Source organism: Lynx rufus, unplaced genomic scaffold (genome assembly GCF_022079265.1).
Source record: "Lynx rufus isolate CCGP_SWC_20201006 ecotype Redwood Valley unplaced genomic scaffold, mLynRuf1.p SCAF_1, whole genome shotgun sequence".
Taxonomy (NCBI): domain Eukaryota; kingdom Metazoa; phylum Chordata; class Mammalia; order Carnivora; family Felidae; genus Lynx; species Lynx rufus.
The window spans coordinates 111,003,054-111,075,142 of NW_025814823.1; the positions used below are offsets into that span (position 1 = coordinate 111,003,054).

Genomic DNA, 72,089 nt, shown 5'->3' on the forward strand with positions numbered 1-72,089 from the left:
CCCTACCAGTACAGTTGCATCCATTTCTCTAGCCATGTCCTGTCGCTCAGGGACAGGTGTCAGACTCTGGACATAAAATCCTAGCCTGGGCTACAACAGGTTCCCATCTCACAGCTTCCCTTTTGATGCCCTTGATCTCCTGCCCCCTGCAGGTGAAAGCAGAAATCTCTGGAGATGTCAGGTGACGACCAGTTTTGGTCTACAAACTATACTCGTTTTCTCTTTTATTTTTTTAAATGTTTATTTACTTTGAGAAGGGGGGTGGGGAGGAACAGAGAAAGAGAGACACAGAATTCAAAGCAGACTCCAGGCTCTGAGCTGTCAGCACAGAGCCCAACATAGGGCTCAAACTCACAGACCGCGAAATCATGACCTGAGCTGAAGTATGACGTTTAACTGACTGAGCCACCCAGGCGCCCCTCTACTTTTCTCTTTTAAAAGAAGCATGGTATGAGGCTCCTTGGTGGCTCAGTCATTTACGCATCTGATTCTTGGTTTTGGCTCAGGTCATGATCTCATCATGATCTCAGGTTTGTGAGTTTGAGCCTGGCATGGGGGTCTGCACTGCCCAGGAGCAGCGTGCTTGAGATTCTCTCCCTGCATCTCCCGGCTCTCTTTCTCTCTCAAAATAAATAACTTTAAAAAAAGAAAATAAGGGTGATGTTGTGATAAATAGTGTCTAATACAGCCTGGTGAGAAATAGCTCCTTTTCATCCTTTGGGTCTGAGCTCAGTGTCATTTCCTCAGAGACCACCAGCCTCATTACTAGCCTGATCAGTGCATTGTTAAATGTTTGACATTTCCAGTAACTTTCACAGAACCTTTCTCTCTGGTCGGGTCTTCAAAGCAAGCACTCTTAACTCCCTTTTCCATCACAGTTCTAGTCTTTGACTTCCACAAATGGGCACTGAACTTCCTGGCAGCTATAGCTTACCATTGAATTAGGAAACATCTGCTAATCATCTCTTGAAAGAACACCACTGGTACTGTCCATGGAAGCCTAAATGGACCTCACAAATGACAATACTGTGGATGGCTCAAGGCTATCTCCAGAGAGATTCCCAGGGGGTCTAAAGAGCAATAGGAACCACATATTGCATTAATTAGTAGCATTTTAGGGAAAGAAAACTCGACAGTCCATGTAATTATCCCAAACCTGTTGAGGATACAAACTACTTACAAACTTCAGCTACGAGATACAGAGAATTGATGGTTACCAGAGGGGAGACGGGTGGGGGATGTGTGAAATAAGTGAGGGGGACTGAAAGCACACCTATCTTGATGAGCCTGAGTAATGTATAGAACTGCTGAATCACTGTATTGTACTCCTGAAACTAATACGACACTGTATGTTAACTACACTGGAATTAAAACAAAACAAAACCTTCAGCCATGAGAATCTGTGATTTGCTTTAAAAAAGGAAAAAAAAAAAAAAAAGAAGAGTGCCTGGGTGGTTCAGTCAGTTAAGCATCCAACATCAGCTCAGGTCATGATCTCACAGTTTGTGGGTTTGAGCCCTGCGCAGGGCTCTGTGCTGACAGAGACAGCAGGCTAGAGCCTGCTTTGGATGCTGTGTCTCCCTCTCTCTTGCTTGCGCGCGCTCTCTCTCTCAAAAATAAATAAATATTTTTTAACAATTAAAAAAATAGGGGCGCCTGGGTGGCGCAGTCAGTTAAGCGTCCGACTTCAGCCAGGTCACGATCTCGCGGTCCGTGAGTTCGAGCCCCGCGTCAGGCTCTGGGCTGATGGCTCAGAGCCTGGAGCCTGTTTCCGATTCTGTGTCTCCCTCTCTCTGACCCTCCCCTGTTCATGCTCTGTCTCTCTCTGTCCCAAAAATAAATAAAAAACGTTGAAAAAAAAAATTAAAAAAATAAAAAAGAGAAAGACATGGCCTTTTTTCCAGCATTTAATCACTATCTATCTCTTTTACCTCTGGGAGAGGAATTCTGGTCCAGGTGTAACAGGAATCACAAATCTGGGATTTTTTGCTCATTCCACTTACTTGGTCATCACTGACCTTTGTGTGTTCAACTTTTAAAACAAATCTGTACATTATAAATATCCATAATTATTTTTTTTCCTCAAATTTATATACCAGCTGCTAAAAACATCATAACATATGTACAGGATAGCACTAGGACGGCAACAGTCCCATTTCAGCAAACATCCCATTTTTGTCTACATGGCAGTACCTGTATAATTAAATATACAGAATAAAAAGCAGAAATAAAATACACTTATAGTCCTAAAACATAGGCTTAAACTAAGATTGAAACAAATATGGAGATCATCAGGAAAGCCTGAGATAATACATCAACAACCTTCGTAAATTGTACGACTGCGAAGGGAAAAAACTTAAAAAAAAAAAAAAATAGGTGCACCTCATTTGAATAGAATCCACCCCAAAATAAACAAGCCCATCATTAAACTTTAAGGTCCATTTCTAGGAACACATTAGGCTGAAAAGTAAGGGGAATGCTTATTATACAGGACAGGCGAAAGTCACTATTGAAAGAGAGTCCTACAGTATATTTTAATTTTACCAAAACCCACAACCACCACCAATCACCACAAAAACCAATTTTCCGAAATTTGCAGCTGGAAAACTGAGCAGTGATTCTTAAATCTAAATGTAAATTAAAATCACTTGAGAAACTTAAAAAAATATGCCTACATATGCCTCCAAACAATTTAAATCAGATTTTCTGTGGGCACCAAGGCTGAGAACCACAGAAATAACCATCCTTATCCTACTCATCTAAAGCTAAGTCTTTCCGAAAAATAATTTAACTATTCTTCCATTTAAAACATATCTACTGCAACCAAGAAAAGGAAAAAAGTCATGTGTGTTTGCTTAGAATATTCAACCTAAGCAATGAGCATACCATTTTATCACTCATTTTACCCTTAAAAGTTCCAAAGCAAACCCCTGTAAGTTCTCTGTTTAGAATACTCAAAATACATGTTTTTAGTTGACAAGTCTTTAAGGAAAAAAAAAAGTTTTTTAAAAAGTTTATTATAAAAATTCTTTTAATCTGTTACTAATTGACAAATCAGCAACAGCAATTACTTATTATTATTAAAGGAAATTACTATACTTACCAATGCATTTTTTTTAATTCATTTCATAGGTAGGTTACTAACACTTCCCAGTTAAGATGGTTAAACTCCAGTCTTTCTGTACAACTAGAAAATTAGTTGAAATTCTGGTAATCATTCTAAACCCAAGCCATTCTGGCCACGAGCCCTTCTCTGCTAACCACAAGAATTAGAGAATTTGTCCACCTGAATGATAGTACCACAGGTCAATTAGAAGATATGCATTCCTTCAAAGCCAATTCTGTTACCACAGTACCTGAAAACCAGCTGCCTGGTATCTAAATTACTTGGACACTGGGTTAAAACTATGGCACACAATAAATTATTTGTTCAAAGAGAAAGGGCATAAAGCAACAAAGCAAAAAAAAAAAAAAAGATACATGTATTTCCTATGAAAGCATGAAAAGAATAAAATGGAATGCAGACATAGAAAAACAGGGCTTTTTGCTTTGGACCATCAATTCCACAAGCCACCAAAAATACTGTCAATTACATCAGAGGACAGATAAAAAAGAAACTAGACCATTTTTAAAACAGAATGTGTGTGGGGTGCCTGGGTGGCTCAATCGGTTGAGCATCTGACTTCAGCTTAGGTTACGATCTCACGGTTCAGGAGTTCTGTGCTCACAGCTCAGAGCCTGGACACTTCGGATTCAGTGTCTCCTTCTCTGTCCCTCCTCACTTGCACTCTGTCTCTCTCTCAAAAATAAATAAACATTAAAAAATAAAAAAATAAATAAAATAAAACAACAGAATGTGTATTTTCCTCACATCTTGGATAGGAGAAAACTTCCTTGTCAGTTCCAAGTTCAACACAATACAAAGCAAAGGAACTTTTATTACTACATTCACACAAGTAATGATCAAGTGCCCTGAAGTTTACCCTCATAGCTTTAGATGACCAAATAGTAGTTTCCACAGAAGAACTGTTTTAACTTCCTAATCCTATTCAAAGGATAAAAGGGTGGGGGAAAACTCATTAAGTGCTTAGCACTGCCACTTCATTTCAAATGCCATTTTAGTCCTTGGGTGAATGCACATAACACTAAACCAAGATCTAGCAACAGTTTTCTATTTGGTTTAACTAGTTTCACTTAAAGAGCTAAATACAGGATAACGCTTTAACAGCTTTTTTATCTGAGACAAAATTAACTCTAAGATCACATGACAAGCAATGTACAAAATCTGTCAATCATTTTAAGTCCATCTAACATACATAGCAATAGGATATTTACCATCAGAAACTGCACTGATAAGTAGACACATTAGTTTGTTAAGCTCCACCTGAAAACATGATGTTTTATTAAAACAAAAACCAAACAATTAAACACAGTTGGGTCTTCCTGAAGTTGCACAGATTTCCCTTCTTGCAGGCCAGTTAATATGCAGGAAGAACGCATGAAGAGCATGATGGCTATCTGACAAACTGTACTATCTGGATTACAAGTCCTGAAAATCATCTGAAGAATGTCAAGGAGTTAGCAGAGAGATTATATAGTGACCTTAGTTTTTATTTTTCTTTACCTAGAATTCTACAAATTCTAAAATTTATCAATTGATGTATCTTTTAAATAAACAGCACCAGTCTTGCCCATTGATACAATTAAAATTTGACTTTCTCAGTTCTTAGTTCACAAGTTTATTATGAAAAACACTGCAGTGCTCTTGTGCAGTAACATCGTCTTATAGGAGGGGGGGAAAACAGTTCTGTTCAAAACAACTCACCAGGTTCTGACAATAACAAAGAACGACATGAGGCTGAGATTTGAGAAGGGAAAGAAACTGAGTGCAGACAAATCATACAATTAAATTAAACGGTATCCCTGAAAATAAACAAAACGATTTCAAAACTCACAAGTAGAGGGGAGGCCTTGGTACTTATTTTAAAAATGTTCATTAAGCTCCAATGATTGTTTGCTGCTATCCTTATCTACAGTCATGCTGAGTAAAGCTATAGCTAAATGGAAGTTAAATTGTATTCACGAGGTGTTAATGTTTACATCTTATTATCTGCAGTCTCTCAGAGAAAGCAAAAGTAACTACAAATAGCGCTATGCCAGAAACTGGTTTCTTGACCAACAATGTCGCTTCAGCATGCAATGAACTGGTTCATTCTAAAGTGGTCACGGCTGTTGATGACAAGAGGCTCTGTATTTTTATATGGCACATCTTTTGGTCCGTGTGAAAACAAGTTTTTTGAATGTTAACTATTCTCTGACACTTTGGAGTTACTGTTGCTCTTCCCATTTCCATTAGGTCAATATATGGTTCATGGCAATACTGTACAAGTTTAAAATTTCATTACAGGAAGTAGTCTGGGGTACGACGAGTAACATGTGGCTCGCCTCTGCGAGGTGCTGGGTCAAACTGCAAGCTGAAAAAACAAAACATGTTTGTTTATATGGCACGTTACCAATGTACCGACAATCAAAATCAAGAACATTATTCTTTCAGACTTTATAATTTTTTTCCTGTATGATTTAAGCTTGCCTTAATGGAAGAAAACCTTAATTGCAGCCTAACAGTGCATTTAATAAGAGTCTTGTAGTGGCACACCTCCTCGAAGAGCTGATGCAACTTCAGATAGAATTTTTACATATCAGAGTTCCTTCTAAGATTATATGAAAGGGGGGTTCCACTGAATAAATAAAATTTAAAGAGCCCAATGTACTGTATTTGTAATCTAACCTCAGGATATATTTTATGAATTCCACATTTAAAACAAGTGTTTAAAAGTTAAAATCCTAATAATTCACACATCAGAATCTATACAGTACCAGGTTTCTGTTGATGTGTTTCAACATATCACAGGTCTGTTCAAAAGGAAACATAAAGATGCCCTGAGGGACTCAGTCAAACTCCCGACTCTTGGGTTTCAGCTCAGGTCACGATCTCATGGTTTGTGCAATCAAACTCCGCATCGGGCTCTGTGCTGACAGTGCAGAGCCTGCTTGGGAGTCTCTCTGCCCCTCCCCCCTCCATAATAAATAAACATTAAAAAAAAAGGAAACAAAAATCAAATTGGAATCTGAATTTAGCATGAACCCTTCAATTCTTACACACCACCCCCCCCATTCAAACTATACAATTTGACTCAACTGTAATGGCAGCCATCTACTCCGGTGTAAATACTTACAAAGAGTATTTTAGAGTATCATCAAGTTCCATGATTGCAGCTTGATTACCACAACGATAACAATAGTTTGGAGCACTGAAAATTGTTACTACATTCCGGTCATGGCACCAGTTATACCCCTACAAGGAAAAGTAATAAAAACCTATTTTACTCCCTTATTTACAATTAAATATGACTCAAGAGAGAAAAAAGATCTCCCCTTCCCACAAGGCTTGAAGAATACTAATGTTTTGTTTCTGGCTAATTTAATACCATATTAATTCTTAGTCATAGGTGAAGGTCCCCACGTTGGTCACTGACCAGGTACAAAGAAAATAGGCCTCTAGGATCTCCAGCCTCATTTTGTCGAAGTCCATCTGAATACGTGAGTTATGTTTTAAGTATTGTACACAAATATCTTTCCATATCTCTAGCAAAGTCATACTTTTATAACAACCACTTAGTATTAATCTAAATAGGCCCCTAATATTATAAGTATGCTAATCAATGTTCTATACTAAGAACTTAGCCCATTTCCCCTTTGGTTTCTTCTTTAAAATCACCTATAATTCTACCATCCAAAGGACCAGTGAACATTTTTCTATTTCATCTCAATCTCCCCTCCTTACATTTACCTGTTAAATACATGAAATAAACAGAATTGAAACCATAAAATGCTACATTCCCTCCTCTCCTGTTCCCTGAATCTTACTTTCCCACTCTAAAATCCCAAGCACTACCCAGTCATTAAAGACATCTCTGAAAGTATGTCAACTATGAAATTCACTGTGATCAAAAGCTTGAGATTTTAATTCTAGTGTGCATCTACTGAAAAGGCTCAGGCAAATTTATTGGAAGGAACACATGGAATATTCTCATCATTAATATCACTAACTGACCTATCCCCTTCCAAAAAAAAAAAAACAAACCCAAAATCCATCCCTAAGATCTTCCTTAAGTTTACTTAAAAAAACAAATAAGGGGGCGCCTGGGTGGCTCAGTCCATTAAGTGTCAGACTCTTGATTTTGGCTCAGGTCACGATCTCACAATTCATGAGTTCGAGCAAAGAGCCTGTTTGGGATTTCTCTCTCCCCCCTCCTCTCTCTGCCCATCCCATGCTCATGCCCTCTATCAAAATAAGTAAATAAACATTTTTTAAAAATACATAAAAAGCAAATCAGGTTTCAAAGAGGAGAACATACCTCCATCACCAGCTGGTGAGCTCTAGACACCAATGTGAGGCCATTGGCATGATTAAATGTTTCAGAAATGTCTTGCCCAAAGGTGTAACCAGCTCCTCGAGGTGATATACCCCAACCACCACGATCATCTGGATCTGACCACAGCAAGTCACACATTGGACCCTAAAAAGCAAGTTTTGTTTTGTTTATTGCAAGTTAAGTTTTAAACAGCCTCTTGCAAAAACGATTTGAGTAGTTCATCAGAAGCAGCACCCTACAAAGTCACATTTTTTGAGTGATATTTGCTTTAAAAAGCTTAAGGTCTGCTTTAAAGTCAAATATGTGTGTCAAGAAAGTAAGAAACTATTTCCAGATGTTTTTAGAAGTATATCCTACATCAATGAGCCCCAAGAGCAACAAACCCTAATGAGTTACTAACCTACCTATAGTATGCAAATTTCAACATTAGGCAGTATAGTCCAGTAATGAAAGGAGAGCTCTGAAGACAACTACCCAGATTCTAAGGCCAGTCCCAAAGGCACTGTTATCTTGGCAGGCTTCTTAATATTAGCTTCTTCTGAAGAATGAAGTTGCTGTTCGTACCACATGGGGTCATTTTTAAGCATTAATGTAGAGAATACATAAAAGAAATTAAGTTACAATTAAATTTTCCCTCTCTCTACCAAGTAAGAGTCAATACCTCATGAGGAACTTCTTGTAGGCGATCAAGTGCTCTGATGTGATCCAGTGTATCTATGGATGGTGACAGGCCGCCATGTAGACAGAATATCTGAAAAGAGTGGTTTATAATGTTAACCTCATATAGAAAAAAATTCACACATTCTGGATTCGGTCAGCCCACATCACTTCGTCCCACTGGGGTTTCTGTGTTCTGCCAGAACCAGGCTTGTATCTGCAGGGTCAGTCTTTCTTCCAGCCCACTCTCAACTATTGAACATACTCCCTTTCTTCCTGATAAATCATTGCTACTACAGCTAGACTCCACTTCAATCAGCTCCTCCAAAGAAACATTTCTCTGACCTTACCCTCACCACAGACTACCTTCCTTCTCATAGAATTTTCTTGCAATTTCTTCTGTGCACTTCTCTACCTGGTGAGTAAATAGCTAATTACATCTTCAAGACTTGTCCAGAAACAACTTGAGAGGATGGATGGGTTACATCTTCTATCCCTGTGGTCCCAACTTAACAGTTCAGTCAATGCTTGATACAAAGAAGGTACTTTAGAAGTCTAAAAGGGATGTGAAGGTGGAAAAATGACTGGCCCTAAACATTAAGAAAGCAGATTCTTGGGGCGCCTGAGTGGCTCAGTCAGTTAAGCGGCCGACTTCGGCTAAGGTCATGATCTCACGGTCAGTGAGTTCAAGCCCCGCGTCGGGCTCTGTGCTGACAGCTCAGAGCCTGGAGCCTGTTTCAGATTCTGTGTCTCCCTCTCTCTGACACTCGGTTCATGCTCTGTCTCTCTCTGTCTCAAAAATAAATAAACATTAAAAAAAAAAAATTAAAAAAAAAAAGAAAGCAGATTCTTGAAAATAAGCAGCAACGTAACTTTTAGTAAGACCTACATACCTGCCCATCCACCAAGGCTGTAAGAGGAAGATAGTCAAAAAGATCTGTGAAATATTTCCAAACATTTGCATTTCCGTATTTCCTTAAACACTCATCATAGAAACCATATACTTGTGTGATCTGTCTGCTCTCATGATTTCCTCGAAGAATGGTGATGCGCTCACGGTAACGAACCTAAAATGAGAAAACAAAACATATGAACACCTGGCTCTTTCAAAAACCAAATGACAGTTCAGCAAACTCTACAAGAAAATCCAGAGTTCCAATTTTGGTAGTGGTGGGGGGGGACCCCATGCCCCCACACCACAGTAAAATGAAATCCCAAATCCCACATCTATAGTTATTTGACCATGGAGTATCAGCAAAGCCTATCTCAATTAAAATCAAACTCCTACGACTACCAACTTTTACACAAAACATAATTATCAGCTGTAATATTCCAATCATGAAATTTCTGTCTACAGTTAGCAAAGCCTATCTCAATTAAAATCAAACTCCTACGACTACCAACTTTTACACAAAACATAATCATCAGCTGTAATATTCCAATCATGAAATTTCTGTCTACAGTTAGATGACTTTTGGTAAATTTACAGTTATACAAAAACCATCACAATCATTTTAGAACCTTTCCACCAGTCCAAAAATATCAGCCATAGGCTGTCCAACTCCTACTCCCAACCACTGACTTAACTTTGTCTTTTGAGATTTGCTTTTTGTGGAAATTTCTTAAAGTGGAATAATACTTTTTTGTGTGTCTGGCCTCATACACTCATCAGAATATCTCTGAGGCTCATCTGTGTATGAATCAGTGGATTATTCTGTTTTTTTATTGCTGTACAGTATTCCCTTGTATGGCTATTATACCACATTTTGCTTCTTTATTTACCAATAGGATGAATACTGGGATCCAGGTTTACAGCTTTTGAGTATTATGGAAATGTTGCTATGATCATCTTCCATGAAGTTTTTGTACAAAGTTACAATCTACTTGGGGCACCTGGGTGGCTTATTTGGTTGAGCACCCCACTCTTGGTTTTGGCTCAGGTCATGATCTCATGGTTCGTGGGTTCAAACCCCATGCTGGGCTCTGCACTGACAGTGCTTGGGATTCATTCTCTGCCTCTTGCTCTCAAAACAAATAAAACTTTAAAAAAAGTTATAATACACTTTCATTTCTCTTGGGTATATTCTCAGTTCACTATAATGGCTTGGTGTTATGGGTACAAGTATGCTTAATTTTTTGAGAAACTGCCAAACTATTTTTCAAAATGGTTGGTGTATGAAGGTTCTAATCTCTCCATAAACTAACACTTGATATTATCAGCATTATTATTGATAATAGTCACTCTAATGAGTGTGATTATGACTTTAATTTACATTTCCATGATTAATGGTTTTGAACATCTTTTCATGTGCTTTTCTACTATTTATCTTCTCGGGTGAAATATCTGAGTGTTTTGTCCCTTTTCGTCTTATTGAATTAGAATGCATTTTTATTATATGAACGCAATTTTTTTTTTCTTACTGATGTCTTTTGAAAAACAAAAACTCTTAATTTTGATGAAGTCCAATTTAATAATTTCCTTTGGGGGGGGGGTGCGCCTGGGTGGCTCAGTCAGTTAAGTGTCCAACTTCAGCTAAGGTCATGATCTCACAGTTCGTGGGTTCGAGCCCCGCATTGGACTCTGTGCTGACGGCTCAGGGCCTGGAGCCTGCTTCTGATTCTGTGTCTCCCTCTTTCTGCCCCTCCTCGGCTCATACTCTGCCTCTGTCTCTCTCTCTCTCAAAAATAAACAAACATTAAAAAATTAAAAAATAATTTTTTAACGGACTATGCTTTTCTTATCCTATCTTGGAAATGACTGCCTAACCCAGGGTTACGAATATTTTATCCTATGTTTTATTCTAGAAGCATCAAAGCTTTAGCTCTTACATTTAGGTCTCTGATTTTGATTCATTTGTACGGTATGAGGTATCTAAGTCTTTTTTTTTTTTTTTTTTGCATACGGATAATCCAACTGTCCAAGCATCACCTGCTGAAGTTTCCTTCCCCCGACTCCACAATTTGTGTGCAATGTACAACAAATGGGCAGCTTAAACAACAGAAATTTATTTCCTCACAGTTCTGGAGGCTGGAAATCCAGATCAAAGTGTGATTAGTCTGAAGGCCTGTCTACATGGCTAACAAATGGTCATCTTCTCCACATGTCTGATCATTTTCACTTTGTATCTGTGTCCTAATGTCTTCTTACATGGACACTAGTCATACTGAATTAGGGCTCACCCAAATGACCTCACTTCCCTTTAATTACCTGTTTAAGGTCCTATCACCAAATACAGTCACATTCTGAGGTACTGGGGGTTAAGACTTCAACGTATGAAAGGGGCTGGGGGAAGGGCATGTAGCACAATTCAGTCCCACAACCTTCAAATATGAATTATTTGAGTGGGAGGGAGGCAAAAAGAGAGGGGGAGGGAGAATCCCAAGCAGGTTCCACACTATGAGTGCAGGGCCCAATGCGGGGCTCGAACTCACAACTGTGAGATCATGACCTGAGCCAAATTCGGACGCTGAACCCACTGACAGGTGCCCCGCAAATATGAATTCTTAAAGGCAGCATATTCATTCCTCCTCTGAGCACTGGGATTCATCCTGGGCTTTGCGTACAGATTAGTTTGCAAGGTTGTTTCCACAGTATCTAGAGTCATCATAAATTTTTAATCCAACATTTAATCTAACTGCTTCATTTTACAGATGCGGAACATACTATCCTCCAAAAATGTTTTGTAGCACATTACATGATTCAGACTAGTAGCTACATAAACACATACATTGTATTAATTGCCTACAATTCAGCTCTTGCCAAAACTACATTTTACCACTTCCCCAATATTATAAGTTTCTGGCAGCCATTTTATCACTGTGAATGTTCTTTTTCCCCCTTATTTATTTAAATCCAAGTTAATTAACATATAGCTTTTTCAGAATTTAGCAATTCATCATTTACATATAATACCCAATGCTCATCCCAACAAGTACCCTCCTTAATGCCCATCACCCACTTAGCCCACCCTACCACTCACAGCTCTTCCAGCAACCCTTGGTTTGTTCTCTATATTTAAGTCTCTTATGGTTTGCCTCCCTCTTGGTTATCTTATTTTTCCTTCCCTTCCCCATGTTCATCTGTTTGTTAGATTCCCCATGAGTGAAATCATACAATACTTGTCTTTCTCTATTTCCCTTAGCATAATACATTCTAGTTCCCAATGTGAATGTTCTTTAATAGAATCTCTCCTAAAAGTAAAGTCATACTTCCTAGAGGAAGACAGAAGCCTGCCATTCTAAAAGCTATCGACCATTCTACCACTGTTGTCACTTTCAGATCTTTGTATATTTCACAAAGCTACAACTGGTATAACGCAACTTGCTTTTCTAGATTGTCAAGTTTTAATGGCTGCAAACTATTCCACTGAGATAAATCTTAATTTAGATATTCACTTTTGTTGGCTTTTTAGATCTTCTTTTTCTGGTATTAAAAATAATGTCACCGTTAAGGTTTTCAAGCAAATGAAGCTCTTTTCCTCTTGAATTTCTTCTTCAGTAAAAGTCTAATTATAGGATTACTGTGTCAAAAGATGTAAACATTCTGACATTTAGTATATTTTATTTCAAAAGCATCTAGCAAGATAATTATGTTACTTCTCCGCATCCCGATTAACTAAAGTTACGTTTCTATTTGACCAGCCCTCTAACATTTTTCAAATAACCTGCATAATAACCTTTTTACTTTTATTCTGTACCATCCCCTTATTCAGAATGAAGACAGACCTGTGATTTTTAAGCCCCAAACCTGAATACGTGCGTTCCTAAATATGGAGTTTTATCCTAAAACTGAACATTCAAAGAAAATCACAAATTACTGAGGAAAAAAAGAACATTCAAGACTGTCTCACCCAGTACAAAATGCCAAAACAAAACAGAAATTACCTTAAGAGCTACAAGCAGAGTAACGGTTTCAACTGAGTAATATCCTCTGTCAACATAATCTCCCATAAACAAGTAGTTCGTATCTGGTGATTTGCCACCAATTCTAAACAGTTCCATAAGATCATGAAATTGCCCATGCACATCTCCACAGACGGTGACTGGACATCGAACCTCTTGCACGTTGGATTCTTTTGTCAGGATTTCTTTAGCCTACGGATGGAGAAAAAAGAAACCAATACATTTGGCATGAAACATTAACAAAGATACCAAAGATATGTTATTTACACTTAATGTAGCATAAGGGGCAGACTCCGTAGAAGATGAAAATGTGGGCACTGGTAATCCCATTAACATAAAAGGGCAAGATATGGCCAGATTCCATCTATTTGCTATCTGACTCCTGACACTTAGAGGAAAAAAACATGTATCAAGATGCACAGTTCTATTCTTCTCATCACTATCAGTTTTTATGCCAAGCAGTTACTATCTAATTACATGCTAAACAGATTATTATTAGCAGCCATATAAGATTAATGAAAGTGGAACAAGACATTCAGGTACCTATTTCCTTAGCTTTAATGTCTAATTAAAATATGCCAGCACTTCAAGATTACAGGCTATGAGGAAAAGTTTCTAATTTCCGCTTGACCTTTTTTTTTTTTTTTGAAACACGAAAATTTTGCATGTATTTTTATATTCTTTATACCAAAAGATAAACGTTTTGTTTTATAATTGTTAACTATTCAATATACGTGGTTTTTATAAAATTGTTTGGTAGTATATGCATTCCCCCATGTAATCACAAATTCAAACATTACTTTTAAGGGCAGCATAACATTTCACTCAACAGAGATCCTATCAGTCATTCAACACACATTTATTATTAATCATTTATCATATCCCCAAAACTAAAGCGCACTGGGAGTCAATCGTTCGTTCATTTGCTCAACCATCTGAGTGATACTACGTGCCAGGCCCTGTCCTAGCCACTGGGGGCATAGTGTACAAGATAGGTCACTGGGGGCAGAGGACCACAAACAAGTAAACAAGTAACAAAGTACTGGCTGTGTTAAGTGGTGAAAAGAAAGGGAAAGAGTAAATGGTGGGTAAGACATCACAACAAACATGACAGCCTATAAAAGCACAGTGGAGCAAGAGAGGCAGACAAAATGATCAGGCCAAGTGCTAAGACATGCTAGAGTAAGCAGGAGTGTTTCAGGATCACAAACACTGGGAAAGCTAGGAAAACTGCCTGAGGTCCAAGGAATTGGCAGGAGTTAGTTATCGAAAGGGGACAGGAGTAGGAAATGGGACAAGGTCCAAAACAGACAAGATGCAATCATGTGTATCAATTCTCAGGAAAAGACTAACAGGACTGAAGCATACCCCACAAGAGTAGACAAGAGGGAAGACAGGTAGGTGTAGGATGACCGAATTACGCTGGTTTCAGCACTCAAAGTCTGGCATCCCAAGAGATGCCTCAGTTGTGCTCAGGTAAACCATGACAGTTGGTCACCCCAGGTACAAAATGTAGAGGGGAAATAGGACATAGACTGAAGAACAAGTCTAATTAAAGTAGTATTAGAACAAAGATTCCCTGTCAGAAAACCTGATAAGTGAATTTATGATTTCAGAGGTAGGGCTAGACATGTGGATATCTGAGACAGAGTAGAGCTTAAAGGCTACTAGTATTCAGCGACCAATCCATCACAAGTCTGGTCTAGTCTCCCTCCAAAACATACCGCAAATCAATCAGCTTTTATGTTTTTTTTTTTGCCACTACCCTGGTCCAAGCCACCATTACCTACCTCACCTGGATTACTGTGCTAGCCTCCATACTGAACTCCCTGCTTCCATGTTTCCTGACTCTAATCTATTTTCCAGGCAACTGTGAAAGTTAAGAGTTTAAAATGTTCACTAGATTCCTTCAATTCACCATCATGTACACAGCACCTTGTTAGAAAAATGTCTGAGATGTAAAAGGCACTTAATGTGTATTTTTTTTTTTTTTTAATTTTTTTTTTTTTTCAACCTTTATTTATTTTTGGGACAGAGAGAGACAGAGCATGAACGGGGGAGGGGCAGAGAGAGAGGGAGACACAGAATCGGAAACAGGCTCCAGGCTCTGAGCCATCAGCCCAGAGCCTGACGCGGGGCTCGAACTCACGGAACGCAAGATCGTGACCTGGCTGAAGTCGGACGCTTAACCGACTGCGCCACCCAGGCGCCCCAATGTGTATTTTTTTTAATGAATCAAGAACTTAAACTGGGGTACTCTTAGAGAGGTCATCTTGAGGGAAAAACATGGATGTCTCTCAGAACAACATCAGAAGTACATGCCTAGAAACCGGTACCAAGTTCTCTGAAGAATGAAGAAATAATAGGCAACAGTAGTAAGGAAAGGTGCTTGGGTATTTGGTAGAAAACAGAAACCTGAAAAACAGGGAATTCTATGCTAGAGGAAAGCAGCATCCATCCATTTATCTGGGAAGGCTATTAGAGAAATACACAATTTCCTGACAAGAGCCAGGTTTCAGTTAAGCCAAGAAGGTAAAAGAAATTTATTCTGAGAATGGGTTTAAAGTATTTACCTCAGACACTCAACATTTATTGAGCATTTTCTTCTCTGTACAGCTAGCACTATGAATGGTGTTCCAGAATGTACAGTGGGAGGCTGGGTGAGGGAAGCCAACACGAGAACATAAAGGTGAGAGAACTGTTGCTAACTTAATTGCTCATTACATTTTGAGAGACAACCAAGAGTAACAAGGACTGGTTTTAAGGCAGTGGTATGCAACCTTAGCCACACATTAAAAATCACCTGGGGGCAGGGGGAGGGGGGCCTGGGTGGCTCAGTCGGTTAAGTGGCTGATGACTTCAGCTCAGGCTGTGATCTCACGGCTTGTGGGTTCAAGCCCCGAGTCAGGCTCTGTGCTGATAGCTTGGAGCCCGGAACCTGCTTCAGATTCTGTGTCCCCCGTCCCTCCCCTCCACCTCTCCCACTCACACTCTCTCTCTCTCAAAAAAAATAAACACAATAAATAACTAACTAGCTAACTAACACCTGAGGGTACCTGGGTGGCTCAGTGGATTAAGCATCCAACTCTAGATTTCAGCTTGAGGTCATGATCTCAGTTCATGAGATCAAGCCCTCATTGGACTCTGTGCTGACAGCAAGGAGCCTGCTTAGGATACACTCTCTCCCTCTCTCCTCCCTCCCCCTGGCTCACACACTCTCTCAAAATAAATAATTTAAAAAAATCACTTGAGACGGGAGCCTGGGTGACTCAGTCTGTCCGTTAAACGTCTGACTTCAGCTCAGGTCATGATCTGGAGGTTCTTGAGTTTGAGCCCTGCTTTGGGCTCTGCGCTGACAGCTCAGAGCCTGGAGCCTGCTTCGGATTTTGTGTCTTTCTCTCTCTCTGCCCCTCCCCAACTCTCGCTCTCTCAAAAATATACAAACATTAAAAAAAAAAAAAAAACACTTGAGAAGCTCTTTGAAAAAAATAAAATAAAAATCCAGGTGCCAAGGCTACTCCTCCTTCAATTAAGCCAGAATCTTTGTGAGTGGGATCCAAGCATCAATAATTTTTTAGTCTCCCCTCCTCACTCTATTCCAGTGCTTTCTTAGGTACAACAAAGTTCAAGAACCCTTATTTTCAAGTTTTCAAACACTTGGGGAGCCTATTTCAAGACAATGACCAACCACTGACATCCAAAAATTAATCATTCATTTGATCTAACATTTTATTTAAAAAGCTTATTTTAAAGTTTATTTATTTTTGAGAGAGAGAGACAGGGCAAGAGTGGGGGAGAGGCAGAGAGAGACAGGGAGACACAGAATCTGAGGCAGGCTCCAGGTCAGGGCTCAAACTCATGAACCACGAGATCATGACCTAAGCCGAAGTCAGATGCTCAATAGAATGAGCCACCCAGTTGCCCCTAACATTTTAAAACGTAGACCACTGCGTCTCAAAGAGTGATATTTCTTAAAAAATATATAGAATCCAAATCGCTAGGGTAATTCCAATCTCCCATGATTTATTATTACTAAAAGGCAGAATTTCACTAGTTATATTCCATGAATAAGTCTGTTTGGGATTAATACCATGTCCAGTGTTTTTAGCACCTGGCACATGGTAAGGAAAATAGCTGCAAATGAAATGATAGGTCCTACTTCAAAAAAACTTGCAAGTTATTCAGAAGTTTTAAAAGGACAACGACATAATAAAACAGATGGTCAGAACTGTACAAATCTTACAATTCTGTAAGAAGTTACATTCCAAAATACATCCCTTGACACTTGCTTACCCACAAGGCTATTCCCTGTATGAAAAATAAAAAGTTGCCACTCATGACTGCCTCATGTCCTTATAACAACCTACTCAAAATTTCCATTCAAATCCTAAAATGAACATTTAAACCTAAATGCTATTTGTTCCTTTTATCTCAATTTCAGCAAATCACAATCATCAACAATGTATCTTTACTTTTACTTTTAAAACTGTGAAGGTCATAGTGACAATCTTTGGAAAAAATACTCTGGAGCAGATAAAACTAAATGTTCCTTTGGGAATTTGGGAACGTTCCCTTCGGGTGACTCGGTTGAGCTTCTGAGTCTTGCTTTCGGCTCAGGTCACGACCCCAGGGTCAAAGGGACCCCAGGGTCGAGGGATCGAGCCCCCACACCGAGCATGCAGCCTGCTTAAGATTCTCTCTCCACCCCTACCTCGCGAGTGCATGCTCTAAAAATAAATAAACAAGAAAATAAAATTTAAGACCCCAAAAAACAAAAAAAAAACCCTAAATGTCCCCTTTGACCACTCTCCACAATCTCACTCCCCTTGGGCAAAGTAACCATCAACAGTATCCTGATGTACATCCTTTCAAACCTTATTTACAAATTTTGCATACATATTATATGCTTACAAAAACATACTCATTTTCCTTTGCATTTTTAAACTAGTAAGAGTATTGGGGCATTCTGGGTGACTCAGTCAGTTAAGCATCCGACTTTGCCTCAGGTCATGATCTCACAGTTCACCTCCTCATCTCTGCATCAGGCTCTGTGCTGACAGACCAGAGCCTGGAGTGGGCTTTGGATTCTGTTTCTCCCACTCTCTGCTCCTCCCCCGTTTGCGCTCTCTCAAAAATTAAATAAACATTAAAAAAGTATTATTCAGCAGCCTGCTTTTCTAACAATCTATCTTGTGTACATATACACTTTTCCTGAAAGATACCATGAGGTGGACCTATTAACATATTTAACAGCTAGCTTCTCTTTATGTTACCAACTTATCCTCTAAAAGGGAAAGGACACTGTATTAAGTGAACTTTTAAACTTCTAAATCTGGGAAAGCCCAAACTCCTTCCTTTCCTACCAAATTTCAGACTAGAACAATTATAATTAAATCCTGCAGAAAAGAGTATTATGTATCAGATGCCATCAAGCCAACTATTAAGTATATTTTAACAATAAAAATTCAAGCTTACAAAGAATTTAAGTATAGTTTGTTGTTTTTTTTTAACCTCAACTCACCTCTAAGATGATAACTACACCAAAATACACTATCACCAGAACAATAAAAGTTGCAGTGGTTCTCAATGAGGATTATTTTGCAGTCAGGAAAAACTAATCACAGAAAAAAAAAAAATGAGAAGTTGTGCTATCACATGGAGTCAGGCCTTTCTACCTTCAGAAGCACCTAACCAAACCCCTCTATGGATCACCTAATGAGACCTCTAATCAGTCACCTTTAGAACCTGCAGGCCTTCACCATCAATTTTTCTTTGCTTTTTTTTCTTTTTTAACCAACCATCAGTTTCTAAGGTAGCTATACAACTTCAACTCTCTAGCCTATACTCAAAGTAAATGGGAGAACCAGATTTACAAAGCAACTTAATTAACATTAGAGATATTTATACATTTAATAACTATCTTTTCACTTTCTGATATTGATTCCTATAATTTAAAGCCTCATATCACCTGAATTAGGCCCAGAAACAAAAGCAAAAGACATACCCCCCCAAACTTTTTTTGCTTCCCTAAAACACTTTTCCAAAGCTTCAAGAGGCTCAGCTAATAAACAACTGAAAGAAAATTAAAGTTTTTAAAAATAGTTTAATTAGCATCATATTGATTTTTTAATTTATTGGAACCCCACTGAATTTCAGTCAAATGGCAAAGACTGAAATCAGTGAATTTAAGGAAAAAAGAGGTGATCTTAAACTTCCTAGAATGGGGCGCGTGGGTGGCTCAGTCGATTAAAGCGTCAGACTCTTGATTTTGGCTCAGGTCATAATCTCCTGGTCCATGTTAACAGCACTGAGCCTGCTGTGAAACCCCAGAGAAGGGGATTCTCTCTCCTCCTCTCTCTGCCTCTCCCCCATTTGAGCGGGCCTACTTTCTCTCTCAAAATAAATAAACCTTAAAAAAAACAAAAATAAACAAAACCTTCCTAGAACAAGATTAAAACTAGAATAGGGTAATCCAGTAATAAGAACTTAACCGTGAAAAGTTAACATGTTCTACTGTCCTAAATTAAAAGAATTTGGAGATCCACTTGAAGAAAAGAAATCTTTAGGAGCATTAATTTATTATCAATGTCCTCTCTGTATTCTGAGTTCAAATTCAGAAACCTTAAAAGTTTATTTTTCAAATTACTGTAAAAACAATCTGGTTTCTTGGCATATGGGGCTATCCCTAACCACCATAATAACATGAAATTACAAAAAAAAAAAAAAACCCTAAATTTTAAAATAAGAAATACTTAAAAAAAATGTTTATTTATTATTGTGAGAGAGAGAGAGCATCAAGTGTGCAAGTGGGGGAGGAAGAAAAGAGAGAATCCTGAGCAGGCTCCGCAATGCCAGCACAGAGCCTGAAGCGAAGCTTGATTCCACAAACCACAAGACCATGACCTGAGCTGAAATCAAGAGTTGGACATTCAAGTGACTAAACTACCCAGATGCCCCAAAGCAAATTTAAATTAGACTCCACAAATCATTCAAGTCAAGATATTTCAAGGAAGACAAGTAAAAAGAAAAAAGAAAAACAGGAACCAACAATGATTCGCCAACCATTTATATATTAATTTCCTTAAGGGCACACAATAGCAGTATAATTTCTATTTAACATGTACTGTCGAAAAAGTCATGGACTATATTAATTCATTTTTCTTATTAAACCAAGCAAACATTTAAACATGCAGAATGATTGCAACTATGTAAAAATTCTTTATATGAGAAGACTTGAGAACATTAAAATGTTAATAGATTGTGGCAGTCTTAATCCTACCACACCAAAAACTACTCAAAAACAGACTTCATGCTTCAAATTGGCTAACATCTCAATTTGTGTACTAAAGTTCATATTCATGGGGCGCCTGGGTGGCTCAGTGGGTTCAGCATCTGACTTTGGCTCGCGTCATCATCTCACAGTCCGGGAGTTCAAGCCCCACGTCAGGCTCTGTCCGGACAGCTCAGAGCCTGGAGCCCGCTTCAGATTCTGCGTCTCCCTCACTCTCTGCCCTGCCCTGCTCACACTCTGCCTCTCTCTCTCTCAGAAATAAAATAAAAACATTAAAAAAAAATTTTAAGTTCATATTCATGAACCCAATGTCCTATAGCATTATAGCGATCACTTTAAACTGCTGTATAATATATTCCCAAACAGATTTATACATGTATTGTTTATTTAATTTACTTTCAGGAAATTTTCAATTATGGAACTACAGAGTTAAATATACGAACATTTTTTGTTACATATGTACTATATAAAGCTCAATTATGCCCAACTTGTATACAATAATAAATGGAAGAATGCACCTATTCCCATCTACTTAAAATATAAAATGCTACATTGTGATTTAACTAGCACTCTTCATTTTGGAATTCAAACTTTTTATTCCATGTTTATTTATTACCAGTTATTTTTCTCTTATACAGACTGTCCACACAAATTCTCTGAATATCTATTGATAGAGAGCTAGATAATGCTCTTAGATATTTTTCTATTAAAAATCTGGTTATTAATTCAAATGTTCACTGGAACTCTACTTCACATAAATTAAACATTCAAGGGGCGCCTGGGTGGCGCAGTCGGTTAAGCGTCCGACTTCAGCCAGGTCACGATCTCACGGTCCATGAGTTCGAGCCCCGCGTCAGGCTCTGGGCTGATGGCTCAGAGCCTGGAGCCTGTTTCCGATTCTGTGTCTCCCTCTCTCTCTGCTCCTCCCCTGTTCATGCTCTGTCTCTCTCTGTCCCAAAAAAAATAAATAAACGTTGAAAAAAAAAAAAAAAGAAAAAATTAAAAAAAAAAATTAAACATTCAATACTTTAATCATAGTTGAGTATTTCTTCTACCAATATAGCCATAAAGGCATAAGAGAAGCAAAGCTGAAAAAAATGCAGTAATTAATTTTTGAATTTTACTTTTTAGTTTCAGAATTAAAAACATTTGAAGGTTTATTTTTTTTAAATGTTTATTTATTTTGAGAAAGAGTGGGGGAGGGGGCAGAGGGAGAGGGAGAGAATCTCAAGCAGGCTCTGTGCCCAGCACAGGGAGCTCAACGCAGGGCTCGATTTTACAACAGTGCGATCATGACCTGAGCCAGTATCAAGAGTGGATGTTTTGAGAGCCTGGGTGGCTCAGTTAAGCATCTGACTTCGGTTCAGGTCACGCTCTCACAGTTTGTGAGTTCAAGCCCTGCATTTGGCTTTGTGCAGATAGCTCAGAGCCCGGAGCCTCCTTGGGATTCTGCATCTCCCTCTCTCTCTGCCCCTCCCCCACATGTGTGCCCATGCTCTCTCTCTCTCAAAAATAAACAAACATTAAAAAAATAGAGTCAGACTCTTAACTGAGAGCCACCCAGGCACCCCCATTTGAAGACTTTTTAAAAAAGTAAATTCGCAAGAAAAAATAAATTTTTTCAATACTCTAAGAGAATTTTATTTTGTTTCATACTGCTTTTATGAAAGATAAATGGAAGGTTTCCCGGATTTTCATAACTGCAAAAAAAAAAATTAAGGTTCATGACAAACTAGTATATATGGACAGATTTTTATTTTCGTGTGATAGATAATATAGGAGATACCAGTAGCTGTGGAAGCAAATAAATTTTGAGTTAATTATCATAATCTTTCTTCATATTATTTGCCTTTTCTTTATTCCGAAGAGATGCCTCTAGTTTATGAAACATTTTGGTCTTCTGTATGATTATACTGTATACACACTATCAGTGTGATTATACTAGAAAAGTACTATACCCCTCCATGTAATGTTCTAGGAACCAGTAGTTACTATTTGATTAGTGTCTAACCAGAAGAAAAAGGTCAGGGATTAGGGAAAATTCTAAAATTATATTAAAAGAAAATACTACATAGGCTGATGTTTTTCCATCTCTGTCAAATAATCATCTGTATCTTTGAAGAGAATGAATGTCCATATTCTTCAATGACCACTGAAGAATATGGACATTCATTTTCTTCAGAGACCCTATGTTTCCCATCCAACACACTGGCCCAGGTCTTTACTAACCAACCTACACATATGCACGAATTAAACATTCCCAATCATGCCTGCAAAGGGGAAAAAATATATACAACCTACTAAACAGAGAAATGTTGGTATATATGTAGTTGTTTAAAAATTCTCACCACAACACTCCATATGGACAATATTCAGCCACTCTGGGCTCCTTCATCTGTACCAGGTGACTTGGCCTAAATGGTCTTTAAGGTTCCTTCTATCACTAAAATTTTACGAAAGCAATTCTTAAGCCTTTTCATTAAGTCAGAGCCACCCAACAGAAACAGGTAGTGGGGAAATACTCTCAGCTGACAAACAATGGGTGGCAAAGAAATAAAATTCACTTGATCACTATTAACACGTTCTAAAACCTTTCCTATCTATAGAATTTACTACAAACTCAACCTCCTGACTAACATGAAACTGTACTATTAGAGCAATGAACTAACATCCCTAAAATAATGCTATTTAGACAAAGCTAAACAGTGAAAATGAATAACACATATAATGGAGGCTTAATAAATTTTGACTGAATGAATTCCAAAACCAAACGTACACCGTCACATAGCATCACTGACATGCGACAGTCTTGTGAATTACACTTATTACACATCTCTAGTTAAGTAAATGAAAAGTTTCCCAGGAGCACTCTAGAAAGAGGTTCTCAGTCTTCTTTCAGCCCCCTCAACATCAGCCATACTCCCATCTGTAGTAACTAAATGACTAAAGCGGAGGTAAGGACATGGGAGTACCAGAGTGACTGGCCAACTGGTCATATACACTTTAGAAAATAATTCAGATTCATTTTTATTTGAGAGTGTTCCCACGAGTGAGGGAGGGGGGCAGCAGAGCAGGAGCCTGCTGAGGAGCTTGATCCCAAGAACCTGGGATCATGACCTGAGCCAAAATTAAGAGTTGGATGCTCAACCAACTGAGCCACCCAGGCACCCTGAAAATACCCAGATTCAGACACACACATTTCTGTCACTGCCTTGTTCATCCATTCTAAATGCTACACCAATATGTAAGGAGGCAACAGTAACTTTGTAACATTAAGAAATTAATCAGTTAATTCCAGATTGCTCTTTACAATTCTTTCAGAACCAATCCCCCATTTACTGGCAGCCAGACCTCTCTCTACTTGAGCCTCCTCTACCACCTCTGCTCCAGAAGGTGAAAGAAAAGGTATTTAAAACAACAAAAACAAAATCTTTCCCCTTAATAGTTCTAGTCCAATTCATAGCTCACTTGTGTAGGAGAGTGCAGGTTTAAGGTTTTTTCAGGCAAAGATGGTAATGAGAAATAAGTAAAGAAAAAAAGAAACGAGAGATGGGTCAAAAAAGTAAAACAAGGGATTCTCTGTCACACTTAACTTTCCCTCCCTTCTCAGTACCTTTAAAAAAGACCCTCCCCCTACCATTACCTCAATCCAAACCTAATGTCTCCTGGCTTTCCTTGTACATCTCCTCCAAACTAAACAAATACTCCACAAATAACTGACAAATGACTTACACCACCACCAGCAATATCTGCTGCCATACAAAGTGGGGGTGGGGGTGGTAGAGAGACACCTGACCCATGTTACAATTATTACATACACTTCTCCAGTGCCTATCATGCTTTCTACAGCATGGGTTTCACCTGCCAATATTTGCAGAGAGAATTCTTGGCTCTGACAGAGAAAATAAAAGGGGAGTCAGGGGACTTGTGTGTCTGAATAGTAGGACTGTTCACCTTTTCAATGTTTCCTCAGTAAGTCAACCCAAAACCAAGTGCATTACTGCTTCATGCCTGGGAGATCACGAAACACACAAAAGGCACAAATAGGTCTGACTGTGGAAGCTATGATAAAAAGGGATTTTACAAGCTGTAGTGATTTTACAAGCGTAGTGTACAATATAAAGGTCACTTATGCTTTCCTGGAATATTTTAGATTTCACCTTCTAGATCATGATTTGCACTGAGGATACACAGAAAATGAGCTGGCATTTTCTTCTCACTAACGGTATGTGAGGGGAAAATGCAGTTAGCCACATCCAAAATTGAAGAATTATTACTGTTTCTTCCTCCAGGACAAAGTGAGACAACAGTGTGTGACATGAATAGGAAGCCTTTGAGCAATTAGAATAAAAATAATGTTTTATTTTACAGAGCTGCTGATTCTACAATACAATTTGACCCCAATTCACCTCCGTCTTTCATTATTAACACTCCCTAAGAAAAGAGAGGGGAGGAAGGCCGTGAAGCAAGACTAGAACACTGGGCGCAGAATCCATAAGCCTATGCAATCCCACTTTAGCCCCTGAAGTCACTGTACCTTTCTGAGTCTCTGGTTTCTATCTATAACTGAAGATAATAAATGTCTCATAAACTTAAGAGAACTGTATATGTGAAAATATGATGAAAATAATATTCTGCATCATGCTTTCCCCCCATTTGTTTTCAATATTCAAATTACTTTTATGGAAATGAGCCAAACAACCTTTTAAATTAAGCACACATACAGACTCATAAAAATGTATCAGCCACTTCATATAGAAATTTAACCTTGATCAAATATCTTGCAGCTCATCCAGTTTAGAAGGGTTTGCTTTTTCCCATACTCATGTAACAAATGTGAAGACTTAATGACTGCATTTTATTTATAGTGTTTGCACAGCAATGGAAAATAGCATACCTAGGTAAAGAACTCCTTTGGGGAAAGAGGGGAAAAAAAAAAAAAAACTGGCTATCAAACAACATTCTCCACAAGTTTGGTAAGACCTGACAACACAAAGCCAAAAATCATACCTAAATTAAACCACTGCTGAAGCCACATAATAAAAGAGTGTTTACTGTAGTTAATGCAAAAGCAAGTTGATACTATTTACTTCTTCCAATCTGTAAATGGAAACATACCAGTCCAGTCATACAAATGTAGTAATGTTACTGACTATAGAAGTGTACTTAAGACAACACTGCATTCACTCACCACAAATTTTTCAGCAATCAACTAAAATTATGATTCCCAAAATGATAAAGTATAATTCACACAATCATCTTGGTTTTGATATAAGCCTTGATCACATTTTGGGGGGAAAAAACCTTAACTAGTCAATTGCATAAAAACCATATTCACCTTTGTCTAATTAATACACACCTGGATTCTCTGCATTTTGAACATCCACTGTTAATTGCTGATGGGATACTACAATAACGGACTCTGGATTTTTTAATCACCATAACCTCTAATGGTATACTTCTTTCTTTACCATTTAAATATTTCATTCAGATCAGGCATGCTCAGGAAGATGGAAGGCTTTCAAATTATTTTTCCTTCTTATAATGAAAGAAATGATCAACTACTACCAAGTACCTGTCTCCAACAAGAATTTTTTCTTTAAAAGGAAATTAAAAACTACTGTACTAATGTAAACATGTTTCCCTTAAGATTTTCTAAATATGTAGCTTTCACTATATGTGCTTTGGCTAGTCAATTAATAGTGAAAAGAGAACTTTTGTGTTAACTTTTCTGGTACAAAAAATCATTTCAAGTCATGCATCCTAACTCATTTCATATGCCTAAATAGCTGCCTTTAAGTTAATTTAGTTTGCAAAATTAATATACTTCCAGAAGTTGAAATATTTACAAGTTAAAAAGAGTATTAAGACTGTATAATATTCCCCCTCAAAGGACCCATTTTTTGGAAACTTAACTTCAAACATTATTTCCATCTTTTTGACTCTAAGAACAAATACCTGGCCACACTGGATAACCAGTGGGGATCTAAGTATAAATTGTTTAATCTCACTATATCTTAGTTTTACAAAATTGTGGACAAGAATCAACATTTACCAAATTATCAAGCTTTTGATAACCAACCTTAGCCCCCAGTATTATCTCCTATGGTCTCTAACACAAACCCACTACTTCCCTGGTTCATCTACTACTGTTTTCCAACTAGATTTAGGTTCCCCGAGAATAAGCATGATTATACTTCATTGCTTTTCACTTCTTTCATAAAAGTTAGCAATCTTGAATAGTCATTAGATATTTAATATTTAAACACAATGTATGCATCTAAATTGGATTATATAATTTCATAGTAGAAGGGTCCCTGGAACATCTGTTTTTAAGTCTTTAGTTTACAGACAGGAAAATATGGACTAAGTGGTTGTCCCAAGGTCAGTCACAATTACTCTGTGGCAGAAAGAGGACTAGTGTCCAGGTCTAACTTGAAGTCCAGTGGTCTTTCAATTACATCATTACCTCTCTTTCAATGTTTTCTACACAAATGACTAGTCATCTAGCCAACTGCTGACTCAATGTCTTTATATGAAGTACTGATCTTTAAAAATCATTAAAATCATCACTTACAGCACCTAGAAATTAAGACCCGACAATATACAATAAGTTTCAGAAGCCTATTTCTAAATCCTTACTACATACACCATTCTCATTTGATGAAAGAAAATTAAGGGTAAAAGAGGAACAAAAGACTCAATACATTGCTAACAGTAAAACTGAGCTCCAATAGGTAATGTGCCACCTCATCAACTAGTAGGAGAGTTGTTCAGGCTTAGGATAAATAAATCTGAATTTGACTCATTTAAATTGCACTTATTTACAGCATTTCTGAAAAAGCCTACTTTAGAAGCAAATACATCAAACTCATGAACCCAATTTTCCCATCAAAACCACAAACGAGTCAGCATAATTGCTCTCTAATAACTCTCTACACTAACACAAAATGTGAATATGGTATTCTGCAATTCTGTACTAAAATGAAATGCTGCAAAGTTAATTTTGACAAGAAGAGTGAAACTATTTATAGGAGAGATAAGCATTTTCTATACATTAGAAAGCTGACATCTAAGACTTCAAAAACACGACACAGTTAATAGTTAAATAGACTACCTGTTTCCCCAACCCCTAGGGAAAACCAAAACGGAATTAGGTAATTTAAAATCGACTTACTAAAGCAACTACAGCATTCCATTTACAACATCTGAAAAATATTTAAACGCTACGCACAATGTATGGGACACAATAAAAGCTCAATGTACAGCTATCGTTATTATTACTACCATGACTTAAACCCATAAAAATATCAACAAGTTTTCAAACAAAGAGCTGGGATACAAAATTTGCTGCTTTAAATTTACGCTGTTCATTTTAAAAATAGATGGCAAAATGCCAAGTACGTTCAGTTTACAGAAGGGTTTCAGTTACCCAATTTGAGTCAGCATATAAATCATAGATTAAATTGACACTTGATTTCCAATCCGAAAGCTCCTTATGTAGTATGACTCACCAAATTCTCCATTTGTTCCAACTATGAAAAATAAGTTGTACTCCTCCCTCCATCTACCACCACGACCTTCGCAGAAATTAGGTTAGAGGTATATTTAAAAATTTTTATAACAGACATTTTTAAGTCTCTGTCAAAGATTGCTCAATGAGTTTAGCACAAACCACCGAGAATAGTGCTAAAGCTGTGTGACCTTTAGACAGGTCTTGGTATGTAACCTACGAGCCTGCCTTTGGAGGATCCTCTGGACAGCTCTGGACCGAAGAGTTAGGCCCGAGTACAAGTAAAAAGCCTCTGACCCACCTCACAGTAGAGTCACAGACCTCCTTCCCAGACCTTAGAACCCAAGTCCTCTTACATCCATCTCAAAACCGTGCCCGACCCTAACACACAGGGTCTCTGCTCCCCCAGCCACATTTCCCGGCACCGAAGCTGGAGGCTCGTAAGCCCTGGAGTCGGGTGAACGGCGCCATTTTAGGCGGCGGTGGCGGCGACAACCAATCCCTGCGCAGGAGGCAGGGGGCGCCGGGTCGCCCGGGAGCCGCCGCCGGGCCGCGCCGGGCGCCGGTCTGGGAGGCTCGGGGGGCCCGGGCCGACGGCCTCCGCCATGTTGCACTCTCCCCACAGCCGCCTCCTTCTCGGTGGGCTCGGCCCGCGGCGGCTCCTGCAACCGGAGAGAAGCTCACCTTCTCGCAGAGGCTCTTGACCTGGGACTCGGACAGCTGCTTGCACTCATTGAGCTGCTCGATCCACTGGTCCAGCTCCTTGGTGAACACCTTCTCGTCCATGATGCCACCCGCCCGAACCGGCTGCCGCTCCGCGCTACTCCCGCGCCGCCGCCCGCACACGGGCCACACGCACACGCCGCCGCCGGTTCCCGGGGTACTTGTGTGGCTACTGGCGGCTGCTCGGCGCTAGCGCGAACCAGCGAGTTCTTCCTGAAGTACCCGGCCGCCGGCCGCTGTCCTCCTCCGCTCGATCTAGTCCTGGAGCTCGGCTCTCTGTAATGGCGGCCACCGGCGTGGTGACATCACGCGCGGCGTCAGGAGGCGGCGGGGTGCGGCGGGGTAGAAGGGCCGGGACAAGAGCTGCGCAACTGCAGAGCCAACCCCGGTCCGCCGCCAGGCCAGAGTGGGGGGGGCGGCAACCAGGGGCCACGGCGCAGGCGCAACGTAGCCGGCTGGTAACTGAGGCACCTTCGCTTTTAGGGTGTGGTGGTCCAGAAGGGAGGGGGGGGCGGGGAAGAGAGGACCGAGTCCGAACCAGCGCGATGCTTGCAGCAGGAAACTGGGCTAATTCCAGAGCACAAAGTCCTGCGCGGCGCGGGCGCCTGTTTAGCGCAGGCGCAGTCTGGGGCTTGGGAGGTTGAGGAGAACCTGCTAGTCCGAGCTTTTTCTCTAAGGTGAGACAGTTCTGCGCTTCGCCCCGCGTTTGTACTCAGGTTACAGAAACTAGAATTGTGACCTCACGGTGCGCTGGAATGGTATGGGATTCCTAAGTCTTTGAGGGCGGGAACGGGTGCCAAGTGGTAGCCTCTTTGGAGTGGCCACCTCCGCCTCTGGGCGCGGCAGGCACCTTGTAATTAGGTCACTCGTGGGCGGAGGAGGGTGTGTCTGCCCTGGGAGCGCGGCGCAGTGCACCTGATTCCTTGGGCACACACCTGTCTTTGGGCCTAGGTGCCTGTCGGCCGTGATGCCTGCGCCCGAGCCTTAGGCTTTTCTCTAAGTTTAGGACCTCGATCCTAGCTTCCACAAGCCTCGCGCAGCCTCGCCCATTGTCGCCTTCTCCCCAGGTGTGCGCCTTCCTCCCACTCTGGTTCCTCCGGAGAATGAGGAACTCCTTCGCCCCCCACCCGTGCCCTCTCTGGCCTGATGATGTTAGAAGCGGCTACAATCCGCGCTTTAAAGAAAGCTCGGATATCTGAGTATCGGACCTCGGTCTGGCTATGAATCTCTTTGATGTTTGCGAGATGTTTTTACATCCCATTATCTCTGCATTCACAGAAATATTTGGCTCAGTAGAGCATCAATTATGTGCTGAATCCCATCCTTAGGAGAGAGAGGGGTCAACCAAACAGACAAGGTTTCCTGCCTCGGTGGAAGCTGGTATTCTCCCAGTAGTGTAGGACTAGATGGAAGAGAGATTATCATGTCCCCAGGACCTGAGAGATACAAACTTTCCAAAGGACGTTTAGAATTTTTTTTAACGTTTATTTATTTTTGAGAGAGAGACAGGGAGACACAGAATTGGAGGCTTCAGGCTCTGAGCTGTTAGCAGGGAGCCCGACAGGGGCCTCGAAATCATGAGCCTTGAGATCATGACCTTAGAGGAAGTCAGATGCTCAACAGACTGAGCCACCCAGGAGCCCATCCAAAGGACTTTTAAAATGCAAGGCAAGAGCTGAACCTAGTCACTTGTCTTCTAGATTTCCTATCCCCAATAGCAGTTCACCCTGCCAAATCCAGGCTCACTCTGCAGCTCTGAGGGCATCGTCCCAACCAATAACCTGAAGAAGGATCTAGAGGCCTGGATGAGCCAATGATGGGTCTGAAAATTCTCCTTCATCAAAGAGAACTTGCTTAGTGAGGTCCCAGACTGAAAATGGCAATTCTGCTTTTCTTTCATACCTCCCAGCAGTGTCCCTAAAGGAAAGTCTCTCAGATCTTCTCCCCTAAAAGCTTATACTTAATTTGCCAGACCGGAAAAAAGTTCTTTTAGCCCAAATTCTGACCATGTTTTATAGTTAACATCCCCCAATAATAGAGGAGTAAGGAGTTAAGACCATGTAGAATGTATAAGGAAAAAATCATCACTTAGTGCTCATGACTATAAAGTCATGCCTAGTGTGCTGTCATCTTATTCTTCACTGTTGCCCTGTACCTGTGTGAGAACTGGTCCTGTCTTACAGGGCAACAAGAAGACAAACAGAAAAGAGAAGGGACTTGCCCAAGGTAGTAATTAGGATTTGAAATTTGATACTCCCAAGTGCAGGGCATCTGCCACACTCACACAACTGACCTCTAAGAACTGAAATACAGAACAGGGTCAATGTGATTTCCCTTTGCTTGAGTTCTCTTATCTAGAAAGGTTGGGTGATGTTAGTTTGGTTCATTAAAGAATATTGAACACCCTAAGGGCTGCATTCTTTCATGTTGCAGACAAAGCTCCTGAATGGGTGCAAATGTGTACTGAGGACATCAAGATTTTATGCATCTGCAGCAGCATTTCTAAAGTAGTTTCCTTGGACCATGATTTCCATGAGAAACAAATTCCTTTCAAAAGGAAATTTACAAAATGATATATTCTCAGAAGTCGTGTGATTAAAAAAGCAAACAATAAAAACCTCATGAGTTTTATCTACCCTAAAAAAAAAAAAAAGTATTGAGCACCTACTATGTATTAAGATTATAATGAATGGGTTTTTCCAAAGTGCTGTGAGCTCCTAGTTGGTAGCCCTAATGTAGGTATTACTTATTTTCTCTTGATGCAGATTACTTGGCTCACCACCACCACAAAATGGTGGGAAGATATAATTATATATACTTAAAACATCCTGCCAAATAATTAGATGCCATGACTTAACTTCTTAAGCAATGAATTCTAGGAAGCTCTTATTAGCTTTCAAGCCATGAAGTAAAGCATATGTGATTATAAACAATACAGAACTAAATCAGAATGTGTTTTTCTTTAGAAGGAATCTAGATTGTTTTCTTACTCTGCAGAACTCATACTCACCGACGGATCTGAAACTTCAGATTGATTGATCTGGTCCTGACTCAGTGGGCCTGACTGTCTAAATTCTAGAGCTGAGGAATGCTTGGAACAAAAAAGTAAAAGCAAACCAAAAAAAATTGTCCTTTTAATTGCTTGGCAGAAACCAGAAAGTAAATAAATATGCTTTGAGAAAGAAATCTTTGCTCAGATGGCAAATTCAGTATACAGCAAGTCTAAGTGTTGCCCATGATGTTTAAACATAGCTATAAAAAAAAAAAATCATCTGATGATGGGGGTGGGGTTGAAGGAAGATGGCCTTGAGCAAATAGCTTGATAATAGGTACTCTTAGCCAAAGTATAAAAATTGACATCAAATCTTGGAGGAAGAATGAGATACATCGTTTTGTCAACAATTCTCTTGGCCTCACATTAGGTTTATTTTGTTGTTATTCCTTCCAGTTGCCTGATTTCTAAGCTTTACTGAGACAGAAAGTAGAGCCAGATAGGTAAGAAATGGCTCTGGAATCAGATGGACCTGGTTTGAATTCTAGTTAAGAAGCTTGGCAAGTTACATAACTTTTCTGAGTCTCCATTATCTCATGTATAAAGTGGGGATAATTATAATTGCCAAATAATAAGGTTCTTATGAGAATTCAGTGAAATTATGAATGTAAAACACAGCATATAGTAAATGTCCAGTAAGTATGAGATATTCTTACTTTTAATAGTTCTAAGTGGTCTCTGGTCCTACATATCCCCTAATGCCAGTTGGAGCACTTCATTGCCTGCTATGGAAACAGAACATAACAGTATCAAAAACATCATATACACACAAAGCCATCAGATGAAGTGAAGATGGAGGGGGGAGGGGATTCAAGAAAAGAGGGTCGAGATGGAACAAAAAGAACATCCCCTCTCTTCCCTTGACACCGTGCAAACATTCAGAAGGCTTGTTGTGTAGAGAAAAAGTCAATGAGGAATAAATTCAAGAAATAATACAGTTGGTTAGTCTTATGTTCCTGTTGTGTCAGAATTTTTTATCTGAAAAGGGTGCCATATCTGATAACATGCACTTTGCACCAAGGCCTTTTATGCCCCAGAAATTCCAACATAAAGACCTAATTAGTCAACATTAGTGCCTATGCCCATGAGAAGCCTGCCATGTTCTGGCCAACTGGGCCTGCCCAACTACTGGAAGATTTTGGTACTCGGGATACACAAATACTTGCAACTTATTGGTAGCTATCCCTGTTTTTCTCCTTTGCAGTTTTCTGAACAATTAAACTTAACATTTCACCTGAAATTAGAATTTTATATATGTGGCCAAAATTTTGTGGCCAGGAATTTTGCCACAGATATAATACAGCTCTTTCCCTCACCTACTACAGTTTGGCTAAAGAAAAAAGAGAGAGAAATGACCATATTATCCTTTGGTAATGTGCCTGCCATCTAGATACTATTCTCAGTTACAGAGGAAATATTTTTTACCCTGTTACAGGAAAAATAAAATCTCTGAAATGAAAGGCAAAGTTTATTACCAGAAGGCTGGATAAACCTTAAAAATACTGTCACCAACTTTGCAGGTATTAAAAATCTTATCATAGAAATAGGTTTATTGACATGGAACATTATGCACAATATAGTATTAAGTGACAAATACCTTATAAAACAGCATATATGATAGTACCGTAATTTTATTAAATATAAGTATATGTTTATGAGACTTTAGAAATCTATACAATGAGGTACTAATAGCAGTTGCTTCTGGTGAATGGAGTTTTTCTTTTTTTTCTTTTTATGTACTTGATTCTTCTGTAATGAAAACATATAGCTCATAATTGTGAAAAAATCTTCAGATATCCTGAGTAAACATGATTAGGGGAGTCACAGGCCCAAACAACAAGTAGCCAATAGTTATGTTAAATATTCCACTATGCCCTGGAATATTACTCAAGGGCCCCAACTTTCTTGTGAAAAGAAGTCTCACCTTCCTGTGGATCTCTTACATGGCCTCCTCACACGGCATTTCAATATGGCCTTTTCTTCTACCTTCCCTCTCATTAAAAGATCTTATCCTCGGCTCAGATGGCCCTGTTCCTCTCTCAGACAAATACTGTACTCATCCACTCCATTCCTACTTTCTCCTTTGCTCAACATGTCCCTTCTCCTCAGACAGCCACTTGTATCTATAAGAACCCTGGCATTCAAGACCAGTTCAAGCCCCACACTCTCTGAAGAGTCTTCTCTGATGGCTGTAGGTCTCTCTTGATTGGGAGTGCCTACAAGAGCAACAGGAAAACCTCAGAGTCTGGTGGAACAGCACAGAGACCTGGCACCTGTCAGAGCAGAGGGGTAAGAATGGAGAACTTGTTCGTGAGCCCATATGAGTATTCCCTAAAGACTCTCAGAGATGCTGTAGAAGATGAGGGGGCATTTTGCAGGGAGCCAGAGAGAAAATCTGTTTATACTTTGTTCATATTTTCCATATTAACAAGTTTACCAGTGTTCTAGCTTGACTCTAGGCAAGATTTAGAAATCACACCCCCCCCCCGCCGCCAAAAAAGAAATAAGGTTCTCCAAAGCAGATGAATTTGCAAGTACAAAAGCATCTAAGGAGTACTTTGAAATTAATTTGCAAAGATAGGAAGATAGGACCATACTGCTCTTCTGTCTGATGGAAAGAAACACTCTCCCTTGACAGAAGTGTTCATTCCCTAAGCTGTTAGAAGGCACACCAGACAGGGAGACACCCCACCTCCCCCCACACACACAATGACCAGGTATTTATATGCTCATCTTTAAATTGTGGTGGATGGTGGGGCGCCTGGGTGGCTCAGTCGGTTGGGCGGCCGACTTTGGCTCAGGTCATGATCTCACGGTCTGTGAGTTCGAGCTCCACGTCGGGCTCTGTGCTGACGGCTCAGAGCCTGGAGCCTGTTTCAGATTCTGTGTCTCCCTCTCTCTTTGACCTTCCCCCATTCATGCTCTGTCTCTCTCTGTCTCAAAAATGAATAAATGTTAAAAAAAATTAAAAAAAAATTGTGGTGGATGGTGATAGAATTAGGTCCACAAACAAAAGAAGGAACAGACATTGTGTGCAGAAAAGAGAAAACTCATGGGTAATTTAGTGCCTACAGGTTGGTGGATGGTTTTTAAAGGAAGGATGTTAATCAGTTTTCTCCATCTGTGGAGGAACAAGGAATAGGAAATGAGTCTCTGTCAAGTAGTTAACAGTTATAAGGCCAGCATTTATTAAGCACTTACGTACTCTTCCAAGTACTTTACGTATATTATATCCCTCCTCCCTCACAACTCCTGAGTGAGGTACTATTATTATCCTCATTTTACAGATGATGAAACTGAGGCACAAAGGGACTGAGTAACTTGTATAAGGTAAAATAACTAGTAAGCAGAGGAGCTGAGGTCTGGCTTCAGTGCCCAAAGTCCAAAGTCCTACTAGAGAGCCTTTAGCATCAAAACTCAAATGATTTTCATGAATGGAAGATCTTGACCACTGAACCATCTGACACTTTCAATGCCTAGCAATCTCCAAGGATAGACCAATAATCCATGTCCTTACAGGTTGCAGCTCAGTAGTGAGTGGCCTGTGATCCAGCCCACCCCATCGCTCCTATTCCCTAAATACATCCATCTCGTCCCCTCCACTACTGTCTTCTTGTACCATGCCCTTCTGCTCTCTTTTCTCTGATGTACCCTCATCCTTTTTCTTCTCTTTCTCTCCTCCTCCTCCATTTGTCCAGCCTGCTTGATTTGGCTCTTTATTATGCAGAAGCAAAAAGCCTGCCAGCCCCTGAGCCACCTTCTTTGGAAAGGAGATCCTTCCCGATCCATAGGCTGAGCATAGGCAGCCTAGAAAGCCATGAGAAGAAAAAAGAGACCAAACAGTTCTGAAAATGAATTGCCCTGCTTTCTCTCCACAACAGGAAATACCAGGTTAGCTTTGCCTTTTAGTCCAGTAAACAATACCAAATGGACAGCACTCTCTTCCTCCCAGAAACCAGTTGCAGTGTAAGGAAAAGAGTGCTGGGCTCATCCTCACCTCTGCCATCAACAATCGGTATGACTTTAAGCACATCTTTACCCATCAGTTTCCCCATATAACAACGTAGAGATTGGACTGTACTGGAGACCTCTTAGTTTAGGATTCATAGGTGGATTCATGGGGACTTACCAACTCCCAGAGGATAATGTATAGGAATTTTCTTTTTTACTGAAATTTTTATTGAGACAATTTTAGATTCTCATGTGGTTGTAAGAAATAATACAAAGAAATCCTGATTTCCCATTGGTAACCTCTTGCAGTACTAGAGTACAATATCACAACTGGGATATTGATATTGATACAACCTACCTATCATTCATATTTCCCCAGTTTTACATGCACTCGTGTGTGTGTGTGTGTGTGTGTGTGTGTGTGTGTGTGAGAGAGAGAGAGAGAGAGAGAGAGAGAGAGAAAGAGAGAGAGAGAGAGAGAGCGCGAGCGCGAGAGCACTTACTGCTGTACAACTGGGAGTTTTCTTTTGTAAAACTTGCTTTTTTCCCTGGGGAAAGAAAGGTTCTTAGCTTTTATCAGTCTCTCAAGTATTTTAGATGCAAAAAAGGGTTTGATTCCCAGCTCTGAGAATTCTAGAAGACCACACCCCAAGCCTTTATACCTCTCTGTTCCAAAAGCAACATTTAATTGGCACTTACCACATGACAGGCATAGAGATGCATGTGGAGGACAGGTGACGGGAAGAAATACAGGAATAGTAGGGAAAACCCAAAGACGCATAAAACACAGTCCACTGAACTCATGGTCCAGCAGTGGAAGACGGACATTCCTACAGGTAAACGTATTTATTAAACACGTACAGAAGAGGAACGGCATCATTACTTGGGGCAGCTTGGGAAGTACTTCCACAGAAGCTGATGCTTGAGCTACATCTTAAAGGATATCCAGAATTCCTCAGCTGAGAAGAGAAGAACTGGCTGTTAAAGTCAGACAAGAACTCCCCCTTAAATCATATCTATTTTAGATGCTTTTAAGAAAACATAGGAAACTATGCCTACATTTGTTTATTCTACAATGTTAAGGTGTCAAATTCTTCAGCTCCCGTGTGTTGGTGTTGAGGCCAAGGGATTTTTTCCCCCTGAGTCTATTTTCCACTGTCTTGTCCAAATTGGATACCAGATCCTGCCTGCTTAGCTTGAGAAAGGCATTTTATCTCTGGCGCCTTGATCACATCAGAGCTTATATTTAAAGCATGAGTGATGAAAAGAGACCGCGGCTGAGTCCTGGCTCTGTCCCATCCCTAGAGCACCCTCCTCTCCACCGAAGGCTCTAGAGGCCAATCCTACAGTGGCTGCTGGAGACGAGAGCTAGTCAGAGCCATGAGTAAAAACATCTCTGCTCTGGGATCTCCCACAGGGGCTCTTCAGAAACCCTTAGAGGCTGGGTTTCCTGGCTTTCCTATGTGTGCCCCCCACCCAACCCACATTTGATGGTTGGCTGCCTTGTGTTGGCTCAGGCTCAGACACCCCTTGGGGGCCTCTTTCTGGGTGTGGATTGCAGGTTCTACATCAGCCTGTTCAATTCCCAGTGTTGCTCGCGGGGAGATCATTGTCTCTGGTACAGCCATCCTGCACCAGGGAGACCAATAGCCTACAATCAGGCCCACCCTTTGAAGAACCTCCTACAAGCCTGATTCAAGGCACAACTTCTTATGGCTTCTGTGTCCTCAAAGTTATTTAACCCCCTAAACATCAGTATTTTCATTCATATGATGGGGATCATAATAGGACCCCCATAGGGTCCTAACCCCGTAGGGTTATTTTAAGCCTTAAATAAATGAATCCATATAATGCTCTAGTACATAACAAGTACTCCATCAACATTAGCTATTATTATTAACTATTTTTATAATAAAACTATTTCTGGCTGTAAAAGAATTAATGATCACTGCAGAAAATTTGTGAACTGCTGGCAAGTTTCAGGAAGAAACAATCATAAGATCCAGAAATGAGGGCTATAATCATTTTGATGTATAGCCTTCTCAGCTTTTCTTGGTGTGCATAGATATATATTATCGGAAATTAAAAACTGTGAACTAAAGTTCATGTTGCATGTGTCTGTTCTGTATGTATCTGTTTTCCCATATAGTTAAATACTCCTTGAAAAGAATATTTCTAAAAAAAGTTTTCTTAATGTTTATTTTTGAGACAGAGAGAGAGAGACTGTAAGTCAGGGAGGGGCAGAAAGAGGGAGACACAGAATCCGAAGTGGGCTCTAGGCTTCCAGCTGTCAGCACAGAGCCCAATGTGGGACTCAAACTCACTACCGAGATCATGACCTGAGCTGAAGTCAGTCGCTTAACTGACTGAGCCACCCACACACTCCAGAAAAGAATGATTCTAAAAGACTACCTAGTTTTCAAGCATATCAATGCAGCCCAATTTATGTAACTAATCTCTTAGTTTGGTAATTAGATTGTTTCTTATTTTTATAAGTACCATGGTAAGTGTCCTGTTCACAAATGTCTGTGTGCATCTTTATTTATTCCTTAAGATAAATGCTTAGACATGGAGTGACTGTGCCAAAGGATATATACTCTGTTTTTGTTTTGTTTTGTTTTGTTTTAACGTCTGGCATAAATAACTGGATTCACCATAATCCTTTGTTCTGACACTCCCATAATTGGTACTGGATGGCCTGATCTTGTTAATTTTGGTGGTAAATTCATTAATTTTTTAAATTTATTTTTAAAGTTTGTTTGTTTGTTTGTTTATTTATTTATTTATTTATTGAGCACAAACAGGGAAGGGGCAGAAAAAGAGGTAGAGAGAGAATCCCAAGCAGGCTCCGCACTGTCAGTGCGGAGCCCAGTGAGGGGCTCGAACTCTTGAACTGTGAGATCATGACCTGAGCCGAAACCAAGAGTTGTATGTTTAACCAACTCAGCTACCCAGGCACCCAATTCATTAATTTTAATAACATATTCAGTCCCTGTCAATCCACAACCCAAAACAAAAGCTAGGGCCTCGGCAATAACCAATACTGAAGCATAAGGCTTTCCACACCATCTTCCTGTGTTCCCCACCCAAGGGAACCATTCTGAATCGTAAGTTCATTTCCTTTTCTTTTGATGTGGTTTTGCTCTATGTGTATATATTCCTAAAGAGTAAATTTTCAGAAATGTCCTTAGCTTTATAAAAAGGACATCAAGCTGTATGTCCTCTTTTGGGATTTGTTTTTTCCATTCACTTTGCTAAAATTCATCCATGTATGTGCATTGTTTCTAGGATTTAGCTTTTGTTCACACTGCTGCTATGAATGTTATACTATAAATGTTCCCTGTTGTACATGTACAAGAGTCTGTCTACAGACCCAATTTACACTCCCACCAGCTATAAACAGCCTCTAGATCCACAGTCTCTGGTATACCACAGATCCATGTTGTCAGGTTACTCTCCAGGTGATTGGCTCAGTCTACCTCCCTCCAGCAATACACAAGAATGCCAATTTCCACAAACTCTTTCTAACCCTAGGGATCATCAAAAATTTTTGACCATTTGATAAGGAAAAGATACATCTCCCTTTTGGGTAACTTTGTTGCAAGGTACTGACTCCTCTCAAAGCTAAGAGAGAAGGGGTTTGGCTCAGAGAATTGTTTCCAGTCTGATAACTTCAGTGACATTTCTGGGACTGGTTCCTCAGTGGCTCAGCTGCTTTCCCATGTCCTAAAAGAGGTGACATGGTTGGAAGGAGGGAATGAGGGGAGCCAGGATGGGAAACAAGCCCAGCTCACCACAGTGTAAGCTTGTCTCTTGGTCTCAACCCCTGCCAGTGTCAGATCACTCCTTCTCCTTGATGAAGCAGGCATTATCTCTTCCCTACCAACCCCCCCACCACCCCCCCACCCCACCCCCGCCCCAGAGAAGAGCCAGTATAATGCTTCCCTTTGTTATTTGAATTGATAAATTTAAACCTCTTTCCCTGCTCTGCAGTAAAAGAACTTTCTATTTTGGGCTTAGTGACATAGCCAAAGCCAAGCAGAGAGCAGCAGGCTGCAGCATGAGTTAATAGTCTTTATTCAAGGGAGGGAACCTGCAAGCAAACAGAAGGACCTTCCAAAGTACATCATCTGTGTAGCAACATGCAGCCTATTTGCCCGTCTTTCTGGTGACAGATATATTTCAAAGTTTAAAATCGAACACTCCTTAACCTTCAGAGTAAGCTAATGAATGCATCCTGAACAATGAATTTTCTTCAGTCAATTCGCCAGGAATTCATGGATGTCCCCCTGTATACCTAGGGCTGGACTGGGTATTATCAGAGAAGAGAATACTGTCTTCAGGGGGAGTTCCAGCCACCCAAAGTTAAACTGATTTGAGGAGTGCCTAAAACATTTATTTGCCTGAGAATATGCTTTCTTCCTTAGTCCTGAGATCTGCCTGAAATCCCACATGGGTGAAGGGTCCCGGGTCTCAAGAAGCCTCCAGGAGTACACAGAGGTCTTGCTTATAGGAGGGGCAATCTATTTAAATCATTGGCACCTGTTAGCACATAACTACAGCCTGGAAGAACAGGACAGAGGACAAATAAGTTCCTCCTGAGTCTCACCCTGGCAAACTTTTTCTTATGGGAAGTTTCCAATATGCACAAAGGTAGAGATAATAAACCTCCATGTACCTATCACCTGGCTTCAACAATTATTAAAATATGGCAATCTTGGGGCACCTGGGTGGCTCAGTCAGTTAAGCATCCTACTCTTAATTTCGGCTCCGGTCATGCATGATCCCAGGGTTGTGGGATCAAGCCCTGTGTCGAGCCTGCTTAAAATTCTCTCTCTCTCTCTCTCTCTCTCTCTCTCTCTCTCTCTCTCTCTCTCTCTCTCTCTCTCTCTCTCTCTTCCTCTCCCTCTCCCTCTCCCTCTCTCCAAAATTAAATTAAATTTAGGGGTGCTTGGGTGGTTCGGTTGGTTGGGTGGCCGACTTTAGCTCAGGTCGTAATCTCGGGGTTTGTGAGTTCGAGCCCCATGTCAGGCTCTGTGTAGACAGCTAAAGCCTGCTTCAGATCCTGTGTCTCCCTTTCTCTCTCTCTGTGCCCCTCCCCCACTCATGCTCTGTCTCTGTCAGAAATGCATAAACGTTAAAAAAAATTTTTTAATAAAATTAAATTTTAAAAAATGGCAATCTTTTTTTTTTGTTTTTTTTTTAATTTTTTTTTTCAACATTTATTTATTTTTGGGACAGAGAGAGACAGAGCATGAACGGGGGAGGGGCAGAGAGAGAGGGAGACACAGAATCGGAAACAGGCTCCAGGCTCTGAGCCATCAGCCCAGAGCTCGAACTCACGGACCGCGAGATCGTGACCTGGCTGAAGTCGGACGCTTAACCGACTGCGCCACCCAGGCGCCCCTAAAAAATGGCAATCTTGTTTTATCTGTACCCTCCCCTCCCCTCGTTTCCATTTTAAATCCAATTTAAAGCAAATCAAATATTTTCATAAGCAAATACATCGGTATGTATCCATAACAAATAAGGACTCATTTTTCAATAACCACTTTATCACATCTTTAAAATTAACAATAACTTTTTAAATATCATCTAGTATCCAGTCAGAGGTCAAATTGCCCTGATTTTCACAAGTGTCTTTCTGTCGTGGTTTATTCTAATCTGTCACTTATATTTGTTGATATATTTTGTCTGTATCCTGTAGTTTATAATTTTTTAATTTTAAATTTAAATTAAATTTAAATTTAAATGTATTTAAATTTTAAATTTTATAAGTTTCCTCTCCTTTTTTTAATTCTCCTTCTTGGTGTTATCAAAGATAATAGGTATTTTAGTTACTATTGCTGTGTAACATAAAACAATAAAATAAACCAATTTATGGTGCTTGTGGATTCCATGTGCCAGAAATTCAGAAACAGCACAGTAAAGATGGCTGCTCTTTGCTCCAAGGTATCTGGGGCCTGAGCTGAGGAGATTCAGAGTGTGGTGATGACTTCAAAACTGGGAGCTAGAAGCATCTAAAGTTTGTTTACTCACAGGTCTGGTGTCTGAGTCTGGAGCACTCAAAAACTAGGACTTGTGACCACAGGCCCTACATACAGCCTCACCATGTGGTATGGCTTTCTTGCAGCTTGGTAGTCTCAGGATAGTCAGATTTCTTGCATGTCAGCTTAGGGCTCCAAGTTCAAGTGTTCCAGCCAACAAGGTGGATGCTATATCACTTCTTATAACCTAACCTCAGAAATTACATCGTCACTCGTGTTGTGTTGTGTTGTGTTGTGTTGTGTTGTGTTGTGTTGTGTTGGTGGCAAGCAAGTCCAAAGCTTACCCAGACTCAAAGAGAGTAGAATCAGACTCCAGCTTTACAGAGGCAAAGGCAAAGTTCCAGAAGAGCATGTGGGATGGCAGATACTGTTGCTCTACTTGGGACTAGGATGGTCATTCAAGCCTGCCTTTCCAACACCAACCAGAATAAAGTTGCAAATCATGGAAACCTAGTGGAAGAGAGAAAGGCGGGGAGCTTATTTGTGTGCAGGGCCACCTCCTACAGCTGTGTCGATTATACCCTTAATAACCAATGAGGTTACCAGGCTGAGATCCAGCTCCACTTGCTACACCTGTGCCTGACTGTGGGGCTGTGTTGCTGGGAAGAAGAGGTACCTTCTCTTATACATGTAAGATACCACAGGGGCAAGAGATGTCCCTTAATGGATAGCAAAAGGGCATTCAATCTAACTTAACACTTACCAGATACCTACCGAAAGGGAACTTTCTTTATGCCACTTTGAAGAGTATTAGGTCTTTTTTTTTTTGTTTTGTTTTGTTTTGTTTTGTTTTGTTTTGTTTTGTTTAAGCTACACAGAGTGGACCAAGAACTATCTCAAAAATGGTGCTGGAGTTACTCATATATTTGTTAAATGGTGCAAGTTTTATGCATCAGGTACTTTTTAAAAAAATTTTTTTAATGTTTATTTTTTGAGAGAGAGAGACAGAGTGTGAGTGATGTGGGGCTCAAACCCACAAGCTGTGAGATCATGTCCTGAGCAGAAGTCAGATGCTTAACTGACTGAGCCACCCAGGTGCCCCCATCAGGTACTTTTTGATTACATTGATTTAGAATGTTCCAGATGAATCTTGAAAGAAACTTATACACTGTGTCACAATGACGATAGGCCCATTTTGACCCATCTGCTGCAAGCCTTGGCCGAATGCAATAAGTGGAAACCAGGCCAAACAGAATTCAGGGTTTTTTTTTCTTCTTTGTAGTCACTATTCTTCATTAACATAGCTTTTATAGATTGATTAAATTCCTAGGGAATCGGGTGCCAGGGTGGCTCAGTTGGTTAAGCATCTGACACTTGATCTCAATTCAGGCCTTGATCTCAGGGTTGTGAGTTCAAGACCCCTGTTGGGTGCCATGCTGGACAAGAAGCCTACTTAAAAAAAAAAAAAATCCCTAGGGAAGTAAATGCTTTCATTTCTATTTATGACTACAAGAAAAATAAAATAATACAGATAAGTCAAGTTAACTTCCAAGGATTTTTAAGGACCAGGAGATAGCAAACTCAAACCTGAGTTTGATAAGGACAGCTATGTTATAATGAAGCTCACACAAGTCCAGATATAAGTCTCTGTCAATGAGATTATTAAAAAGTGGTGATCATGCTGATCTAGCCATGCTGGTGGTCAATAGCTGGGGTGAGGAATGCATTAAGTGGCAAGGCCCAGGGCACCTAATTTTTTAAAACTTATTAGGCCTCAGGTGTAGAGTGCTAAATTAATTGCACTTTTCAGTTCATGGCACATTACCTTAATTGGTCCAGACAAGTCCACTCTTTTAGGTATGTGTACCTACATTTTCTCCTATTCCCACTCCTCACTCCTATCCTTCCTTCCTGCAAGGAACCATTCTAATACATTTAATTATATTTTTTTGGCTTGTATGTGTTCTTGTGGATGTGTGTTGATGACTGGTTTGCATGTCTTTTAATTTACACAATAGCATTGTATTACAGATCTCACTCTGTCTTATTGTTTCCACTCCACACTTTGTTTTTAAGACCTATCCACATTGCTATGTGCACATCCAGTCCATCATCCCTGACTGCTGAATACTCCAGTAATGGGCACCCCCAGTGCCTATAACTTTCTAGCACCCAAAACAATGCTGCCATGAGCAGCCTCATATGTGACCCATTTTGGGCCTGTGTAGCAATTTCTTTAGACAACCTCTTGCCCACAAGGTGTCTTTAAGTGCATTAGAAAAGGTGCCTCTTCATCTTGGAGAAAACTGCCCAGTGGTTAAATGCAAGGTTGGGCAAGATGGAGCCCAGACTGAGTTTCAGCCCCAACTCACCCCCTCAGTTGGGAGTCTTGTTCAGGGTACAACTGTAGGAAGTGGCCCTGCCAACAAACATTCCCCAGTTCTCACTTCCACCAGATTTCGGCTGTTGGCAACATCACTCCTGGTTGGTACAGGAAAAGGGAGGGTGTCAACTGACCACAGAAATCTCATCATAGGATCTGTGTCTACTTGATTTGATCAAGCAGTGCTACAGTACTTGGGCACTATATACTAGTGCTGACGCAGTATGTGGGAGCGCCATGGCTAGTTTACGACCTGCACAGGAAATGGGGAGTCAGACATGGCTACAGTACACAGGTGATAGTGCAGATATACCTGCCTGAGGCCAAGGCAAAGGGCCCGAGTAATTCAATCCCTCACTTTGTCTTGGAGATGGGAGAGAAACATCTTTTCTCTTAATGCTGTTGTCACAGGACACAGGTGAAGGGGCGGGCCTCGTATCTGCAAGGCAGCAGCTCTGAGTGGCTTTGCCACAAATAGTGGACATCGGGCCCTGAGCCATCTTGCCTTTGCCCCTTGGTGAACGTCCCGGGGCTGACACAAATAAGAACTGTCAGTTCTTTCTCAAGGTCACCTGGATAGGCCAGAATTCAACTAGGATTATTCAATCCTTTAAGCAGGTCAGGTTTCAAATCCATCAGAAATTCTTAGTGACCATTCAGATATATCTTAACCCTCTTAATTTTTTTTTAATTCACTTCAACATTTTTTTATTGTTTGCTTATTTTTGAGAGATGGAGACAGAGTGCAAGCAGGGGAGGAGCAGAGAGAGAGGGAGACACAGAATCTAAAGCAGGGTCCAGCCTCTGAGCTGTAAGCACAGAGCCCGATGCAGGGCTCAGACACAGAGCTCAGATGCGGGGTTCAGATGCAGGGCTCAAACCCACAAGCCACGAGATTGTGACCTGAGCCAAAGTCAGATGCTTAACTGATGGAGACACCCAGGTGCTCCTATCTAAACCCTCTTAAAATAACCCTCTGTGGAGGGGGCACCTGAGTGGCTCCGTCGATTGGCCATCTAACTTTAGCTCAGGTCATGACCTCATGGTTCATGAGTTTGAACCCCACATGGAGCTCGCTGCTGTCAGTGCAGAGTCTGCTTGGGATCCTCTGTCCCCTTCTCTCTTTGCACCTACCCCCTCACTCTCTTTCCCTCAAAAATAAATAAACATTGTGGAGGTAAATGAAACACCTAAGTTATAGAGAAAGTTGTTACTTTCATGCCAGTGTTTTTTCAGCTGTCCAATGAGGATAATCATGATGAGAACTTCTAGAAGACCGAAGTCTTAATTCATAATTTTTTTCAGAAAAGAGTCATTGGAATTTTCAGATTTCTGGAAGAAAGGCAACCTCAGAAATCAACCTATTACTACATTTCTGGATTATGCTTGCAAATTAAGAACTACACTTCAGTATTTATAATAAGCCTGGATAGGGGTGCCTGGGTGGCTCAGTCAGTTAAGCATCCAACTTTGGTTCAGATCATGATCTCATGGCTTGTGAGTTAGAGCTCCGCATCCAGCTCTGTGCTGACAGCTCAAAGCCTGGAGCCTGCTTCCAATTCTGTGTCTCCCCCTTTCTCTGCCCTTCCCCCTCTCACGCTGTGTCTTTGTCTCTCAAAAATAAACACTAAAAAAAATTAACAACAACAACAAAAATAAGCCTGGATAACAGTCAATCACACAAGGATGTGAGCCACACTGAATACCATAGTGATTACTGTTAATGTGTGCCCTTGTGAATACGCAACAGTGGGCTTTGAAACAATGCAGAAGAACAAAAGTACAAATCAGTTGTATGCATTAACAAACATGAGGGTCTGGAAAATATGGAACACTAAGTGGGCCTGTGACATAAAAACCATAACATAAGCTTCATATTTGGGAAGAGGAGCACATGGGACACCTTGGTGACTCAGTCAATTAAGCGTCCGACTCTTGATTTCGGCTCAGGCCATGATCTCACAGTTTGTGGGATTGAGCCCCAAGTCGGACTCCATGCTAAGCATGGAGCCTGGTTGGGATTCTCATTCTCTCTCCCTCCCACTTCCCTGCTCATGCGTGCACATTCTCTCTCTCTCAAAATAAATAAATAAACGTTAAAAAACAACAACAAAAAGAGGAGCACTGGTTAAAACCTAGAGATGGCTGACAAATGTCAGGAAAGATACAGAGATTCTCAAATGGCCTGGCTGCTTCACATAGGACAAGGTATCCACCACCCACTGAGACCTGACTCATCCTTCTCAAATGGTTCTAGCATAACTTCATCCTTTCCATCCCTCTCACCAGAAATACATGACCTCATCAGGGTCCTGGAGCTTACCTGTACCCACAGTGTCTCTTGGTTAGCTCCCCATCCCTATATCATGGAGTCAGTAAATCACATCATTGGCTTGTTGATGTTTAATGACCTAGGAGGTCTGGGGTGCCTTCTACACAATGTGAATTCAAAGTCAGCATCCCTCCCTGCCCTGTCAGCTCAAGCCCCTGCTTTTATCATTAAGAATGATGGAGAGGGGTGCCTGAGTGGCTCAGTCGGTTAAGCGTCCGACATTGGCTCAGGTCATACTCTCACAGTTTGTGGGTTTGAGCCCCACGTCGGGCTCTGTGCTGACAGCTTGGAGCCTGAAGCCTGCTTCGGATTCTGTGTCTCCCTCTCTCTGTTCCTCCCCCACTCACACTCTGTCTCTCTCTCTCTTTCTCAAAAATAAAGATTAAAAAAAAAATTAAAAAAAAAAAAAAAAAAGAATGATGGAGACCAGGGGCGCCTGGATGGCTCTGTCAGTGAAACGTCCTACTTCAGCTCAGGTCATGATATCACGATCCATGAGTTCGAGCCCTGCAATGGGCTCTGTGCTGACAGCTCAGAGCCTGGGGCCTGCTTCCGATTCTGTGTCTCCCTCCCTCTCTGCCTCTCCCACACTCATGCTCTCTCTCTCTCAAAAATAAACATTAAAATAAATAAATAAATAAATAAATAAATAAATAAATAAATAAAGCCTTTAAAAAATAAATAAAAGTATCTTTCTTCTGAGAAGCTCAAGCTCATAAGAAAAGTTTTAAGAGGGACGCCTGGCTGGCCAGTCGGTGAAGCATGTGACTCTTGATCTTGGAGTCATGAGTTTGAGCCCCACTTTGGGCATAAAGATTCCTTAATAAAAGATAAATAATAAACAACCTTTTAAAAAAAACTTAAGGAATACCTACCTAATAGTGATGGAGGGCGGGGTATAATGATCAAGAAATTATTGTATCACCAGACAATTAATCAAGAAGAAACTGGCCCAAATTAAGGCAAAGGACATTTGGGTTGGCTCCTTCCTGGTGAAGTATTTGACAAAAGAGGAAAACCAAGGCTGGATTAGGCCATGGGCAGGAAGATGGGAACTTCATTTCATTCCACAGTGCTATTCTAGACTCAAGGCATGCCTGCCTTCAAGGAGGGAAAGGCCAAGCAAGGTTCCTTATACATGAGGTAACACTTCAGATGAATGACTAGTTGTTCTTGCAAGCTGAATTTTTTATTCCTAACAACTGAACAAGAACCTATTCCTAGAGGAAAAATGAATGCTGAGAGCCTGTCTAGGATTCCAAGAGCTCAGAAAACCTGCTATGTCTGCCCTCCTGAGCCCCCGGAGAACGGATGTGTTCACTGTTGATTTTCTTAACCACTTTTTTTTTTGTTAATGTTTATTCATTTTTGAGAGACACAGAGAAACAGAGCATGAGTGGGGGATGGACAGAGAGAGAGGGAGACAGAGAATCCGAAGCAGGCTTCAGGTTCCAGGCTGTCAGCACAGGGCCCGACGCGGGGCTCGAACCCACAAACCGTGAGATCATGACCTGAGCTGAAGTCAGATGCCCAACCGACCGAGCCACCCAGGTGCCCCAATTTTCCTTCAAGAGGAAGGGGAATCTTAAATGGTAATGTCCATTTGGCGGCTGAAACACTCAAATAATCAAACAAATCTTAGCTGTTGTATCAGAGCTACATTTGGCAATTATCCATGCAGAACTAGTATAAAAGGTTTCTCCTAAAGAAAACTTCCTGGAGGAATTGAGCAATGCTGGAGAAGACACAAGCCCGCCGCAGTTCCCAGGGAGCTCCTTGGAGCACGCAGAGAACGCCGGTGAGTGGGTCCATTCTGACAACTGGCAGTTCCCCGCCCTTCTCAGCTGGGGCCCAGCGTGTGCATGAGAAAGTTTCGTCCTGTTGCCTCAATCAACAGCTAGAGAATCGAGAATCCCAGCTCCGCATACCAGGCTACTTAAGCAGTGATGAATCTGCTTCACTTCCTTCTTTATTTCCTAACCAAGAATGTAGTTCCAGTTTCAGTGTGGAGGCCAGAAACGGCTGAAGACATCACCACTTCCCTTCACTCAGACATCTCCGCAGGTAAGCCACCTGCCCTACACTTCCTTCTGAAGGCCCAAGCTAGAGATCATAGTTCTTAAACAGGGCACTTAACATATTGCTTGACTCCTTATTGGACTAAAATTTTCAAAACAAACTTCCAGGAGGTGGGGACTTGGCCAATAGTGCTGAGACCTAGTGTCTATCATGGGCCCTGTGGGGTAATTATATGACCTGGAACAAATCTGTGCACATTCAGGGCCTTTGGATACCTTTAAAATGATGCTTTAACCTTTCTCCGCAATAAAAATTTCTACAACTCTAGGCTAAAAGAGGAAAAGGGGCTGCAGAAGACTACTGGCGACAATTTCACCTACCTAGAAGAATTAGAGCTGTGTTAGAGCCACACCAGTAAGACCAGACCCAATGCTGTGAGCACAGCCTCTGGGGGGCAGGTCCATGGTCCCCACCGTTTGGGGATGAATTCTGGAATAATCACTGGTTCACTGGAGAACACAGCTGCCATTCTCGTCTATGTTTCCTTCCCTTTTCCCTCCCTTCTCTACCCTGAGACCAAATTACTTCTGATTTACAAGAAGAAAAAGAAGGATGTATTCCCTCCCAGCTTCAGGGAGAATCACTGTTGTGTCTGAATTGGACTCAGATGTTCATGACACATAGGCCAACATTTAGATAATCACCATCCCTTTGCAAGCCTTTTGAAAAATATTTGCTTACACTATTTGATCTCCTTTCTTTAGCATTTTACTTTATCATTCTTGAGAAATCATACTATGATGGATGAAGGGCTGGTTACATGGAAAGTCATGCCATGATGAGATTACTAATCTAAAGGAAGAGACAAGGTAGAGTAGAAAAAGCTCTAAGAATATAGATAAAAAGCACGGGCAAATGCATAGGAAAATAATCACAGCTCTACAGAGTTAGTGTAGGCTTGGAGACAGGGGACAGACTGGTGCACTATGCATTGAGAAGAGCAATGACTATGTATGCACATGTTTCTAGAAACAATTCATCAATATTTCTTTTTCATTGTAGTACTCGATCCAAAATCTAAAGAGTGATCATTTAAAAATTGTGTATAGTTTCAAACATATGCAAGTAAACCTTTTGCAAAGCTAATAATTGTTCACTAATTTATATAGTGAATAATATAACGATCCCCCATGCATGCATTATCCAGCTTCAACAATCATCAGCCCATACCTATCATTATTTTATCTGCATCCCCACTGACTTTCTCCATCCAGTGTTATTTTTTTTTTAATTTTTTTTTTCAACGTTTATTTATTTTTGGGACAGAGAGAGACAGAGCATGAACGGGGGAGGGGCAGAGAGAGAGGGAGACACAGAATCGGAAACTGGCTCCAGGCTCCGAGCCATCAGCCCAGAGCCCGATGCGGGGCTCGAACTCACGGACCGCGAGATCGTGACCTGGCTGAAGTCGGACGCTTAACTGACTGCGCCACCCAGGCGCCCCTCCATCCAGTGTTATTTTGAGGCAAATCCTAGACATCATATAATTTCATGTATAAATATTCAATATGTATCTCTAAAAGATAAAAACTCATTTTAAACATAATCACTCCCATACTTGGAACTAATAATACTATAATGTCACTTATAGAATATATGTCATGTCAGAATATAAAAAGTGTTGACGAGGGGACGACTTTTGATCAGTCGGTTAGGCATCCGACTTCGGCTCACCTCATGATCTCCCAGCTCATGAGTTCTAGCCCTGCATTGGGCTCTGTGATGACAGCTCAGAACCTGGAGCCTGTTTTGGATTCCGTGTTTCCCTCTCTCTCTGCCCCTGCCCCACTCGCACTCTGTCTTTCTTTCTCTCAAAAAATAAATAAGTAAACAAACATTAAAAATTTTTGAGGAAAAAAAAAAGATGTTGACCAGTGGAGAGGTGTGAAATACTGCCATTCCCACAGACTGTAAAATGAAATGGGGCTTATTTCTAGCTTATCCGATAAAACTTCAGAGAGTGGGTGATGGAATCTCATAGTCAACCTAATATTTATTATTTGTTTATTCTGCACTTCAGGGTGGGGAATCATGGATGAAATCCCCCGAAAGGAAAATTAGAGAGCCTCCATACTCATGAGCAATTCTCTTGGATAAGAGGAGGCTCCATGTAATTAGCCAATGTCATGGTGTCACACACACTGTCTCAGACCTATACACAGAGCTCAGGAATGTGAGTGAGCACCGTGGGCGAGGAAATTGCTTGCAAATCCAGCGCCCAATCCAGAAGCAACAGTCTATGAGAGTTTTCCAATGCCGGATTCTACTAGTTTCTGTTTCTTTGGAAATATTTTAGGAATTTATCAGACCTGTAAGAACCTCAGTGTCGTTCACAAGGAATTGAAGAGAAAGTAGAGTCATGTACAAAAAGGGGGGGAGGGGTTGTGAGGGATATATACATACTCCCTATATTCCTTTGTACTGATTGACAAATGTTCCTTTGAGAATGTTACATAAACACAAGGGAGCCTGGGTGGCTCAGTCAGTTGAACGTCCAACTTCCGCTCAGGTCATGATTTCGCAGTTCATGAGTTTGAGCCCTGCATTGGGCTCTATGCTGACAGCTCAGAGCCTAGAACCTGCCTTGGATTCTGTGTCACCCTATCTCTCTAACCTCCCCTACTGCTGTCCCGCTCGCACTCTGTATCTCTCTTAAAAATAAACATTAAAAAAAAATTAAAAAAAAGAATATTACATAAACACAAAGGTTAGTTTATGCAGTTCCCAAAGATTTATGTGCAAAAAAAATTCTTTAAATCAAATTCTATCTTTAAAGTTTCCAAAAGAGCACATTTTGTAAAGCTAATTCATGTTCTCTCTCATGTTGTGAGACTAGAGCTTTGAACGTTTTATTTTCTTAAAATGAAACAATCCCAACTAGACTCGCAGGAGGAAATCACATATTCTTGGGGCTGTGCATGCCTTTTCACTCCTGCACCACTACTGCAATAGTTACCTAACTGGTTTGTATGCTTCTCCTCCTCCCCCTTCACACTGAGCTGTCTTCTTAAGCACTTACCTAGTCCTGCCACTTCACTAATAGGCATTTAAAGCTTCCATCGCCTTCCAAAAAACCCCCAGGTCTTTAGGATAGCATTCCAAGTTCTGAGATTGGTCTCTGACTTACTGGAACAACCTATTCCTCACTCTCCTACTCTCCACATACTCTATTTTCTGGCCGCATCAGCTAGTAAATGTTTTTAGAACATAAGCCAAATTTTATCAAACAATGAAACACTGAATTCACATCTGAATGTAAGGGATGGGATAGCCCAGTGTTTAAGAGCATAACCTTCATGTCAGACTGGTTGGGATCCTGGCTCTGTCACCTACCAGCTAACTGACTTTGATAAAATCACTTACTCTGCCTGAGGCACAAGTTGCTTCAACTCTAAAATGGGAATGATTAAAGCACCTTTCTTGTAGAGTTGCTGGGAGGATTAGGTTAGATTAAGCAGTGCCTGGTACATAATAAATATCCAATATATTATAGCTTTTATTTCAGTTGATTAAGGTCTTTCTTTCTGTCAAGAGACACCACCCCATGAAACCTTTATAGTTTCCCCAGTGGAAGGTCATCTCGCCTCTCTGATCCTACAGACCATTCATACCTCTTTCTCAGCACAACTTTCTATCTTGTATTATTTTTATTATTCTGATACACATCTTTGCTGTCCTATGCTGTTGAATCCCTGCCATGTACTAAATGCCATAGGGAATAAAAAAAGGAAGAAAACTTGGTTCTTTGCCATGCAAGTAGTGCTCAGAATCTAGTTAGCAAACAAACATTGGCAACCCAAATACAACTCACCATTGTTTGTTCAATAAAGATGTGGTTCATTATTATTATGATGATACTGTTTTCCTAAGGTCCTCTTACAGAAGAATCTCAAAGTATGAGCTACATTTTAACACAGGGACCATTTCCCCTACTACTAAACAGAATTTACTTCTTTTTTTTTTTTAACGTTTATTTATTTTTGAGACAGAGACAGAGCATGAATGGGGGAGGGTCAGAGAGAGGGAGACACAGAATCCGAAACAGACTCCAGGCTCTGAGCGGTCAGCACAGAGCCCGACGAGGGGCTCGAACTCACGGACTGTGAGATCATGACCGGAGCCGAAGTCGGACACTTAACCGACTGAGCCACCCAGGCGCCCCCAGAATTTACTTCTAGAGAACAAATGTAGTAAAATACAATTGAACACAGCTGAGTTTGAGGAACTATCCAGGGAAACGTACTGTCAGTGATGTTTAGAGATTGAAATGATAGAATCCAGCTAGGACTTCCTCTGCTCCCAAAACTTTTGCCAAAATAAATACACAAAGTATTAGGCCTAAGATATGGCACAGAGCTAGAAGCACTTCTAGCCTCCTTTCCCTGGTGATGAATTATGATATGCATTCTTGGTGTATGTGTAATCCAAGGGCAGAAGAGATGGTGAAGGCCACACAACCCCTCAATGCTGCATCACGTCAGCCAGCCTAGAGACCAAAACTGTGAGGTTAACGACTACAACTGGATCTCAGCTGCAGAAAACCAGCAGTCCTAATTGCTGAATCTAATCTGTCTTGTACTAAACGAGGTTTTAGGTCAGGGCCAAGTTCCCAATGTCAACAGGACTTCAGGTGAGACTGCCAGGGTTCCTGCCTCGCCCAACTGAGGATGACACCCACAACACCTGCTACAACAGGAAACAATGCAGCTGGGCAGCATATTTTGACCATGTGGCTGGGCACGTGTCATCAAGATGGCTCCTCCTCAAGTAACTGCTCTGGGCAGCTAAGCAAAGAGGAGTAGCTTATTCTCCTGGATAGAGCAGACCACGCCCCCCTTTCTCCCACTGTCCCCCACTCCAGGCTGGCTGAGCAGTACAACCTTGTGGGGGTGGGGCAAGGCTGGTTTCCTCACTACACCTCCAGGATTCTAGGTCTGTGGGGAACTGTGAGAGAGGAAGCATTATTCAACTAGGGGCAGTTTTGTGTTTCTGAAAACAGATGCAAAAGTCAGATGTTTGGTCAAACAATGTAAGGACAGTTCATTCCCAGAAAGCTAAAATCATTATAAAATCCCTAATTGCATCTTGCATTTTAATCATAGTATTGAACAATTTATCTTCCAATATTTGTAGATATTTCCTTTTTTTCTTTTCTTCACAACTGAGCGTGTCATCTGGCATGTGACTAAGAGTCCAGATGGGACTAAAAGGTCATGCTTTTAGTACCCCTCAGGAACAGCTTTGTCTTAATGTTGTCACATTCAGAAAAGTGATGCTTCTAATCACTAGCATCAGTAACCTCATGTTTCTACTCCAAATAATTTCTATTTTTACACACAAAAAAAGAGTAAAATATTCAAGTTGTCACATAGGCACCACTATGCAAACAATGAGAGCACCACTTTTAAGCCTGCATGATGGACCTGGCAGAGGAGGACAGACTGCATTAGTCCAACTGATGGATGAGAGTCTGAATGTTGGACAAGTGGACTAAGGAAAAGCTGTAAGTATAGTGAATACAGAAGTAAAACATGTGAGAAATGAGGGTGGCTAGTTGTATGAAAACTATACCTTTATAGAGTATCTTCTGGGTTATAGTCTACTTTCATGTACATTTCCTCATTCTGTCATCACCTCACACTTTCGTCTCATCCCACACCCTTCTTCAGTTTCAAGAAAGAACAAGAATGGTAAGATGACAAAATCAGTATTTGCTTAGCATGAAATACTAGTCAACAAAGAAGTATTATATTTAGATCTTCCTTGATATGGTAAATATTGAGTAACTGCATAGCCATCTTATGGGGTGTTAAGAATAAAAGTATGTTAAAAAAAAAAAAAGAATAAAAGTATGTTACAGGACGTCTTGACACAGGTGTATAAAAGGACCAAAACCAACTTTAGCACAGAGTTAAACAATTACCAGTCATGTAGAAAACAGGTATCTGTGGAAATGGCTGCCAGTTTCCACAAGTCACCTGAAGAAGTTTATATTCTCACCCCATCAATGGAGTGAGCCAGTTGCCCTCCACTCAGAATGAGATCTTCAGCTCAACACATGTTCAACAGAACTTCACTCAATGCCTTGTGCAGAGCAGCTGATCAACAATTTAAAAAATTAAAACAAAGGCTTGATTCAAACAGAATATAAAAATATGAGAAATATATTTGAACACTGATTGAATAGTTGATGGTATTAACAAAGTGTTAATAACTGTTATAAAGACATAGAATTATGTCTTTGTAGGAAGAGGTCTTAGCTTTTAGAGATACATATTGAAATATGTAGGGAAAGGTTAAATGATGCCTGGGATTTGCTCCAAAATAATAAAGGAGGGGAAGAAATGAGTGGGGAAATACATGAAACAAAACTGACCATGTGTTGATAATTGATAATCTGGGTGATAAGTACATGGAGGGCCATTGTGATACCCTGTCTACTCTTGTATATATTTGAAATTTCCCACAACAAAAAGTTTTTTAAATTTTGGAGCATTAGAAACATAAATTAAAACTGGATGCAAAGAATCCTGCCAGGGTGCCTGGCTGGCTCAGTTGTTAGAGCATGAGACTCTTGATCTCAGAATCATGGTTTTGAGCCCCACATTGGGCATAGAGATTACCTAAATAAATAAACTCAGAAAGAAAAAAAACTTGCCACATCAACATGAATAAACATTAAAAAAATGTTGGGGAGGGGTGCCTGGGTGCTTATTCCATTAAGTGTTGGACTTTTGATTTTGGCTCAGGTTGTGATCTCTTGGTTCATGAGATTGAGCTCTGCGTTGGGCTTTGTGCTGGCAGTGCAGAGCCTGCTTGGGGTCCTCTCTCTCTCTCTCTCTCTCTGTCAAAATGAATAAACACTTTTAAAAAATGCTGGGGAAAAATGTGTTGCAGAAGGATGTATCCTGAAAAATGTCATTTATATAAAATTCCAAACATGTCAAACAATACAAGTGATACAATACAAACTCCTAAGGTTACATGCAAAAACCTAGAAAGACAAGCATGGGAATGACAGATACAAATTTCAAAACCATGGTTATTGGGATGCAGGAAGGGGAAGGTAATTGGGAAGGGTTACACAAAGGGCTTCAACTATTTTTTTTTTAATTTTTTTTCAACATTTATTTATTTTTGGGACAGAGAGAGACAGAGCATGAACCGGGGAGGGGCAGAGAGAGAGGGAGACACAGAATCTGAAACAGGCTCCAGGCTCCAAGCCATCAGCCCAGAGCCCGACGCGGGGCTCGAACTCACGGACCGCGAGATGGTGACCTGGCTGAAGTCGGACACTTAACCGACTGCGCCACCCAGGCGCCCCTATTTTTACATAAGGCAGTAAACATATGTGATTATCATATTATTCTCTATTCACTTTTGTATTTTTTGAAATATTTAACAATAGAAGTATACATAAAAATTAAAATTAAAAAATGAAATAGAAATTGGATAATCATTTGTGGGGATGTTCTGGAAGAGTCCTGCACTTCTTGTATTGACTTCCAAGAACAATATCCATCGCCACCCTATTCCTCAGCTTAGGAAAATTGCTTCTTTTTTTGTTAAAATATTTTTATTATAAAAAAATCATACTGACAAAAATATAATTAGCATATTTAAATAATAATAATGGTAATGATAAAACGAACTCCTTTGAACCATGACTCAAGAAATCTGACAGTACTAGGACCAATAAAGTTCCTGGTACAGTCTCTATTCACATTCCCAGCAGACAGAGCTGCTATCCTGAATTTTGTGTTTATCTTTCTTGGACTTTCTCTGTAATATAATCATATATTGTGTATTTAAGATATAGTTTTACATGTTTTTAACTTGTGCATGTGGAATTATACTCTGACTTGCTTTTTTTTTGAGGAGAGAGAGAGAAAGAGAGAGAGTGAGTGGGGGAGAGTCAGAGTGAGAGGGAGACAGAATCTTAAGCAGGCTCCACGCCCAGTGTGGAGCGCAACGTGGGGTTTGATCTCACGACTGTGAGATCTTGACCTAAGCCAAGATCATGAGTTGAATGCTTTATTGACTGAGCCACCCAGATGCCCCTTGACTTATTTTAATGTGAGATACTATGAAATGTATTGATGTTGATGCATGTGTTATAGTTCATTCATTTTCACTGTGTGTGTACTAAATTATTTATTTATCCAGTCTATTGCTGATGGACTTTTGGGTTGTTTCCAGTTTTTTGCTATAATAAACAACACTGCTGGACACATTCTTATACTTATCTCCTGAAGTCTATGTGCAAGACTTTCTCTACAGTAAACACCAAGGAAAGGAACAGTTGGGCATAGGGTAAGTCCATCTACAACTTTACCTAGATAATGCCAGATTTTCCACAGTGGTTGCCCCAGTGTGCACTCCCACCAGCCTTGTGTGAGAGATTCCAGTGCTCTGTATTCTCACCAACACTTCGTATTGACAATTAGTTTGCCTACTGAGTGAGGTGAGAACTGGAATCTGTGATTTTAATTTCCATTTCCCTGCTTATTAATGAAGCTGAGTCTCTTGTCATGTTATTCCTCACTCATCTTCCTGCTTTTGTGAAATATCTGATTCCATCCTTTGCTCATTTGTAGGTATGTTGTCTTTTTCTTATTGATTTTTAAAGGAATTTACTATATATTTTAGATATAATAATATAAATTATGTAATTTCCCAATTGTGACCTGCCTTGTCTAAAATAAATGTGTTTCCTCCCTTTGATCTGTTAGGGTAGTAGACTAAAGCATTAGACTTCCCTACCAACCTTGTGTTCTGGGACAAACCCAACTTTGTTATTAAACAGTACCATTTTTTATATTCTGGATTTTGCTTGCTAATATCGTGTTTAGGATTTTGCAGCTGTATGTGAGATTGGGCTGTTACTTTGTTTTATTGACCTTGACTGACTTAAGTTTTAAGACTATTCCACACATCCATTCACTGAACAAAATTTTTTTTGAATGCCTACTGTATACAAGGCACTATTCTAGGCATTTGGACACATCATGAACAAAAGAGAAAAATATCTCTGTTCTGGTAGACATTACATTCTAGCCTCATATGATGAGTTAGGGTATGTTTCCCTTTTTTTTTTTTTTTTTTTTTTTAACTTTCTGGAGGGGCAATAAGACTTGGGAATTATCTCACTCTTAAATGTTTGAAAGAACATACTGTTTCATTTTTGTTTATCTTTTTAATTTTTAAGTAAGTTCTACATGCAATGTGGGGCTGGAACTCATGACCCTGGGATGAAGAGTCACATGCTCTACTGACTGAGCCAGCGAGGCGCCCTTGCAAGAACATATTTTTTAAGCATTCTGGGCCTGGGGTTTTAACAATTGATTCTTTTTTTTTTTTTTTTTAATTTTTAAAATGTTTATTTACTTTTGAGAGAGAGATAGAGTGTGAGGGGGGAAGGGTCAGAGAGAGAGGGAGACACAGAATCTGAAGCAGGCTCCAGGCTCTGAGCTGTCTGCACAAGAGCCCAACGTGGAGCTCGAACTCACAGACCACGAGATCATGACCTGGGCTGAAGTTGGACACTTAACCAGCTGAGCCACTCAGGTGCCCCAACAATTGATTCTTTTTCTTGTTTATAGCATCATTCAGGTTTTCTATTTTTGAATCAGTTTTAACTAATATTTTGTAGAAATTCTTCTAGTTCATTTAAAATTTGAAATTTACTTGCCTGAGGTTGCTGGCAATGTTCTCTTACAGTTTTTGTTTTGTTTTGCTTTTATCTCAACTGCGTCAGTACTTATGGCCACCTTCACATTTCTTACCTGGCCTGCTGCCTCTTCCCCATTTTTCTTGATCCATTTCACAACAGGCTTGTCAATTTTACTAGTCTCATCAAAAAATTAACTTGTGGCTTTGTTCTCTATTGTATTTTATTCTCTATTATATCTCCATTTTTCACTTCATGAATTTCTGTTCTTCTAGTTATTACTTCACCCCTTTTATTTTGGTTTTATTCTGTTCTTTTAAAAATTTCTTCAGTTGGTGTTTAATTCATTCATTTTCATCTATTCTCTTCTTATAGAAATATTTAAAGTAACATATTTCCTTCTTAATGTCACAAGTCTTCTTTAACTTTTATTAAAACCATAACACACATACACACAAATGCACAAATCATAACACTTCAGCGAATTATCACAAAGTGAACAGAACATGGGTGACTCCCATGCAGGTCAAGAAAGAGAACATTACTAGCCTCTCCCAGTCCAGTCTCCTGCTTTACAGAAGGTAACCACCATCATGACCTCTGTCACCACAGATCAGTTTTAGCTGTTTCTGAACTTTATGAAAACAGAATAATGTAGTATGTATTCTTTCTTATATTTGGCTTAATTCTTTGATATTATATTTATGAGATACATCTAAGTTGTTGTATGTGGGTATAGTTTGTTCACTTTGTGGCTATATATAATATTTCATTATATGAATACACTAGAGTTCATTTATCCATCGTACTTTTGATGAACATTTGTGAGGTTTCCAATTTGGAGCTAATACAAACAATGCTGATGTGAACACTGTTTCATTTTGAAATAACTTCAAACTTGTAAAAAAGTTACAAAAAAAGTACAAAGAACGTTTTTTCCTGAACCACTTGAGACTAAATTCCTGGTATGATGCCTCAAATAACTTAGAATTTATAAGCAACTCTGGGAACAAGGGTATTGTCTTACTTAACCCGAATACAATAATCAAAAGCAGGAAATTAACATTAATATACTACTATCATTGAATCCACAGACCTCATTCAGGTTCTTCCAATTTTCCCATATGTCTTTTGTAGCAAAACCCTCCAGTCAGGGATCACATGTTATATTTGGTTTTCACATCTCTCTTTCTCTTTCAATGTGGAGGAGTTCTTCAGTCTCTCCCTGACTTTCAAGGACTGACTCTTTTGAATGTTTCAGGCCAGTTGTTTTGTATAGTGCTCCAGATTTTAGTTTTTCTGACATTTCCTCATGTTTAGATTCCAGGTCATGTATTTTTGGTAGGAATATCAAGGAAATAATGTTGTTATTTTCAATGCATCCTGCCAGGTGGTAAATTAGGTCAATTTGTCCCATAACTGTGAATGTTCACTTTGACCAATTTACTAAAGTGTTTTCTAACAAGTTTCTCTTCTGTAAAATTATTCTCTTCCATTTGTAATTAATAAGTTATCTTGTGGGAGACATTTTGACACTATGCAAATATCTTAGTTTTAGCATCCATGAATGATTCTTGTCTGTGATAATTATTAGTGTGATGTCAAGTGATGATTTTCTTTTTTTCATCATTCCTTTTACATTTATTAAATGTAATTCTACTATAAGAAAGAGCTGTGTCTTCTCCCCCTGCTTATTTATTTTTTTCGATTATTTATTTATATGTATATGGACTCCTAGATAGTGATTTGTATTTATACGTTATACTCCATTGTTGTTGTTATTTGTTTTGTTGCTCCTATTGTCTCAGAGTTGACTGTTAAAAGCATCTTCCAGTTGGAATCTGTGTCCTTTAAAAAAAATTTTTTTTAAGGACTCCCTTACTTTCTGGCACAACAAGATGTTGCAGGCTCATCATCTACTTTCCCTACCCCAGCCCTGGAGTCAGCCGTTTCTTCAAAGAGCTTTGTCATCTTTTTTTGAAAAATACTATTTGGAAGTAAAGATGTAGGCACTAGATGCACTCATTGCTAGAGATGCATCAGCAGAAAAAAATGAAGAAAAATATAAAAGTGTATGTGAAAACACATACATGCATCTATATCTCATAAAAACCATGAGTTTGGGGCGCCTGGGTGGCGCAGTCGGTTAAGCATCCGACTTCAGCCAGGTCACGATCTCGCGGTCCGTGAGTTCGAGCCCCGCGTCAGGCTCTGGGCTGATGGCTCGGAGCCTGGAGCCTGTTTCCGATTCTGTGTCTCCCTCTCTCTCTGCCCCTCCCCCGTTCATGCTCTGTTTCTCTCTGTCCCAAAAATAAATAAAAAACGTTGAAAAAAAAATTAAAAAAAAAAAAAAAAACAAACCATGAGTTTGTGGGAATGCAAGCTGGTGCAGCCACTCTGGAAAACAGTATGGAAGTTCCTCAAAAAATTAAAAATAGAACTACCCTATGACCCAGCAATTGCACTACTAGGTATCTATCCAAGGGATACAGGTGTGCTGTTTTGAAGGGACACATGCACCCCCGTGTTTATAGCAGCACTATCAACAATAGCCAAAGTATGGACAGAGCCTAAATGTCCATCGATGGCTGAATGGATAAAGAAGATGTGGTATATAAATATACAATGGAGTATTACTCGACAATCAAAAAGAATGACATCTTGCCATTTGCAACTATGTGGATGGAACTAGAGGGTATTATGCTAAGTGAAATTAGTCAGTCAGAGAAAGACAAATATCATATGACTTCACTCATATGAGGACTTTAAGAGACAAAACAGATGAACATAAGGGAAGGGAAACAAAAATAATATAAAAACAGGGAGGGGGACAAAACAGAAGACACTAATAAATATGGAGAACAAGCAAAAGGTTACTGGAGGGGCTATGGGAGGGGGGATGGGCTAAATGGGTAAGGGGCACTAAGGAATCCACTCCTGAAATCATTGTTGCACTAGATGCTAACTAATTTGGATGTAATTATTTTAAAAAATTAAAAGAAAAGAAAAAAAACAAAAACCATGAGTTTGTTCCATAATATACTTATTTGCTCAAATTCTAGAATATACATAAAATTTATAAAAGTTTCAGAATTGTTAACACATGCTCCTGTGAAACACGAATTTACTAACTAGAGTACAATATTTGTGTACTGTTCTTTTTGTTTTTAGCTTTACAGTATAAAGGCAAAATACTCTTTTCTCTTAAAAAAATTTTTTTAATATTTATTTATTTTTGAGAGAGAGAGAGAGGCAGATCATGAGTGGGGGAGGGACAGAAAGAGAGGGAGACATAGAATCTGAAGCAGGCTCCAGGCTCTGAGCTGTCAGCACAGAGCCTGATGCGTGGCTAGAACTCACGAAGCATGAGATCATGACTTGAGCTGAAGTTGGATGCTTAACTGACCGAGCCACCCAGGTGCCCCCAAAATACTCTTTTCTAAAGTTATTTAGGTTAGTTCTTTCCTTCTCTACCCTCTCCACTGTGGCTATTTTATTCATTTGTTATGATTTGTATTCAATTTTGGTTCCCACCCCCAACACACACACACACACACACACACACACACACACCCTGGTGTCAAATCAATTAAATGGAAGGAAGGAAAAGTATTTTTTTTAATGTTTTATTTATTTTTGACATGGGGAGAGACAGAGCATGAGCAGGGGAGGGGCAGAGAGAGAGGGAGACACAGAACCCGAAGCAGGCTCCAGGCTCTGAGCTGTCAGCACAGAGCTCCAGGCTCTGAGCACAGAGCCCGACGTGGGGCTCAAACCCACAAACCGTGAGATCATGACCTGAGCCGAAGTCGCACGCTCAACCGACTGAGCCACCCAGGTGCCCCAAAAGGAAAAGTATTTTTAATGAATGGTAATAGAATAATAGGATATCTGATTGGGGAAATAATGAGCTTCAACTTCCATTATATTCCATATGCAAAAATACTTTAAGATTAGATCTAAATCAATCAAATATTACTACTGTAAAACTTCTAGAAAATATATAGGAGAGTATCTTTGCAACTCTGGGGCAGGTAAAATTTATTTAGCTCATAGAAAGCACTAGCCATAAGAGAAAACATTGATAAGTTGGACTTCATCAAAATTCAACATTTCTACTCATCAAAAGATACCATTAGAAAGATGAATAGGCAGAGGTGCCTGGGTGGCTCAGCCGGTTAAGCATCAGACTTTTGATTTCAGCGCAGATCGTGATCTCACATTCCAGCCCCACGCTGGGCTCTGCACTGACAGCACAAAGTCTGCTTGAGGTTCTCTCTCTCCTCTCTCTCTACTCCTCCCCTGCTCATGCTCTCTCCAAAAAAAAATAATTAAAGGGGCGCCTGGGTGGCTCAGTCGGTTCAGCAACCGATTTCAGCTCAGGTCATGATCTCACGGTTTGTGAGTTCGCGCCCCACGTGGGGCTCTGTGCTGACAGATCAGAGCCTGGAGCCTGCATTAGGTTCTGTGTCTCCCTTTCTCTCTGCCCCTCCCCCACTCATGCTCTGTCTCTCTATCTCAGAAATAAACATAGATAGATAGATAGATAGATAGATAGATAAATAAATAAAATAATTAAACTTAAAAAAAGAAAGAAAGAAGGGGGCGCCCGAGTGGCTCAGTCAGTTAAGCATCTGACTTCAGCTCAGGTGATAATCTCACAGTTCGTGGGTTTGAGCCCCGTGTCGGGCTCTGTGCTGACAGCTCAGAGCCTGGAGCCTGCTTTGGGTTTTGTGTCTCCCTCTTTCTCTGCTCCTCCCCTGCTCATGATCTGTCTTTCTCTCTCCCTCAAAAATAAACATTAAAAAAACAATTAAAAAAAAAGAAAGATGAATAGGCAAGCTACATACTTATGTACTGGAAAAATGTTCTCTATCAATAAAGGATCTGTATTCAGAATACAGATCTCTGGTTAAAAAAACCCTATAAGTTAACAAAAAAGACAAAGAACACATTAAAAATGAACAGAAGTCTTCAATGGGCAACAAAAACACATTACAAATAGCCAAAAAGCATATGAAAAGGGACTCAGTCATTACTCATCAGAGAAATGCAAATTAAAACCCCAATGAAATACTACAACATCCCCCCTAAAATGGTTAAAAGAAGAGATGATAAGCCCAACATTGGTAAGAATATGTAACAACTTAAATCTTCAATCACTGCTTTGGAAAACTCTTTAGCAGTTTTTCTAGAAAGTTTAATGTACATATCTACTCTATGACCTAGCAATACTACTCAAAGGTATTTGCCTGAGAAAAATGAAAACATGTCCACAAAATATTTGTATAAACATATGCATAGAAGTATTAAAATCTGGGTGCCTGGGTGGCTCAGTTGATTAATCATTTGGCTCTTGATTTCGGTTCAGGTCATGATCTCACAGTTTGTGAGTTCAAGCCCCACATTGGGCTCTGTGCTGACAGTGCAGAGCCTGCTTGTGATTCTCTCTCTCTCTCTGCCCTTCACTCTCTCTCTCAAAATAAATAAACTGATTTTTTAAAAAGTATTAAAATCTGTCAGCAACTGAAAGTGAAGAGATGGAAAAACTTTTCTCATGAAAATTGAAGCAAAAAAAAATCCAGGATAGCAATATTTATATCAGACAAAATAGACTTTAAAACAAAGACTAGGGGTGCTTGGATGGCTCAGTGGATTAAACATCCAACTCTTGATTTCAGCTCAAGTCATGATCTCATGGTTTGTGGGATCAAGCCCCACATTGGGCTCTGTGCTGGTAGCAATGTCAACGCAGAGCCCATGCAGGGCTTGAACCCACAAATCATGAGATCATGACCTGAGCCAAAACCAAGAGTCAGAGGCTTAACCGACTGAGCCACCCAGGTGCCCCAGGAATGAACTACTTTAAGTGGATAGATTATATGGTTTGTTAGACATATCTCAATAAAGCTATAAAAAAAGGAATGAATTGAATATACATATACAACATTGATGAATCTCAAAAACACTGTGAAAAAAAGAAGCCAAGTACAAAAGAATATCTACTATATGGTTCATTTACATATATACTATATGATTCTATTTATATAATATTCAAATACAAATAATACTAATCTGTGGTAACAGAAGTCAGAAAGCGGTTGCCTCTGGTAGGAGATACTGACTGAAAAATATATAATTGTTTATTTGTTATATATTTTGCTTTGGGTGGCTGTTCTATATTTTGATATAATTGTTCTATATTTTGCTTTGGGTGGTTGTTACATAAGTATATTTGTCACAACATATGAAGCTAAACAGAATCTGTGCATTTTATTTTACGTAAACTATACCTTAAAAAGAATATATCTTTTTTTTTCTGGTTCAAAAGGTATCTACATTTTTATTTCTGATAGGTATTTTCAAAGTGCTACAAAAGTCATGCACCAATTACACTCCCACTAGCAATGCATCAGATTACCTACTTTACCCAAAGTCTTCCCAGACAAAATGTTTTCTAACTTGGATTTGTGACAATTGGCTAAATTCAACAGTTTTCTCTCCAGATACTTTAAAAATACATTTTCTAATTATCAGTGAGGATGAATTTGTAAATGTTTAAAAGCGAATTCTAATCCTAACCACATGCTTTTCATCTTCTTCTTTTCTTTAAAAAGAAGATATCTTTTTTTTTCAATATATGAAATTTATTGTCAAAATGGTTTCCATACAACACCCAGTGCTCATCCCAAAAGGTGCCCTCTCCAATACCCATCACCCACCCTCCCCTCCCTCCCACCCCCCATCAACCCTCAGTTTGTTCTCAGTTTTTAAGAGTCTCTCATGCTTTGGCTCTCTCCCACCCTAACCTCTTTTTTTTTTTTCTTCCCCTCCCCCATGGGTTTCTGTCAAGTTTCTCAGGATCCACATAAGAGTGAAAACATATGGTATCTGTCTTTCTCTATATGGCTTATTTCACTTAGCATCACACTCTCCAGTTCCATCCACGTTGCTACAAAGGGCCATATTTCGTTCTTTCTCATTGCCCTGTAGTACTCCATTGTGTATATAAACCACAATTTCTTTATCCATTCATCAGTTGATGGACATTTCGGCTCTTTCCATAATTTGGCTATTGTTGAGAGTGCTGCTATAAACATTGGGGTACAAGTGCCCCTATGCATCAGTACACCTGTATCCCTTGGGTAAATTTCTAGCAGTGCTATTGCTGGGTCATAGGGTAGGTCTATTTTTAATTTTCTGAGGAACCTCCACACTGTTTTCCAGAGTAGCTGCACCAATTTTCATTCCCACCAACAGTGCAAGAGGGTTCCCTTTTCTCCACATCCTCTCCAGCATCTATAGTCTCCTGATTTGTTCATTTTGGCGACTCTGACTGGCGTGAGGTGATATCTGAGTGTGGTTTTGATTTGTATTTCCCTGATGAGGAGCGACGTTGAGCATCTTTTCATGTGCCTGTTGGCCATCCGGATGTCTTCTTTAGAGAAGTGTCTATTCATGTTTTCTGCCCATTTCTTCACTGGGTTATTTGTTTTTCGGGTGTGGAGTTTGGTGAGCTCTTTATAGATTTTGGATACTAGCCCTTTGTCCGATATGTCATTTGCAAATATCTTTTCCCATTCCGTTGGTTGCCTTTTAGTTTTGTTGGTTGTTTCCTTTGCTGTGCAGAAGCTTTTTATCTTCATAACGTCCCAGTAATTCATTTTTGCTTTTAATTCCCTTGCCTTTGGGGATGTGTTGAGTAAAAGATTGCTACGGCTGAGGTCAGAGAGGTCTTTTTCTGCTTTCTCCTCTAGGGTTTTGATGGTTTCCTGTCTCACATTCAGGTCCTTTATCCATTTTGAGTTTATTTTTGTGAATGGTGTGAGAAAGTGGTCTAGTTTCAATCTTCTGCATGTTGCTGTCCAGTTCTCCCGGCACCATTTGTTAAAGAGACTGTCTTTTTTCCATTGGATGTTCTTTCCTGCTTTGTCAAAGATGAGTTGGCCATACGTTTGTGGGTCTAGTTCTGGGTCTATTCTATTCCATTGGTCTATGTGTCTGTTTTTGTGCCAATACCATGCTGTCTTGATGATGACAGCTTTGTAGTAGAGGCTAAAGTCTGGGATTGTGATGCCTCCTGCTTTGGTCTTCTTCTTCAACATTACTTTGGCTATTCGGGGCCTTTTGTGGTTACATATGAATTTTAGGATTGCTTGTTCTAGTTTCGAGAAGAATGCTGGTGCAATTTTGATTGGGATTGCATTGAATGTGTAGATAGCTTTGGGTAGTATTGACATTTTGACAATATTTATTCTTCCAATCCATGAGCAGGGAATGTCTTTCCATTTCTTTATATAAAAAGAAGATATCTTTAAGGAAGTGAATGGATAATATCACACATTGGGAGATAATATTTATAATGCATATGTGTGACAAAAGACTTCTATCCAGAATATATCAAGAATCTCTAAAAACTAGCAACAAAAAAGCAAACATTCCAGGGTGGTTGGGTGGCTCAACTGGTTAAGTGTCTAACTCTTGATATCTGCTCAGGTCATGATCTCATCGTTCGTGGGATCAAGCCCTGTGTGGGGCTCTATGCTGACAAAGTGGAGCCTGCCTGAGATCCTCTCTCTCCATCTCTCCCTGCCACTCCCCTTTGTGCACACTCTCTCTCATAAGAAGCAAACATTCCAATTTACAATGTGCAAAAAATGTACAAAATATATGAACAGTTAACAAAAAAGATATGAGGATGTCAAATAAGCATGTGAAAAGATGCTTAACATCATTATTCCCTAGGGAAATGCAAATTAAAACCTCAATGAGATGCTAATATACATCCACTAAAATGGATAAAATGAAAACAACTTATGTATGAAATGTTTATAAAGATATGGTACAACTGGAACTCTTATCTATTGTTGATGGGTGTTCAAAGAGTTCTCTCATTTTAGAGAACTCCTTGGTAGTTTCTTAAAAATTTGAATATATACCTACCCTATGACCCAGGAATTCTACTTCTAAGTATTTTCCCAAGAGAAACAGTGGTTCATATCCACAAAGAGGCTTGTGCAAGAAAGTTCATAGTATCCTTAATCATAATAATTAAAACAACCCAAATATGTGTCAACAGGAGAATGGATAAGGAAACTGTTCGATTTTCATACAACAAAACACTACATAGCCATAAAAAGTAACAAATAACTGACACCTGCAAACCATGGATGAATCTCAAAACATCACACCAAAGTATACACACTGTATTCTATTTATACAATTCAGATTTCAAAGTCTGAAAATGGGCAAAACTAATTTATGGTGTCAGAACTCAGAAAGTGTTTGGATTAAGGGGGAGTAGAAAATTCCCTGGAAAAAGGACTAGGGTAATGGAAATGTTCTAGATCTTGTTTCAGGTAGTATTGCATGGGTGAATACAATTGTCAAAACTCATTCAACTGAAGACTTAAAATCCATTTCAAAAGCCCTAAAATGAAAATGAAATAAAGATATTTTCAGAAAAACATAAATGTGTGGCTTTGTCACCAACAGGTCTACATTAAAGGAAGTATGAAAGGGTAGTTTTCAGGCAAATTTCAGTAAAATGATCCCAGATGTAAGCTTGGAGATTCTGGGAGGAAAATACATAGCAACAAAAATGTTAAATATTAACTGTCTAAAACAATAATAATGTATTGTAGAACTAACACATACATAATTAAAATACATGACAAAAATAACACATAAGTCAGGAGAGAAGTATAAGGAGTAAAGATAATCTCAGGTCCTTTCATTGTCCAAAAACAAGTAAAAGTACTAATTTTATTAAACTCTAGTAAGTCAAAGATGCATGCGATAGTCTACAGAGAATTGTAAAAGAGTATAATTAACAAACAAATAAAAGGGAAATATTGAAAAATAAAAATACTCAAAAAATCCAAAGAAAGCAATAAAGGGAGGGGGAAAAAACAGAACAAGTAGAACAAATGGAAAATAAACAGTAAGCTGATAAATTTAAAACCAAAGATAGCAATAACTAAATTAAATATAAATGGCTCTAAATAAAATCCTTCAAATAAAACACATGAATTGTCAGACTGGATTGAAAAAAATTAAAATTATGCTGCTTCTAAAAGAACCATTTAGATGAAATATAAATACATAGGAATATTGAAAGTCAAAATTAAAAATGTACCATACAAACTCTAAACAGACAAAGCTAGTGTAGTTGTATTGATAACAGATCAAGTAGACTTTATGGCAAGAAATATTTCATAATGAACAAAGATGAGAGATATTTCATAACCAAAAAAGGTAAAATTCAGCAGGAAAATGTAATAAATCTATATTTTTGCACCAAAAACATAGCCTTAAATGTACATAAAGAAAAAATAAAATTAAAAGGAGAAATAGAGAATTCCATAATCATAGTTTGAAATTTTAACACACACCTGTCGATACCTGTTAGAATAGGCACAGCCAAAGAATAAGAAATGATTTGAAGATCTGAATAACACAACAGTCTTGAACTGACACCTGGAGAATACTGTACCCAATGACTAGAGAATACACATTATTTTAAAGTTAAAAAATTTACTATATGCTGGTACATAAAACAAGTCAATAAATTTCAAAGGACTGAATTAATACAGATTGTATTCTCTGACCACACTCTAATTAAGGTAAATAGTAATTTCAAAGATCCTCATACGTTTGGAAACTGAGAATTACATTTCTCAGTAACTCATGGGTCAAAGCAGATATCACAAGAGAAATTAGAAAATACCTTTTACTGAACAATAATGAAAATACTACATATAGAAATTTGTGTGACGCAGAGGTAAAAATTTGTGCTTAGAGGTAAACCTATCACTTTAAAATGCTTATTATAAAAAGAGCAGTGGCTGATAACGATTTAAGTTAGAAAATGAACACAAAATTTATGCTAAAGAAAGTAGAGGGAAAAAATTAAGGATAAAAGCAAACATTAATGACATAAAAAACAAGCAGAGAAAGGATCATCTTCATTGAAGACGTAGAAACTAATAAATCTCTGTCAAAACTTACCAAGGAGGGGCGCCTGGGTGGCTCAGTAGGTTAAACATCTGACTTTGGCTTAGGTCATGATTTCATGGTCTGTGAGTTCAAGCCCCACATGAGGCTCTGTGCTGACAGCTCGGAGCCTGGAGCCTGGTTAGGATTCTGTGTCTCCCTCTCTCTCTGCCCCTCCCCTGCTCATGTTCTCTTTCCCTCTCTCTCAAAAATAAACATTAAAAAAAATTACCAAGGAAAAATGAGAGAAAATAGAAATTTTCACTGTCAATAATCAAAAAGAGGACTTCACTATAAATCCTACAGATTTTTATAATAAGAGAATATTATGAACAACTTTATCCTGACAAATTTAGAAATTTAGGTGAAATGGACAAATTCGTAGAAAAACAACAAACAAGTAGCAGCAGCAGCAAAAAAAAAAAAATCAATTAATTAATAGGATCTAACTTTCAAATAAAAGGAGTTGGTCATTAAAAACTTTCCCACACACTGCTGCTGTTGCCAACACGATGTGAGTCCCTTGGATCCTTGGATTCTAATGAAGTCAGGTGATGCTGCAGAATGAGAGACAAGCCAATTTGAGGGAAGTTTGGATCCAGCCTCATCTAGAATTAGGATTAGGGGCGCCTGCGTGGCTCAGTCGGTTTAGCGTCCAACTTCAGCTCAGGTCATGATCTCACAGTCCATGAGTTCAAGCCCCGCATCGGGCTCTGTGCTGACAGCTCAGAGCCTGGAGCCTGCTTCAGATACTGTATCTCCCTGTCTCTCTGCCCTTCCCCCTGCTCATGCTCTGTCTCTCTCTGTCTCAAAAATAAATAAAAGCATTAAAAAAAATTAGAATTACGATTAGGCGTTTGATAAAAACAAACTCATCCAGATGCAAAATATCTTGATGCATTTCGCCAGTGGGAGGACAGAAGTGCCTTCCTGGGGAATGATGAACTCATGAAGAAGTGTACTAGATATTCAGTTCAGAAAATCTAGAATAGTACCAAAGCACAAGACCTCTAGCCTATATCAAGTAACAATGTCCTCAGCTCAAGGCCAACGTAAAGCCCATCTTTTTATTTTTTTTAACATTTATTTATTATTGAGAGACAGAGAGACATGCACATGAACAGGGGAGAGGTACAGAGAGGGGGAGACACGAATCTGAAGTAGGCTCCAGGCTCTGAGCTGTCAGCACAGAGCCTGACACAAGGCTTGAACTCACAAACTGTGAGATCATGACCTGAGCCAAAGTCGGTCGCCTAACCAACTGAGCCACCCATGCGCCCCAAGCCCATCTTTTTATTGAAGTACATTACTAATGCTTGGCTTTGCACCAATCACACATTCAGGTTTGTCCTCTACAATTTCAAAGCTGATCTCTCACCCATGTGACCACATTATTTCCCTCTTCTTCCTGATATAAATCAGTCTCCTAGATACTCCAAAATTCACAATTAAGTAGGGCTTGTAGCAACAGTGATGTTGTGCTATTGCCACTGAAGAGTTATAAGAATATTTGGATTATAGTTTTTTTTATCTGACATTAGTTTGTGTGGTAGTAGCACAACTTTAGAAAGAGTACATAATGGACTTAAAAAAAATTAAAGACAAGTGGGGCACCTGGCTGGCAGGCTTAGTTGGTAGAACATGTGACTCTTGATCTCAGGATTGTGAGTTCAAACCCCATATTGGGTATAGATACTACTTGAAAAAAAAATCTACTGCTGAGTTTCTTTAATAACCGAAGAAGAAGAAGAAGAAGAAGAAGAAGAAGAAGAAGAAGAAGAAAAGTATCTAATCACAGCCCAGATATTAATTTATTCAGATGTATGAATACTTCATTATGAAACAAAACCATGAAAACTAAATGAAAGGAGAGAGAGGTCAAAGGGAAGGAAGTGTGGAAGACACTCCCACAAAGAGAACTCCAGGCCCAGATGGCTTCACCGATACATTTTATCATTTTAATAAGAAAATAATCTGGGGCACCTGGATGGCTCTGTCAGTTGAGCGTCTGACTCTTGATTTCGGCTCAGGTTATGATCCCAAGGTCGTGGGATAGAGCCACAAAGTCAGGCTCCTCACTGAGTGTGGAGCCTACTTGGCATTCTCCCTCTCTCTCTCTCTCTCCCTCCCCCTGCCCCCGCTCCTCTCTCACTCCCTCCCTCCTTCTTTCAAAATAAATAAATAAACAAACAAACTTAAAAAAACAAACTAATCTTACATAAAATCTTTCGAAGAGTAGTGAAATTTTGCTATCTTACTCTGTGGAAACAAATAATCTCTAAGTCTCAGTGATTCAAAACAATGAGGATTTCTTTCTCATGTTACGCTTCAGATGCAACAGATTTGTTGCAGCTCTTCTCCAAGCTGTGGGTATGCTGTGGCTCACATCCCTGTGATCCGAGCTGAAGGAACTATTTGGGATTTACTGTTATCATCTAATGTCAGAAGATAAAGAACAAGAGAGATGGCACAAAGACATAATGGATCCTTTCAGACATAGTGTATGGCTTGTCCATTTACATGTCATTTGCCAAAGCAAGTCAGATGTTCAATCTCTACTCAGTGGGTCAAGGAAATGTACCTCCTTCATAGGTGCTACTACAAATCACAAAGGCAAGGATGTATGATCTCTTAGAAAAAAGGGGAGTGAATATCTGAATAGCTATATAGATTGCACAGTTCCCAACCAATTTTACTAAATCAGCATGATTTGATCCAAAGTCTGACAAGGGCATTGTAAGAAAGGAAAATTACAGTTCATTCTCACCCATGACATAGATGTGAAAGTTCTAAGTGAAATACTAGCAAATTGATTTTGGCAATATGCGAAAGTATGAGAAAGTTTTTAACAACCTATTTTCTGTCTTTCTCTATAGATTTCTCTGTTCCAGGCATTTCATAGGAGTGGAGTCATGTAATACATGGTCTTTTTGTGACTGGCTTCTTTCAGTTAGCAAAATATTTTCAAGATTCATCCATGTTGTACCATGCATTGCTACTTTATTCCTTTTTTAAGGCCATAGAATGTTCCATTGCAAGGAAATGCCACATTTTGCTTATCCATTCTCAGCTGATGGACATTTGGGTTGTTACTACTTTTAATTATTGCTAATAATGT

The 72,089-nt window shown here is 39.7% G+C and overlaps 2 protein-coding genes across 4 annotated transcripts in view; both read right to left on the reverse strand.

The window, feature by feature from the left end:
• Positions 1 to 4,719: 4,719 nt before the first annotated feature.
• On the reverse strand, positions 4,720 to 28,809 carry PPP2CA (protein phosphatase 2 catalytic subunit alpha). 3 transcript variants are annotated; one of them, XM_047084704.1, is made up of 7 exons: positions 28,484 to 28,809; positions 12,978 to 13,187; positions 8,987 to 9,160; positions 8,098 to 8,187; positions 7,419 to 7,580; positions 6,237 to 6,355; positions 4,720 to 5,474 (listed from the first exon to the last, which is right to left on the reverse strand). In XM_047084704.1, exons 1-7 carry the CDS (start codon positions 28,583 to 28,585, stop codon positions 5,402 to 5,404), a joined length of 930 nt encoding a protein of 309 aa, XP_046940660.1. In that variant the 5' UTR covers positions 28,586 to 28,809; the 3' UTR covers positions 4,720 to 5,401. The 3 variants fall into 3 exon arrangements, with proteins under 3 accessions (XP_046940660.1, XP_046940665.1, XP_046940668.1); XM_047084709.1 differs by lacking the exon at positions 28,484 to 28,809 and adding an exon at positions 28,156 to 28,251; XM_047084712.1 differs by lacking the exon at positions 28,484 to 28,809 and adding an exon at positions 28,101 to 28,240.
• Positions 28,810 to 48,536: 19,727 nt separating this feature from the next.
• CDKL3 (cyclin dependent kinase like 3) overlaps positions 48,537 to 72,089 on the reverse strand; it is an 86,648-nt gene continuing 63,095 nt past the window's right edge. The window contains exon 11 of the mRNA XM_047076075.1: positions 48,537 to 48,575. Within this exon, the coding sequence (XP_046932031.1) occupies positions 48,537 to 48,575 (39 nt within the window). The remainder of the gene's footprint in view (positions 48,576 to 72,089) is intronic.

Excerpts from the sequence above, each read along its gene's own strand:
- PPP2CA (XM_047084704.1), bottom strand. The coding sequence starts at position 28,585 with ATGGACGAGAAGGTGTTCACCAAGGAGCTGGACCAGTGGATCGAGCAG. Across the intron at positions 9,161-12,977 it reads CTCTGCTTGTAGCTCTTAAG|GTTCGTTACCGTGAGCGCAT; the intron begins GTAATTTCTGTT and ends TTCTCATTTTAG. Across the intron at positions 8,188-8,986 it reads CAGCCTTGGTGGATGGGCAG|ATATTCTGTCTACATGGCGG; the intron begins GTATGTAGGTCT and ends CACTCTTTTCAG.